The following is a 72,089-nucleotide window of genomic DNA, read 5'->3' as shown; positions in this document are numbered from 1 at the left end:
AATTTTCACCCTAAGAAACGAAGAACTACAACATTGTGTTATACGCAGAAAGATGGTTTGGTTAAATACGAAAAACAATGCTACAATGGGAAGCAAAAGGTGAATGTTTTTTATTTCCTAAGCTTAATTATGCATTTTTCAAAATTGATTGCTTGTTTTATATATCTGAATTCTTGTATTGTATTGCTTGGTGCGATGAGCAGGATTATTCATGAGTTGAACGTGGAGTGATTTTCTAATTTTTTTTATTATCTGAAAAGGTAAAATCTACCACATTGGGAAGTGAAGGGTGAATTTTTTAATTTTCTGAACTTAATTATGTATTTTTGTAAATTGGTTGTTTGTTTTACATTTTTGAATTCTTGCACTATATTGCTTGGTGTGATGAGCAGGATTATTCATGGGTTAAAGCTGGAATGATTTTACAATTTTTGATTATCTAGAAAGATAAATTCTACATTTAAGTTATACTATTAATTAAAGGAATTCTAACTTTGTTGCTTATCATGATTTAAAAAATTCTCCTAAGCATGTTTTCCATTGAATTTTGTATTTTTATCAATGATTTTGATTTGATTTGGGTTTTGCTTAAGATTGAAGCTTTTTGATTGATTTGTGTTTTTCTTCGAGATATATAATTACCCTGAATTTGCTACTGATCAGGTATGTTCAATTGAAATTAGTGTTTTTATCATTTATTTTGATTAGGGTTTTGCTTAAAATTGTAATTTTTTGAATGATATGTGTTTAGCATTAGTTATGATATAGATTTTGTTAAAGATTGAAACTTTATAATTAGTTTGTGTTTTTAGCATGACTTATGATGAGTTTTGTTTAAGATTGAAACTTTATGATTAGTTTGTGTTTTTACCATGAATTATGATGTGGTTTGTGTTTAAGGTTGAACTTTTATTTTTAATTTAATGTTTACGTATATTTGTTGAAGATTGGAACTTTTTTATTAATTTGTGTTTTTAGCGTGAATTAAAATGTGGAATTTGTTTAAAATTGAAATATGATGTGGGTTTTGCTCAAGATTGAACCTTTATTATTATTATTATTATTATTATTATTATTATTATTATTATTGTTATTTATTTAATAGAAATATGTGATTTTATGCATAATTTTGATGTCGGTTTTGCTAAGTTTGAAAATTTGTTGAGAATTTCAATTAGTATATGATCATTTAGCTTTGATTAATGTGGATTGTGGATTTTGCCTAAGATGGAATTTTTTTCCATAAATTGAAATGTTTGTATTTTGTTTTTGGGAAATTATAGTTGTGCCTCAGTGTTTCATGGTGGTATTTGCCTACAACTGACTGTGTAGTGTATTCACCCTAAGGAGCAAGAGCAAGTTTGTGTTTGCAAGCCCATCTAAAATTGCAGAAACTCTTTTCAAGTCAGTAAATTTGTCTCTTTTCTGATACTTTTTTCTATGTTTTTTCTCTTTCTCCACAAATATTAATGATCCCTTGGATCAACGCCTTTCTTTCTCTTTAATTTTCCCAATTTAGTGCTGTAATTAGTTCAAAAAACACACAGTTAAATGAACTTGTTTGTGTTTCTTATTTTGCAGGCTCCTGCGTTAATTCATGACTGTGCATAGATTTCAATCGAGATATTGATGCAAAGAGAAAGAGAGGTAGACACCCTCTATAGTCTTTCATTTTTCCTTGATTTCTCTCTTATCTTAAGTCTTGTTTAATTTATCAACTGATTTATGTAATTTCTTGTGTAAGTCTACCATGTTTAGTTGTAGCAAAGTAGTTGTAGTTATGTGCATGCTTTTGAGCATGATTTCTTTTAAAAAAAATGTCACAAGGATGCTATCAATGTGATATGTTGTTTTTATGCCCTTTGTGGTGCGACCTGGTTGTTGTATCTGTGATTATTAATATATTTTATTCTCCTCTACATTGGATGATTCATTAACTCTGAATGTAAAAAGTGAAATATCTCATTTCAATGCATTATGATAGTGCCGTCAATTCATTTGTTGAATTGGAGAAACTATAGTTTTTATTTTCATCGACAATTTTTACAATTAAATGAACTTTAGTTATTTAATTTTAGGCAACATTATATTCGTTTCACAATAAGTGAACTTTTCACTATTGCATGTGAATTTAGTGAGGATAAAACGGTAAAAGGCCACAGTATGATATAAACAATGTTTTGTTTATTGCTAGGTATGAACTTGAATAAGTGTATTTAGTTATTTATTTGAATTTTGAAAGGGGTGAAATCTTCATTTTTTTAGATAATTGTATGCATTTAATCAAAGACACTGTATGTGCAAATATATCTATCTTTTTCCTTTAGTTTAATTTTCTGATTGTTCAGCTTTTTCCTATTTTTACGTGTTCACAACTTCAGAGGTTTGTGATGTGTCCAATAATTGTAGAAAATACAAAGTGACTCTTTCTCTCTTACAAACCATTGGATTCATTATCATCATACCCAGTGTATCCCATCTATAGAAAATTATGGCCAGGGTTTGGGAAGGGAAGGACGACGACAACTCATACCCATAAAGAAGAGCGCGGTCAAAGAGTTTCTCTACTTGAAAAAGAATAAGATAAGATTATGCAACTGATGGGACCGAGTGTGGTTGAAGTGAACTTTGCAAGTCTGCATCTTATTACACACAAGCGTGACTCTTAGAAATAAGATAAATATAAATAGAATGCATATGGATATAATTATAACCCATTGGATTATTAATATTAAATGGTGGATAGGATAATGAAATTGTAAGCTAATTTAGTTAGGAGAATTAGTTGAAAAAGTTAATAATAATAATGCTTGTCTTAGTGTATGTTTTTCCTTCATTATTTGCTTAGGTTAAATAATTAATGATCCGAACTTATATTTGTTGACCAAGATATAATATAGCTAGTGCCACTGATAATATGAGTTCGCTAAACGGTTGCACATTTGAGACCTCCTCGTGTAATTATGTAAACTTGTTTTCTTGTAAGCTTTTAAAATTTTCTTTAATTTCTGCATGAAGGTGGTGGCTCCCTTCTCTTCGTGCATCTATTTCTAGAAGGTTCGATTAATGAGCCATTAAATGCTTATTTCTCATATGTTTCTGATTTCCCTTATTAAATTCAATTTTCTATTTTTCGTTGTTTCTCTTCAAGTTTGATTAATTATTGTAGTAGTAAATTGAAGTTGATTTGATTTAAGTTTATACCCATGAGTTTTTTTGCTGTTAATTTGCAGTTTGTGATTATTCAAGGTCAATAAGTTAAGGACTAAATAGAAAGAGGCAGAGACAAGAGTGAGTTGACTGAAAAGTTCTTTAATTTAATTTTAATTTATATCAGTTTTTGGAAGAATTTTTTCGAGTTGGTGATTGGAATCAAATTATGAGTTTTAATAAAAGGGTATTTTAATACCTAGGGTTTTGGTGGATGTTATTAGTTGGATTATGTGTAGAAGAATAAGTACACAAGTTGTTGTTTTGGCTCATTTAAGAAGATCCACTAAGCTAAATGGAACAAGGAGTTTTTTCAATTTGGCATACTTTGTGTCTCCTTAGTTACCTTTATTATGCCTCCTAAAATGCTGAATGTATGCCTTTTTCTTTTCTATTTTCCATTCAATAAGTTTGATTATTTGTTTGTAATTAAGCTCTTAGTTTTTAATAATTGTTATTTAGCCATCTTTATATGTTGCTACCATGTTTACAGAAATGAATTGGGATTTTGTTTATTGGTTTTGTTGTGTGTTGATTGTTGAGTAATTATTTGCTGTTTGTAATTAAGTTTTTAATTTTTTTGTGAAATCTGAGGAATATTGGAATTTCTTCGTAGAAGTAAAGCAAAATAAAGGAATTTTGTCAAAATTCACTCAGAAAATGAAGTTTTTTCAACTCTTGATCTGTACTAACTGAAAGATCATTCTGAATATAAACAAATACCCATATACAAAATTCAATACCATCAATAAATAATCAATCAAAATGGAAAAATTCCATGAAATCAAGATTGGGTGATTGGTATCTAAGCTAACTGTTGAACATATTAATACAATATAAATAGATATTCTTTTTAGATTCAAAATATATTCATATATATACATGTATTTTGTACAAATGTGTAATAATATCTTTTCTGATTTTCTTTGATTGAAATAAGACAAGTTGTTTTTCCTTTTCTCTCTTCTTCCTCATCTTTCCTATGCATCTTCTCTCTCTGCTCCGTCCATTTTTGATCATCTTCAAGACTTTGTGGCAAGGTTTAACATGGTATCAGACTAACCTCTCGATCCTTCTTCTTCTTTTCGCCTCTTTCTTCACCATTTTTTTTTCTGAAACCCTAATTTTCTCGATATCTTGATCTTCTTCTTGATTCTCGATCGGCTCGTTTTTTTTTCTTTTTTTTTTTCCAGTATCTTCATACATCCGTAAGTGTTTCTTATCCTTTGTCCCTTGTTTCTTTGGTATATGAAACTTTTTTTCAGACTCTTCCTCTCCTTCAATCGATTATGTCTTCTTATTCTGAAACTCAACAAAACATCGACCCTATCACTAATCCAACCTCTCCATATTACTTACATCCTAGCGATGCCAGTTTCATACTCGTTTCTACTCCTTTTACTGGAAACAATTTCATTGATTGGAAAAGATCTGTTACAATAGCTTTATCAGCCAAGAACAAACTCGGCTTCATCAATGGCAACATTTCAAAACCTGCTGATTCTTCTTCTCTCTTTCCGGCCTGGGAAAGAATCAATAGTACTCTTATCACCTGGTTCATGAAGGTGCTAGATCCAATAATCGCCAGAAGTGTTCTACATTTTGATTCTGCTTCCGCAATATGGTCTAATCTTCAAGAAAGATTTGGACAGACTTCTGGTACACAAATTATTCCACTCTACAGCAACTTGCTGACATGCAACAAGGAACAGATAGTATTTCTTCGTTCTACACAAAAATGAAAATACTATGGGATACACAAGATGCTACTCAACCTTTGCCAATATGCACTTGTACAAATTGCACATGTAGAATCACTCAAAGAGTCTTGACTCTTCAAGAAGAACAACGAACTATTTCTTTTCTAATGAAGCTCAACCCTAATTTCTCACATGTCAGGGCCAATATCCTTATGCAATATCCTCTGCCACCTATATCTCATGCTTACAGGCTCCTGGCACAGGAAGAAGAACACAAGGCTATCTCTGAAAATATTCCAGAAGACTCTCATGCCATGTTTGCCAACAAAGGGAGACCTTTTGAACATAGAAGTAACTCTGGCATAATTCCATACAGACCTCCTCATTCTAGTGAATCCTCCTCTCAAAGAAAATCATCCTACTTTTGTGACTATTGCAAGAAGACTGGTCACACTAAAGATAGATGCTACAGATTGCATGGCCTTCCTTCAAACTCTGCTACTAAGTCCAATTAGAAGAATAACAAAGTAGCTGCTTTGGTTGATTTAGAAAATCCTGATCCACACAAGCTACAATCTACACCAGCTGGTTCCAATTCTTTCACCACTGAACAATATAATATGCTGCTACATTTGATCAATCAACAAAAGAAAGAAGCCTCTCCAATTCTTGCTGAAGATTCAAACACTGCATGCTTCTTAGCTGGTGAGCAATGTCTTTTTTCAACTAATAATGCTCTTTGGATAATTGACAGTGGTGCTACCAATCACATAACATAAAACCTTGATCTTTTTGATTCTTTTCAACCCTTTTCTTCACATTTTCAAAATCACATTACTTTACCTGATGGCTCTCAAGCTTTGATAAAACACCATGGCAACATTCCACTAAATTATGAAATTATGTTGCAAGATGTGTTGCACGTTCCTCAGTTCCACTTCAATCTTATCTCTGTCACTAAACTTTGTAGAGATCTATCTTGCACTGTTTCTTTCTCAAATAACACATGTTCTATACAGGGCCCTTCTCTGAATCTTCCAATTCAGCTTGGTAATCTCAAACATGGATTATATTACTGTCAATCTACACCTGTTCTTTCCAAGCCATATGTTCAAGATCAAGCCTCCTCACCACGATCATGCTATTCAGCTATATCAGATTCTAATAATGCCAAATTATGGCACCTCAGACTTGGTCATCCACCTTTCAATGTAATAAAGAATGTCTTGCCTACTCTAAGAACTTCTAGTTATGAACATAGTTCCTTTTGTAAAATTTGCCCTGCAGCTAGACAAAGTAGACTATCCTTCCCCACCAGTCATATCAAAACTATAGTTCCTTTTGCGCTTCTTCATTTAGACATCTGGGGTCCTTATAAGCATTGTACTCATAATGGTTGTACTATGTTTCTCACTATAGTTGATGATTTCACTAAAACTACTTGGATTTATCTTATGAAATACAAAAGTGATGCTGTGTCTATATTCAAATCTTTCTATTCTTATGTAAAAACACAATTTAATGCCCTTGTCAAAAGTATCAGATCTGATAATGCACCAGACCTTTGTGAGGGACACATGAAAGATTTTTTGCTTACTAAAGGTATCACACACTACAAAGCCTGTTCAGCCACTCCACAACAAAATGGAGTGGTGGAAAGAAAACACAAACATCTTCTTGAGACTGCCAGAGCCCTATCATTCCAATCCAACTTGCCTAAACAATTCTGGGGTGAATGTGTGCTCACAGCTGCTTATCTCATCAACAGAATGCCCCTACAATCTTTGGGCCTCATTTCTCCTCAGGAAAAACTTCTTCAAACTAAACCAAATTTATCACACCTCAGATCTTTTGGCTACCTCTGTTTTGTTTCAACTAAGAAAATGCACAGAACCAAGTTTGATGCAAGGGCACATCCCTGTGTTTTCATTGGTTATCCAAACTTACAAAAAGCATACAAAGTATATGATTTAGTAACAAAAAAGGTTTTGATATCCAGAGATGTAATTTTCTTTGAAAAACATTTTCCCTTTCATTTACAAACAACAACATCCTCTCATTCCTCTCCTTTCTATCCATTTTTTTTACCTCTAACAACTAATACCCCTGATTATACTGAGGATGATGTTCCTCCTTCAACAAGAACACATCACATATCTACTACTGCACCTACCTCTTCTTCTACCCCTTCTGACCATTTAATAGACATTTCACAACATATCAGCCATCAAAATACTACCACTACTCAACCTTCATTACAACCAACCAGACACTCAAGTAGAATCAAACAAACACCTCAGTATCTAGCAGATTATGTTTGTTCTCATGCTACCATTTCATCTACTTCCCCCAATTGGTGTAATATTCTAAGTTTCTCTACTTTACCTGATTCACATAAGTGTTTGATAGCTTCCATGACATCTCTATTTGAACCACAATCATATAATGAAGCAAACCAATATAAAGAATGGCAAGCTGCTATGCAACAGGAATTACAAGCTTTACAACATAATCAGACTTGGGTTACGGTTGATTTGCCAAAAGGTAAAAAGGCAATTGGTTGCAAATGGGTATACAAGATCAAATTACAAGCTGATGGCTCACTTGAATGATACAAAGCCAGATTAGTAGCAAAGGGTTATACACAAAAGGAAGGAATAGACTATGAAGAGACTTTTTCTCCCGTAATAAAAATGACAACTGTAAGATGCCTTATTTCCTTGGCTATTTACAAGCAATGGGATATTTTTCAATTAGATGTTAATAACGCCTTTTTACATGGGGATCTAAAGGAGGAGGTATACATGAAAGCTCCTGAAGGTTTACCAAATTCATCAAAGAAAGTTTGCCTCCTAAAGAAGTCCTTATATGGCCTTAAACAAGCCTCAAGGCAGTGGTTTGCAAAACTTGTTTCTGAACTTCTTTCTCAAGGTTTTTCTCAATCCAAAAATGACTACAGTTTATTCATAAGGGATCAACAAAACTCATTCACAGCAGTAGCATTTTATGTAGATGACATCCTTATTACAGGTAATGATCAGAGTGTCATCTCAACGCTCAAAACTCATCTCCATCAAGTATTCAGCATAAAAGATCTGGGTAAGCTTCACTATTTTTTGGGCATTGAGATTGGATACTTGCCAAATGGCATTGCTCTTACTCAACAAAAGTTCACCAAGGACTTATTACAATCTTCTAAAGTTGATATATCCAAACCTGCTGTTACTCCTCTCCCTCAGAACCTCAAACTACATCAAGATGAAGGTGAACTTTATTCTGAACCCAGCTACTACAGAAAAATGGTTGGCAAACTTAATTTTCTAACTCATACCAGGCCTGACCTAGCCTATACTGTGCAACACCTTAGCCAATTCATGCAGACACCAAGACTCCCACACATCAATGCCTTACACCACACATTGAGGTATGTGGCAAGCACTTCAGGCCAAGGCATACTAATACAAGGATCAGACAAGCTCACTCTACAAGCATTTAGTGATTCTGATTGGGCCTCATGTCCTAATTCCAGACGTTCCATAACTGGCTACATTCTTCTACTAGGTGGCTCACCAATTGCATGGAAATCAAAGAAACAAAGCACTGTATCAAAATCATCTAGTGAAGCTGAATATCGTGCAATGTCTTCTGCAGCAAGTGAAGTGGCTTGGGTAGTTATGCTCCTAGCAAAATTACAAATACATTCCTTACAACCTGTAACATTGCATTGTGACAATCAAAGTGCAATACACATTGCTAAAAATCCCATATTTCACGAAAGAACAAAACATATAGAGGTGGACTGCCATTTCACAAGAGATAAAGTCCTTGAAGGATTGATTCAGCTTACCTATCTCCCTACTTCCTCTCAATTGGCAGACGTCCTGACCAAAATCCTTCCATCCTCACAGCACAACACTCTCATATCCAAACTAGGCATGTTACACAACCCTAGTTTGAGGGGGTGTTGAACATATTAATACAATATAAATAGATATTCTTTTTAGATTCAAAATATATTCATATATATACATGTATTTTGTACAAATGTGTAATAATATCTTTTCTGATTTTCTTTGATTGAAATAAGACAAGTTGTTTTTCCTTTTCTCTCTTCTTCTTCATCTTTCCTCTGCATCTTCTCTCTCTTCTCCGTCCATTTTTGATCATCTTCAAGACTTTGTGGCAAGGTTTAACACTAACAATAGAATCTTTTTAGGACATAAAGGCTTTCATTTCATAATTAAGTAAAAATCAATCATACTATTTACTAAAAGGCTTGGAAAATAACACATGTCATATTTCAAGACAAATTTCCAAATATAATAATATTAGTGGACTTAATTTTGAAAGAATTTTTTCGGGTTAATGATTGAAATTAAAGTAAAAGTTTTAATAAGAAGCCATGTTACTACCTAGGATTTCAGTGGATGTTATTAGTTGTGTTATGTGTAGAAGAATAAGTACACAAGTTGTTGTTTTGACTCAGATGAAAATATCCACTAAGCTAAATGGAACAAGGGATTTCTTTAATTTGGCATACTTTGTGTCTCCTTATTACTTTTAATTTGCCTCCACAAATGCTAAAGGTATGCCTTTTTCTTTTCTAATTTCCATTCATTAAGTTTTATTTTTTGTTTGTAATTAAGCTCTTAGCTTTTAATAATTGTTATTTTCCATCTTTTATATATTACTACACTAGTGGAAAAAACCTCATTTGCTGCGGTTTTTGGCCATAATATGCTGCGGTTTTGGCCCCAAGCATTAGTGATAGCAGCAGATGGCCTATTGTAAATGCTTTGCTCTCCATCTTTTATATGTGACCCCATATTTCGTAGGGCATCTTCGAAGGTGCTTGCTCTCCATCTTCATTTCCCGTTTTGACCTTTTTGGTCGTACGGGCAAGCTTCTTCGTGATCCAGCCAGTTACTAGCTTGGATTTAAAATCTTTGAATCTTTCAGCAACAGTTGAAAGAAACACATTCTTTTTTTCCTCATTGTTCTTAATGTGAAAAAGATTCTACCAAAAAAATTATATTTATTAGTGTCAATTAAATTAATTTTAAAATGAAACTAAATGAATAAAGATAGTAAAGTTACTTACCACAGTATCATTCCATAGAGAGTTCTTCAAACCCTCTGGAACCTCGTTCCATGCGTACAATATGGAAATCTTGCGGATACATAGGCCTACTTGTTTTCCATATTGCGTACGCCATTTTCCACAGAGTTGACCCAATGCATTGTATTCCAAATGCATGGGTTTTGTCACTTTGAGGTTTTTCGTAGGACCTCGCCCTTTTCTTTTCTTAGTGGTAGTGGGAGCATCCGTTGGTGGGGCGTCTTCAGTTTCATAATCATTGTTAAATGGAGGAACGTCTTCAGCCATACGCTCGTATCTAACAATTTGGTCCTCTTCAGTGTCACAACTATGATGCTCATTATCCGAGGTCTTAATCTCGGGGACAATTTCGTCTCTGAAAAGATGCATTGTGTATCAGTACCTGAAAGAGTATGAATAGAAATATATTAGAACATTAGAACGTAAATTCAATTCTAACATAATAGTGTTGTGTGCGAAAGTGCCAAAAAAGCTTTAAAAACCTTAAAATCGCAACTTACCAAGTAATATTAGGAATATGACTATAATTTACAATTCTAACCACTTCAACACAATAATATATACCAAATAGTGTTGTGTGCCAAAAAAGCTTAAAAAACCTTAAAATTCATACCTTGTGAATCACTTAATTCAAATGTATTCCTTCCGTGTGATCTACACGCATATAACCAACATCTACATCATCTTGATCCACCGATTATGGATTGATAAAGGGGGGAGTCTTCGAAAGCTTCATATTCTTCCTCATCCTCAACATCATCTATACCAAGGATGCTTCTTTTTCCCGGTAGAACAAGAGACCATTTTTTATCAAACGGGTCTACAATGTAGAATACTTGCTTGGCTTGTGTAGCTAGTATGAATGGCTCCTCACTATCACGCAAACGAGCTAAGTCTACAAGAGTGAATCCACAAGGGTCGTCATTTTTTATGCGTCGTTGATTATTATCTACCCACTTACATTTGAAAAGACCAATAGTGAAAGTAGAGTAGTCAAGCTCCCATATTTCATGTACCCGCCCGTAGTATACCAATTTAGCATCAACCAACGCTTGATTCTTAGCACTCGTGTAAAATGTAGATGACGCCAAAATAGAAACCCCACTATTCTGTAGATAAGATGACTTCTTATCTTGACCCTCTGTCCAAAATGTGAGGCCATTGACATTGTAACCCTCATATTTGTTGAAATCATCACGAGGACCAAAAGTTAACCACTTAACAATTTCTGATACACCCTTGAGTTCTTCACTTATTACTCGATTATGAAACCAATCAATAAATGTCTTGTTATGCAACTGCATTAATCCCCTATCCCCTTTAAAAGGATATTTTGTGCGCAATATATCTAAATGCTCACTCAAAAAAGGATGGAGTTCAGAAATATGATGCAACACATACAAGTGTGCTTGTAGAAGACTATCTCGAGGATGTGTGATCGATTTAGAGCCAATTGTTCCTTTTCCCTCAAGCCTTCCTTTATGTCGAGAGGGGGAAGTCCAATAGGATTTGCCATGGCTAAATACTCGGCCATAAAATTACTAATCTCATCGCTCATAGTGCCTTGAATCATACTCCCCTCGGGTTGTGCTGGATTCCTCACCTTGTTTTGTAAAACACCCATGTGTCTTTCAAAAGGATAACACCACCTTAAAAAAATGGACACAAAAGCTTGATCTCACGAACGAGATGGACAATAAGATGAACCATTATGTCAAAGAAAGAAAGTGGAAAATACATCTCAAACTTGCATAAAGTTACAATCACGTCGACTTGAAGAGCATCAAGTTTAAAGGGATCAAGAACTTTACTACAAATTGTGTTGAAGAACGAACATAGCGCGGTAATAGCATATCTCACATGTTTTGGCAGTATTCCACGGATTGCAATTGGTAAGAACACTTGCATCATTACATGGCAATCGTGAGATTTCATGCTTTCCAACTTCAGCTCACCATTTAGGGTCACAAATCTTTTCATGTTGGATGAGTACCCAGACAGAACCTTAATGTCATACAAAGACTCACAAAATGCCCATTCTCTGCTTTCGACAATGTGTAGCAAGCTGGAGGCAAATAAACTTTGTCATTACTCATCTTCTTCTTACCGCCCTTTCCCTTGTTACTGCCACCAACTTCATCAGCTCTATTTCTTTTCTTACTCACCTTAACATGTGCCCACAACTCCGGACGAAGACCCTTACATTCAAACCAATCTCACACGGCCCTAACATCCTTTGTCTTACCCGGAATGTTCATGAGAGTCTCGAGTATGGCATCGCATATATTTTTCTCTATATGCATAACGTCAAGACAATGCCTAACCTGTAGATCTCTCCAATATGGAAGCTTTTAAAAGATTGATTCTTTTTTTCATAATCGATCTTCACCCCCTTGCACTTGCCCTGTTTTACCAAATACAGTCTCAACTCCCTTAACTTATTCATAAACCTCATAACCGGTCAACGGTCGACGAGCTACACGGTCCTCAACCTCCCCGTTGAAAATCTTCTTCTTCTTACGATATTGGTGATCTCGTGGGAGGAACTTTCGATGGTGCATGAATACGTGTTGGCATTTAGGAATCCACGTGGATTCCATGTCATCGATACATATTGGGCATTCTTTCTTCTCTTTGTTCTTATACCCCGATAAGTTGCCATATGTCGGAAAATCATTAACGGTGCATAAAATCATTGCATGCAAGGTGAACTCCTCATTAGCATATGCATCAAACACGGAAACGCCTTCATCTCACATCTTTCTCAAATCCTCAACGAGAGGTGCAAGATATACATCTATGTCATTGCCAGGTTGTTTAAGACCCGAGATAAGAAGCGAAAGCATAATGTACTTACGCTTCATACACAAGCAAGGTGGCAAATTATAGATCACTAACAGTACCGGACAAGTACTATGTTGAGAACTAAGATTGCCGAATGGGTTCATTCCATCCGTACACAGTCCGAGCCTTAAATTACGAACCTTATCCCCAAAAGTCTTGAAATGGTTAGATTTGAGAAAATAAGCATATGTACAAAATTAGGTGTTAAGTTGCCTTAGCTTTTTATGCCTTTTAAGCCACTAACTTGGCACACAACACTAATTAGTATATATTACAGTTATAAAATAGTTAGACTTGAAAAATAGGCATACGTTAGGTTAACTAATATTAAATTCACAATACTATATGTAGGATTCCAACATTATAAATTAAATATATAAAAAAATATTATTCTATTTAACCTCAAAAAAAAATCAAATTCTGATTCACTCATCAACACTACTCATATTAAGAAATAATCCCCAAAATATAAAACATGTCTCCAACATAAAATAAAATAAGTTTCTCAATAAGTAGCCTCGAAGTGTATTAAGTCAATCACAACAATTGAATCCATTGTAAAATAGCTCTTAAGTATTAGAACTTAATTTTCAATAACCCAATCTCAAATGTAAATAGATACCTCAAATTATATTATAATACACCTATTATCAAAATCCACCTAACCCTATACCCAACATTAAACAACAGTGTAACTCAAATTCAAAACTTAAGTTTCTATATCCTCGGTTTACCACGTCACTTGTCTCCAAGATCTTTTCACATAAACTAATTCTTTAGATTAGTCACAGTCCTAAGTTGGCTCTCATATTAATTGTAACACCCCTAATTTTTATAAATATAAAACATTAGATACATTAAGACATTCATAATATCTCGTAGCTGTGGAAAGCAAAACAAGGTGTTCGCCACACTCAGAAAGTGTAAGGCGTCAAAACATTATTTAAAACTAATATAGATTTAACGAAAGTAAATGTTCTAAAACTAATTTATTTAATACACTCATGACGTATGATCTACGTCGCCTAATACTCATGCATTAAACACGTCAAAGAACTTCTTATTACCTGTGGAAAATAAGAATACGAAACATGACCACAACTCAATGAATAGTTACTCTAATGTGTCAAACAACTTATACTTTGAAAACGTTTTGACTTAAAATAGTAATATTTAGAAAATTCGAAAATCACAAAGTACTTTCATAAGTATATCAATATTTCTTAATTATTTAAAATATAAATATTTCTTTAATAATTAAAAATACATCATGCGTATAAACAAACAATGGAGTCGTCACACTTTGCAAATTACTTCACAACGTACACTTATTTAATGTCACAAAAATAACACACCCCCTTTGACGGATTTCCCTAAAAGGCCGATCCATCAGACACCTTAGAAAGGCAATTTGGTGCACTAAGAATTGACTTACCTTACTCGAGGGTAAAATAACTTTTACACAACAATATATCTTAACAAATTGTCATTTTATATAAAACTAAAATAGTAAAGTTAATTTAAATAAAAACAACTCGTCTTACTATTCCGCCATTGAATTTATATACAAAGCTTGAAGTAATAATTTAACTCATTAATTTTTACAATTCAATAGAGAAATCTATCCAGAAAACCAAATACGCTTTATTTATTTTTTTAAAAAATGATTGTTTTGTAAATACACACTGATTATATCTTTATAAAAAAAAAAATTAAACAAATGTTAACAAAAAAAAGGGTGACTAGAAAAGCACCAAACTAATGCCATCAAAGTTAGTTTCAGTAGCTTGACAATATCATCCTACTGTCAATTTAACAAACGCAGTACTAAAATGGTCGTAAATCACATTAACTTTAAAACACCAAAAAAAAAAAAAAAAAAAAAAAAAAACGAAATATCAAAAGCCGAACACACAAAATCAGTCAGGGAGTACTTATATTTGCAAAGGTTAGACATAACTACACATTGTATAGAGAACGAGATTGGGCTGGATAAGAGAATGTATTAAGGCTTCGGATCAATGACGATTTGACGTCGTGATCGACCACCTATATCTACTGATTTTTATATCCTTTATTACTATTGAAATGAGGAGAATAAGAGTTGTATTTGATGCATGGGCGGACCTGCGTGGGTGCCTGGGAACCCCATCAAAAAAATTAAAAAAAACTTGTAGAAGCCTGGAATAGAACTCGGGACGAAACTGAACACAAATGCACACACCATACCCCAGAAAGACCACTCTGACAAGTACGATTTCTTTAAATTAAATGGAAAATTAATTATAAGATGTATTTTTTCTGGTGTACTATACCTAAACGGAGTCGACGTGAATATTTTGAAACCATATTATACTCCATTTAATTCATATAAATTGTCATAGCTTTTATTTTTTTTAACACTATTTATTGATCACTCTAAATTTATATTTTATTCTTAATTTAGATATTAAAATATATTTAAGTGCTATATTATTTGATTCAACTAAATGTTTTTTTATCAGTATCAGTTTTCTACAATTTTTAATTTTGCACAATTAGAGATATTGGAAGGAATATAAAATAAAAACATATTCAATTAATTAGAATAATAAGTTTATTTCAGTTAAAAACACTAGATAAAACCTGAAGATTGGACTTTTGCGTGTTATTCACAATTTTATTAGAGTTAAGATGCTTTCTTTATTTTCATATACGATAACAGCTAACGAGTTAGTGGAATTTGACTTTTTTTTTGCGTTTTGTATGCTTTTTTTTATCTCATGCTTTATTGATGTAATGCAAAAACTAAATTTTAATTTTATCAGACTTAAAATTACAAATTTAAAAATATTATGCAACCCCGTTCGTAAAATTTTGAATTTGGCCCTAATTTAATGAGTACTTGACTTGCCATAGAGTAGGATATTTATAAGAGAAGATGGAAAAATGAAAGGTTAAAATAATTGATGAAAGGAATTCAAATGGTAATTCATTGTTATTACTTAACTGCAATGAATTTTGTGGGCTCCCGAAATACGTTTGTTACTACTCTAATGAGATCTACTATTCCTCTTCTTACTTTATGACATTCACTACATTGTAATGCCATTACTACATTATAATGTCATTAAGTACAAAAACCGAACCATTTCATTATTATTATTATTATTATTATTATTATTATTATTATTATTATTATTATTATTATTATTTTATTCTTTATATATTAGTGATAGTCAAAGAATAGTGTCTCACATTTATTTTACCCATATCATAATTATAATATAAACCTTTACGTTATCAGTTGTTACTTGTTAATAACTATATTTGACACGTAATTTAGCCTAGGCTTATTAAATATCGATTGATCATAAAGTATTATCATCTAACATACATATATAACAACCACAAAATAAATAAATTAATTAAATAAACCATAGTGTTCTTGATTTTTTCGAATTAGTTAATATTTTCAATTTATTTGTTGATTTTTTCTAATTAGTTGTTAATCTTTTCGATTTTCAATAGATGAATTCTGTAGTGTTCTTGATTTTTCGAATTTCAGTTGATGAATCCTGTAGTTTATTCCTTGTTTTCGAATTTCAGTAGATGAATCCCGTAGTTTTTTCCTTATTTTCGAATTTTAGTAGACGAATTTCATTTGAATCCTGCATTACCATTTTCTCAGTGTACTCTGTAATTCGTTTTTTCTAATGACTATTTGGATGACTGTGAATCTATTATTCTTTGGATTTGTATGGTTATAATATGTAGATGATTCTTCTCGGTCTATATATTCTCTACTGAAGGAACCACAAACACATTCATCCCAAAAGTATTGCTTTAAAATGAAAAACACCTTAGATTAGACGGGACCAAACTATTTTAAAACGGTCTCATCCGATCTGGTTTGACCCGGTCCGATTTTGTGTTATAACTGGTCTGGTCTAGTGTAAAAAATTTCTAAATCGAAATTTCTAATTTAATTTAATGTTTGTGTCAAAGCAGAATAGACAGGACCGTGTGCACTTCTAGTTAAATAAGACTATTACTATGATTATACATATTTGACTAAATGTAATTTCCATGAGGTGATTAGATGACTAATAATAAAAGCACAATGAAACATAAAAAGGAAATGTTTGGATGGATAGGGTAAAGGGAAAAAGGAGAAGAAAGTGGTTGATGATTCAGCTTCTTGCTCTCTTTTCCAAAGGGATGAATCAGAAACACATGTAGTCAACTAGAAGGCGATTAATGTGTGCAGGCTAAGGAAACAAACCATCTTAGTGAAAGGAAAATCAACTAATATTGTATTCATGTTTTTACATTTTAGCTAGACTAGTAGCGTATATAATATAAATGGCCTTAAATATTTGTTATTACAAATCGATGACTGTTAATAAACAAAGAAAAAAAAAATTCACATAAAATAAAACTTGCAATCACGATGAAATTGCAATTTACAAGTAGCATTTACATTATCATTATGGTATGGGTCACATTAATGGTTTTAGTTACTACTATTGTTCATATCAATCATTAATAATTTTCATTAAATTATGTAATACACAACTTGAGGATTCCATATTATAAATTAATTAATATCCAATAAATCTCACTTATAAAATTAAAGTTTAAGGTAGATGACAAATAAATAATACTTGTGCCCCGTACTAAGAGAGGGTAAAGGAATGTGTCAATAAAGCTAGAGTCCTTCTAAAAAAGAGATAAAAATCGCTAGTATATTATAAAGCTTTCTGTGGATTTCAACATAATCAAAATAAGAGTTGAACCATAAGAACCAAAAATAAATTTAAATAAACACATACGTAGAAATATGATTAAAAATACTGAAAAAAAAAAATCAAATAAAAAAATATATATACCAAAGTGAGGAAGTAAAAAGAGTCTATCATAAGTCTAGAATCCGTACTCTGGCTTTATAAGCTGGATTTTTTTTTGGACGGAGGATTTATAAGCTGGATTACTTAGTATGATGGTATGGTATGGTATGGTTCTATAAAGCAAGATGATATAAAATTTGCTTAAAATAACACTAGATAAGTATTTATGCTGCATATGATTGGCAATTTATTCAAACAAATTCTAGATATTAAAAAAATTATATTTTCATAATTAATTATCAATCATTGATCACACAAGCAGTTCTAAAGATGTGTTAAGTGCCCAACCGTATATGGACCTAAAAATAAGAGGGTATATATATTTACCATTGTATATCAATGTTGTATGATGGAGTATGTTGGTATAATTTTTGCCTAATGACCATTAACATTGCAACTCTTCTTGTTAGTATGAGATCGTCTTATCATGAGACGAGCTCAACAATCGTCCATTTAAACAAAGGAAATTTGATAACGAATTTGCATTTTATTTTCTTAAATTGTTTTAAATTTACTTTTTATTTTTATCTGTTTTTACGATAATTATAATTTAAGTCAATCTAAAATATAGTTCGTCTTCAGACTGTATTAACAAGGAGTTAGAGTTTAACATTGAAGTCATAAGTTCCAAACCCATGGATCTTTTTTTTTGTATAATAATAACTACTTTCTTTTTCCAAAAACTATGTATTTACCAACTAAACATATTCTTCAATTCACTCTTGTTTCAGTAATGAAACTAGGAAGTGTAAAAGACACTTTAAATACCTGAAGCGGAAGTGTTATCAGAATTAATGGTTGACGAACTGGAAGTGAGATGTGATTCTTCCCTAGAAATGACCTGAAGTCCTACAACACAACACGTTAGCCTTGCTCGGGGGGTGACTCTCGGAAAACCCTTTCGACGCTCAAGTCGTAGATGAGAAATCAATGAATGAGCAATAGTAGATTGGATACACGATTGAATATATATATCAAGAGGTATGTTGATTATATTTTGATGTGTTGATAAAGTTGATAATGAATATAGATTTTGACAGGGTTTTTTGGTGTGGTATCTCTAAGCCTCGGTGCCAATGATGTAAGTAACACATATTTATTATCACAAAGAGAGAGTTATACTAGAGAAAACTAGGACGTCATTGGCATGATGGAGGTACTGGAGGAAAATGGTGAGAAATGTAAGTAATGGGTAGTTTTTTAGGGTTAGGGAAGTTATTTACTTTATAACCAAGCAAGGTAAATGAAAATTTGTAAAAGCCCCTTGACAAAGAGCCAAGATCAACGGAAGGTCAAATGGTATTAAGGTAATTTTACGATGATAAATAAAAATAAAAATAAATAAATGAATAAACTAACGTTACCATAACATTTAGCCCCACGCATGGAGGATGGTGTAAGGGAGGCGTCCTGCCGAATCGATACAACTTTCTTTATGCGGAAATCATACTCATCTAGAACTGAATTAAGGAAGAAGCATCGGTCATGGAAGAGCTCACTCAAATGCTCATGGAGATCGACACATCCACAATTTGCTGGATCTTCTAATGAAATATTAAAATTGGGTTCGTAAGCTTTAGATCGACTATTCACACGTGGAATTCGGACTATGGCTTTTATGAGGGCAATCGTGCCTCACTTTAGAACATCAAAACCTTTCATTACTTTCTTTCAATTCTTGCCTTAGATTAGGTTTAGGCTTTTCATTTATGCTTTCTTTTACATTCAAGTTCTTCATTTATGTAAGTTTCATTCCTTAAATGCTTTCATGTCTTTTATTGCTTTTCTTTAACTTTTTTTAGTGTAGATTTATTGCTTTCTAATCTTTCAATTTCTTTAAATGCTTTCTAGATTAGATTTAATGCTTTTCATGTTGATGTGTGTGTTTTATATACTATTTTCTACCATGCCCCTATTGCATTTTTATAGCATTTCTCGCGTATTTTACTCAATTTTCTATTGTTTTTTATGCTTGGTTAGAGTGTTTGTTTCCTATCTATTTGTAGGTACAAAGCCCTAATTATGCTAGGAATTGACTCTTGGAGCGAGATTTGCAAGTTGGAAGATCATAAGCTACTCAAAGGGTCATTTTTGTGCTGACCAGGTCTCATACCCGGGTGGGTTTCCACTTACCCGACCGGGTTTGCACTTGGCACTTTGAAGAATTTGAAGATGCCATTTGGAAGAAAAAGTTGCCACTCGCACCCGGGTGGGTTTCCACATACCCGGCCGGGTGAGCCTCTAAACCTGGGTGGGTTTCTAGACACCCGACCGGGCTTCCATTGAAGATCAAAATGCTCTGCTGCGTATCCCGGCGGGTTTCCTCTTACCCGACCGGGTTTACTCTCGAACTTAGAAAATTTTTGGTCTTGAAGATTTAGTTATGCTGCGCACCTGGCCGGGTTTCCACATACCCGGCCAGGTCCTGTAGTTATTTTTGATAGTAACTTCCCATATCCTCCGATCTCTTTTTAGAAGGATATAAATAGCTTTTGAGGGGGAATTTTGGGACGGTTTTTTTTTTTCTCTGTTTGGAGGGTTTGGTATTGAAGGGATTTCGCATATTACTTGCCTTGGGGGATTGTTAATCAACACTTCGACATTGTAATTTTAATTATATTGAAGGTATTAGTTTCAATTCTAATTTCTTGTTCTTGTTTATTATTGTTATCTTTGAATGCTTGTTTCTCCATTAAATTTGAATTTGATTTTCTCCATGAATTTCATTGTTGAACTTCTTGTTAGTTTTAATATGCTCAGTGAGTAGTTTTATTTCTAGGGTTTGGTGAAACTATGCAAAAGGTCATGATTCTTGTTTGATTTTAGGATTTAAATTTGGTTTGTCTAGGCGATTCAATTGATGGGTTTTAGATTGATTGCATGTTTGGCCAATTTGCAAGTTTTATTCACTCAATTCTATAAGCGAGAGTTGCGAGTTTGAGTGAACGATTTCCTTCTTTGAACAATTAAGCTTTAATCACAAGAGCTTGTTTTATTGTTTGATTGTCGAATTTGTTTGCGAGAGCAACACCTTCCTTCGCCTATATTCATTCCTATCCCAATTGTTGTTCATAAATCATGATCGATGCATAGTGAATCCTTTTAGCCCTAGGTTTTTAATTATTGAATTTTATTCATTTCTTGTTTTTGCGTTCTACTTAGATAAACAAAAATCCAACTTTTGATCGTTAGTAATAGTGAACTTGGTTCAATTTGTGACTTTATTTGTCCTTCCACAATGGTTCGACCCTACTTGCCCAACTATACTAGTTAGATGAAATAGGAATTATTTTTGGTAGTAAAACGACCTATCACATGTTACTTGCTTTTGTCGTAGTTTTTTCTAGTATGTGTGAGTAGTTTTTTTTATGGGTTTTGATTAGTGAAACCCTAGGATTGGTTTTTCCTTCAATGTTTAGGATTTTGGTTGAGGTTGATGATGATGTTTGATTAATATTCGATACGAATCTTGTTAGGCCACTCCGTAGGAGACATATGGTGATTATAGGTCGTTCGTTTGACTTATAGGGTCACCAACTTTCTCTCGCTATCTTGAGTGTCTTGATTGATTGTTGTTCGATCTCCCTTGACCTTACTTATCTTTATTCTAAATAGATCTTCCAAGTGTGCACCCAATCTTTCCCCATTTGTCTTTCATTCTTTTAGTCTTGCTTTACTTTCTTGCCATTATTTTAGTTCAATATCCAACCAACCTTCCATATAACCTCTAACATCAAGTTTAGAATCTAGCATCCCCTGTCTTTGTGGTTTGACCCCCGACTTACCATTACACTTGTTGTAGCTGTATTAGGGTGATTGTAAATATTGTTTGTGTAACTTGGCCCTTAGTAAAACGACGCTAAAAGCCCGCTATAAGTCTGTGGTGTCAGTCAACGGTCTCTATGGGTAGTCACCGGTGGTCTGATGGGTCGGGTTGTTATAAATGGTATAAGAGCAAACCAACGACTGTGACTGATTATGTGTTTAGTGCACCTAGCGTGGAAAAAGATCCTAAAACTACTTACGGTCCAACGAAGACGTTGTATTCCTAAGTGGCGGTGAGTGTGATACCCTAGATTTAACTTTATAAAAAGGATTGAAAGACTACTCACATCAACAAGGTGCATCTTCTTTTCAAGGGAACCCAAAGTGGACTGAAAAGACTTGTGTTTGGTTGTGGTTACAATCTATAGTCTTCATGGGTAGTCACCAGTGGTTCGATGGGCCAGGTTGTTACATTTGACCTTAGGAAAACTTATCTACAACAAAATCACTTCCGAAATACACCCCTTCACAACCTTATTACCTCCCTCTTTACCACCACCACCACCGCCACCTACCATAACTCTCGGTACACTCATCATTTTCTCTCCCCTTCTTCTTCTTCTTCAACCTTTTCTTTCATAGAAACTCTCCCCCACCCCAATCTTTGTCCCCTCCTTCCTAAACTCTACCACCACCATTACCACCCTCTCCACCTCTTACCATAACTCTCTCATCACTCCATCATTTTCTCTTTATTCCACCATAACCACCATAATTACTCCATCAAAATCATCATCGAGACTTAAAGAGAAAAAAAATTTTGATTTCATCTCTGAATTTTATCCCCTTGAAATCTTCGATCAACAATTATTTGTGTTGCAAGAAATCTAGACTGAAATGTAGCCTTCGCACGACTCATTAGTTTTTTCTCCTTTCAGGGTGGCATGGGCTTTCAAAACTTGAAAATTTTTCAATTCACGCTGCTTGCTAAAAAATTTTGGAGGCTTCATTGTGGTGAGAGTCATTTTCTTGTATATAAGTAGAAAGTCTAGTATTTTAAGCATGTGGATGTGTTGGAGACTTCGAGGGGCTATGGTCCGAGTTTTTCATGGCGTAGCATATAGGGAGCGAAATCTTTATTATTGGAAGGGTTGGGTTGGCGTGTGAGGAATGACTCTTGTATTGATGCTTGGCATGATAGGTGGATTCCTACCTCTAAAGGTTATATCTGTTCTACCCCTTCATCGGATGACCATTTGGGTATGTGTGTGGCTGATTTCATTGCTCATGAGAAGGGCAGTTGGAATTGGACTCAATTGATGTGTTCTTTCTAATTGACGTTCATTTGGCTATTGCTAGTATTCTATTGTCAAATCGATGGCCTACTGGTAGTAGGTTTTGGTGGCCAAACAAGAATGGTAAATATTCATTTCAATCTGGGTATTGGCAGGGTGTTTTGGGTCTACAGCAAGCTATGATACATATGTTGCTCAATCTCCAATTTGCCCAAGATATATTTGTATGATGAATCCTAAGTTGATGATTTTTTTGAATGCATTTACTCTTTTCCTATCTAGTCGTTTTTAAGATTTTGACCTGTGTACCTGATGCTCACTCGATAGGTCGAGCTTATTGGCTCAGGTCGAGCGATTTGGGCGGTCAAAAATAATTGCGCTTTTAAAAGCTGCTGATTGGATGCCCCACCCATTTTCATATGCCTCTCATACTCTACTGCTCCACCACCCCTATTTTACACCCATCTATAGCCTACCTATCTCACACATAGGGTGGTGGAGAAATCATGAAGCCACTACCCACCACTTGTCCTCCCTCCTATAAATAGAGAAGAAGAAGGCTCAAGCAAAATCATCCACTTCTTCTACAACTCATGTTTTTGAATTTTAAGGTTTCATTAGTTAGTTTTAATCTTCCTTTATGTAATTTCCTTGGTTCATTCTTGTACTCTTAGTTGCAATTTCTATTCAAACACTTATTAGAAGGTTCAAGCTTTTGATTAGTTCATTATTGAAGATCATTTGATATATATTCATGTAATTGAGATTAAGTCAATCTATTGAAGCATTTTATCAAACATTTAGATTGCAATTAGAGCTTATGGATTTTATCATTGGCATTCTTTAGTTCTTCAAATGATTATCTTCTTTGGATTAAATTCCAAGCTAGTAGTTTCTATTCTCAACATTTAATTACTTTTGATTTTTGTTATTAGTGCTTATCATGAATTCAATGTCTATAGTTATGTTTAACTTCAATATGAGTGAGTAGTTTATTTTGGCTTAGGCTAGTTATTATCACATGTATGTAGTCTAAATTGCTTTCTTTACCTTTGGCTTAGTTGTGCTGTTTATGGTTTGAGATGAATTTTGCTATTACCGTAGTGTCATTAGATTGAGGGCGAGAGTCGATTTCTAATGATAATCCATGCTTAAAAATCGAATCATCTCAAACAGAATAGGTAGATGTTTTGATTGGAAATGTTGAATGTGTGCTCCATGTCTTAAAATGTGCTTAGCTCCATGAGAATAGGTAGTTGAGTATGATTTAGGAAGCTTTTGTTGCTTGAGAGAGAACATTAGTATCCAAGATACATTCTTCCCCATAAACCATATCCATGACCTTAGGTTGAAGATTAGTAAATACTATTTTTGTGAGAAAGTCTAGCTTTTGCCTCTTCATCATCATATTATCTTTTCATGTGTTTGTATTGCCTTTAATCTTATGTTCTTGGTTGATTAGCATCTTTACTTGTTCCCTGCTTTGTTTTAGCTTTAGTCTTTATTTGCTTATTTTAGTTAACTACTCCAACAAACATTTATATATACGTTGTTGAACCAACTAATCGATCGAGAATCCTTTGATATACACCCCAGTCCCTGTCGATTCGACTTGTACTTGCTGACGTACTATGCTACGCCATGCACTTGGGGTATTACTATTGAAGGACGTAAAGTCCCGATCAATGGTAGCAACAAGTTTATGCCGTATCTTACTATCGTAGCATTTTCCATGAAATTCTTGTCAATTTCTGTTTAATTCACCATTTTGACGTTTCTATCTTTATTAAGTGTTAGTTGTTGTCCTTATAATTTGTCTTAAACCATTTTTATGCTCTCAAATGTTTAATTCACCATTTAAACATTTATCATTTAATTTATTAACGCTCTCAAATATATAGAGCAAATTATAAAGACAAGAACCAACGCTTAATAAGGGTAGAACAGTCAAAATGGTGAATTAAACAGAAATTGACAAGAATTTAACGAAAAATACTACGACAGTTGGATAAGGCATAAACTGAATGCTAATATGTGAAAAAATCTTACAAACATACTACCACTGGCGTTTCATGAAAGTTCGATGCTACCATGTGAAATTTTCAAAAAAATTTTATTGCTATAATTTTTTAAACTAAAAAATGAGAGAGCATAGGTTGAAAATCAACCTTTGAAAATCAACCTTTTGGCAAACACTTGAACATATAGTATTTGGGGAGAAGTAAAGTTTGATTGATTATAATAATAATAATATTTAATTAATAAAACATGAAGGATAAAAGAGAAATACAAAAATGTGAATCTAATCCCTCTTTTCCCAACCTTTGAATCAGATCCCCTTTTTATCCCCTTATTTAAAATCGCAACTCACAAACTTAATCCCTAAGCTTTGCCAACCTCTTCAGTGATCACCGCCTATAAAAACATCCCACCGAGTTCCAACAATAATCCCTCTCATCTCTATCATCCCAATTCATAAACACAAATTCAAAATTTTCTTCTTTTGAGTTTAATATTTTTCGTTTCCTTTTCTTAATAATAATAATAATTTGTTGATGGAAGAACAACGAGGATTGAAAATGGCAGGAATACGGGAAGAAGACGATTCACATACACAACATAACATCTTCTACGGCATCGATTTTAATCTCTTACCTGAAGGATGTATCGCATCTGTTTTTTCCTTCACTACTCCTCGTGATGCCTGTCGTTTTGCTTCCATCTCTGCTATCTTCAAGTCTGCTGCTGATTCTGATTCTGTTTGGGACCGTTTTCTGCCCTCTGATTGCCATCTTTTTCTTGAGAAAGCCGTTACTGCTCAATCTCTCTTCAATTCTCTCTCTAAAAAGCAACTTTTTATGCGTCTTGCTGATTTTCCACTCCTAATCGATGACGGTGCTATGGTAATTATATTTCGTTTTTTCCTTAATTCATCAATTGATATTCAATTACGTTCCTCAAAATTTTGATTATTATAATCATTTATATGATGAATTTTTAATCGCGATCTATTGTATTAAAGCTGTACTTACATTTTTTTTGGTTATATATAAATGTTATAGTTGTTCATTCCTGATTAGATTTACTATGTGATTCTTATTTGTATATTTATGTTTTTGATGGTTTATTATTATAGGATAAAATACTGAAAAATTGAACTTGGTTGGATTCCACATTTCCACTGATTTTTTAGGTGAATAGCCAGGAAAAAATGTACCTACCTGTCTTCTCAAAAAGTCACCATTCACCGGTATATTAGAATTTTTCCATGTTTAATTATTCATTATCTCTCCAAGTTATAAGCGTATATTTCGATGTATACAATGAGAAATAATTCAACACTCAGTAAGTACTCCCTTTATCACTTATAGTTTGTTTCCTTGAATTGAGCCAATTTTGTGAGATTTCTTCTACCAAATAGTGCAATTTCATAGAGATGAAAGATTAATAATTCATTAGCTTGAATACTAAAAATCCTCTTTGTAGTCACCAATCATGCTATGCTGACATCGAAATACTAAACTTGCCGAGAGCTATTCAATGGCGTTGGGATGATAGGAACATTGGTACAGTAGTGAAAAATTGTAAGTAATGGAACTATATATGGAGTGTAACTTCAATTATTTGAAATTTAAGTTTAATTTAATGTGTTAGTATGGCGCCAAAGAGAAATGAAAGGGTGGATTTTAGAGTTTTTATTATGCGGGATATTAGTGGGAAAATGACTTTTGTTAGTGGTAAGTTGATCAGGTTTTTGATTTTGACTCACCTTTTTGAAACTGTTGTGGAGTTTACTTTTCTGCTCAATGTAAAACTATTAGATATGCTAGCTAGATCTTCTTTAACTTTGTACTTGTTTCAAAAAGCTCTTTGGAAAAAGAAAGTTTTCATACAAACAAGGATGCAACTTTTTCTTTTTCTTTCTCTTTCCTATATTTTAAATCGTTGTAGTGTATTAATAACAATACAAGAATTAAGTGTGGATTATAATACACCATGTTTTTTTTTTTTTTTTTTTTTTTACTTTTGTGGGTCGGTGACCAAACTGTGTAGATTAGATACATATATTGGCTGCTCTGTTTTGTAGATGTTTTTGAGGTTCTAGCACTTTTTGTAGAATTCGTCATATCTGTTTAAAATGCAATATTTCTATCTTCATCATTGTACACAAAACAGCAACCCATATCCTTAAAAGAAGACTACATTATTTCTCTGGATAATCTTAATTTCTCTCAAAATATGTTGGGCTGTGTAAGGTAAGTTGTAGTGATGAATCAATGTTTGATTAGTTTGGGGGAGTTTCTTAAAGACTTTAGAATTGGGTCATGACATGTTTTCGATTATGATTATTTCAGACATAAGGTATCTATTGTTGGCATAGCAGTATAGAACTGTAAAATTTTAAATTGATGCATCTTCTGATGTTCCTTTATACTACTTGTTATTGATCAGAGTTTTTCGTTGGATAAATCAACTGGGAAGAAGTGTTTTATGATTTCTGCAAGAAATCTCGCCATTACATGGAGTGATACACCAAGATATTGGGCATGGAATCCTGAGTCCAAGTCAAGGTTAAAGTTGAACTTTTTATATTTTTATTTTCTATAAATATTTGCAAAGTTTTTCTCTCAAACGGGATTATGTTAATTTTGTTGTATGTAAAAATGAACAGGTTTTCTGAAGTTGCAGAGCTTGTTACTGTTTGCTGGCTTGAAATAAAAGGGAAAATGAAAACCTCTCTACTATCGACAAACACGGAATATGCTGCTTATCTTGTTTTCAAGATGAAACCTGAAGCCTTTGGGTTTTACACCCCGGTGGAGGTTGTAGTTCAAACTGCTGCTGGGAAAGTGGAAACGCGGGATGTCTATTTGGTGTCTCGGGATAGGTACCAACTCATACCGAGGATAGGTATTTTCAACCAGTTCTTGGCACCTGTAACAAGATTGCGACAAGGTGAGAGAGAAGACGAGACTAAGCTTCCAAAAGACCGATTAGACGAGTGGCAGGAGATAAAAATTGGAGAGTTTTCGACTGGTGAAGATGAAGATGGAGAAGTGGAGTTTTCAGTATTGGAGGTGAAGGCTGGGAATTGGAAAGGTGGCTTGCTTGTTGAAGGAATTGAGATTAGACCAAAATATAAGGAAGGGAAGGTATGAAAATAACCATCTAAGAATCAATGGCTCCTGATATATTCCTCTCATTTTGAACTTTTTGTAAAAAGAATGGAAGGAAAAATTAGGTTGAAGATTATGAAAATTCAATTGAAAGATAGAAATGACTGGTTGAGACGAGAAGTATAAATTTGTTGATGAAATATGAAAATGAGATCATTGTCGAAAGAAAAAAGGCTTTAAATGTAAAGTAGTCTAAAAATGAGAAGGATGTAGGGTATATTTTTTAATTTTTTTAATTTTTTTTGAAATAACTGTACTCTACTTGACTGTATTTTGTGCAATTATTTTGTTTGTTAGTATTTTAATGATATATCATATTTTTGAATAAAAAGCCATTCGGAAGACCATTCAGAGTTGTACATCACGTTGATGGAATAATTATTGGGCATTGTTATATATCGTCATATTTTTTATTTTATCGCCACCCCTAATGAAATTACGAATTTGCCCCCTGAATTTAAAACTTGTTTAACAAATGTAAATCGCACTTAATAATACTATTATCACTTTAAAAACATTAAATTTAAAGTTTAAACGTAATCTCGAACATTTTTATCGCGACCTTATATATATTGAATTTTCAGACGCGCCCTTGTATGATATACGAATTCAAACACGGTACTATCTCTCTAAATACACTCTAAAGACGTTCTTCGATTTTAAACAAGCTGTTAGTTGGAATCGATTTACTATGGCTAACGAAAGCGACAATGAATCGGATCCTGTACGTACTTTAATCGATTTGAATCGGTGTATTTTTTTTTAAAAAAAAGGAAGTCGCAAAAACTAGGTGAGTGAACCGTGGTTGAGTCGCACAAAACTGGGTGAGTGAACCGTGGTTGAGTCGCACAAAACGTGCAAGTGGACCGTGGTCCAGTCGCACGTTTTGTGCGACTGAACCACGGTTCACTCGCACGATTTGTACGACTGCACCGTGGTCTGCTCGCGGTTTTTGTGCGATTTTTTTTCTGTTTTTTTTTTACATTATTATTTAAATTATCATACGTCTTAGTAAATTATTATTATTAATATTATTATTAATATTATTATAATAATATTATTATTATTATTAATATTATTTGTATTTATTATTATTATTATTATTATTATTATTATTATTATTATTATTATAATTAATTTTTGTTGTTATTATTATTATTATTATTATTATTATTATTATTATTATTATTATTATTATTATTATTATTATTATTATTATTTTCTTATTATTTAATATTAATTTGTTTTATTATTATTACAATTATTTTATTATATTTTTTGTATTTTTATTATTTTAATATTAATTATTTAAGTAAGTTAAATAAGGTATATCGCTTAGGATGTCAAATGTAGACAGGAGGTCTACTGTTCCCAAGTTTGACGATCTGACGTTACTGGAAAATGGAAACAATACATTGTTCCTAGACTAGAGTCTGAATAAGTATTAGTTAAAATTAATTTGTTGCATTATTTAATAATTAAGTTAATTGGCAAAATATTTTATAACCACCTTAAAAATAATCGTGTGATTTTCAAAGTGTGGAATATTTCTCTCCTTATTTTCTCCTTTTTAAAAGACTTATATTTTGGATCTAATTAATGAAAAACTAACTTACCTATTATTATTAGAAAAAGGGGAACCGTAGCTTTTTGTTTGAGCATCAAGCTTCCATTTATTTCTCCTTTGTTATGGGAATAAGTACAGGTGTTTAACCGTGAGTTTTACTCTTGTAATTCAAGTTCAATATTATTCTCCTTAATTTTAGGGATAAGGAAATAGTGGGTAGTCATTTCCTTATTACTAGCTAAATAAACACTATAAATAGGTGACTTGTTTATTTCTCAAATTGCATGCGTATGAGCCATAAAAATTCATACGAGAGATTGATAAAATTAACAAGAAATATTTTGTTCAAAAATTGCCAATTAATTTATAATATTTTCTTGTGCAACTCTTTAATTTTATCTTTAGAGAATTTATCCTTGTAAAGGGTTTTGAGAGAATTGTTGTAACTAGACTTAGGTAAGTGTAGGGGAGAATTAGAAAGCTTCGAGTGAAGCTAGAGAAGAGAATAGCTTTGAGTAAAGCTAAGAGAGAAGCTTCAAGTGAAGCAAGAGAAAGAGAAGTTGGCCTAGTTAGAGAAGCTTCGAGTGAAGCAAGTTGTTTTATGTAATTGTAACGAATTGCCTAAAACATATTGGAGAGTTTTGAAATCCCGAGGGGTCGTGGTTTTTCCTTCTTTTACGCCTAGAAGGTTTCCACGTAAAATTGTGTTGTCTCTTTTACTTTTTCGCATTAAGTTTAAATTTTAATTGTTCAATCTAATTCCGCAAAAATAGGGCAAAAACGCTTAAACTTATTAAAACAACAATTCACCCCCCCCTCTTGTTGTCGTTTCCATCTCTAACACTGTCTATAGGTTTGATTAGTGAAACCCTAAGAATGGTCTTGTTCTTCATGTTATAGGATTAGGGTGAGGTTCATGATGCTTGTTAGTTGACACTCAATACAAATCTTATCCTGCCACTCCTTAGGAGACACAGGGCGATTATAGGTCATTCATGTGGTTTGTGGGATCACCAACTTCCTCTCGCTATAGATTATTCATTATATGATCTCCCTTGACGTAGTTCATCTTTTGTGAAAACTGGCTTTTCTAGGGTGGACCTAATGTATCCTCGTTTGTCTTTCTTTAATTTACATTGTTTTTTGTCTTACTTTATTATTTTCGTCATTAGTTTTAGCTTTTATACACCCAATTCTCATAAACCCTTCTATATTAAGTGCTTAAGTTTAGCTTTCCTTGTCCTCGTGGTTCGATCCCCTACTCCCACTATACTTGTGTAGTGTCTAGGGTGTTTTATAAATATTTTTTGATAAAGGTTTAGTTTAACGAATGTGAAAAACCTTTTATAAAGGCTCAAATCATCTTAATCTATTTTCACGCATCTTAGCGAATAAGGGGATAACACCTAGAATCTCACTGAACACTTGATTCTGGATTCTATCCATCATTGATTTTACTGCACATCCATCTCACCATTTTTATCTCTGCTACATCCATCTTTTATTTGTAAATCTTCTTAACAAACAAACATTCTATCCCATATACGCTAGTGGGAAAAAAGCTATCTACCATGCAACATATGCTACGATTATTTAATTACGCAACATAAAAGTAATTGAATAAAAAAGAGGAAAAAAAATATAGGGTATATGCTGCGGTTCTAGAAAATTGCAGCACATACTTTTTTTTTTCCTTTCAAAATTCTGACCCTATACAATAGCGAACAACCCACGAAATTTTCCATTCTTCTTTCAAACATTTTTCTTCACCCCCAGAAATTCTTACTGTTTCATTCTTCAAGTTTCATTTAAACCCACAAAATTTCTTCTTCAAGTTCACCCGATTTCTTCTTCTTCGAAATTCAAGTTTCATTCTACAAATTAACCACGAAATTCTTCTTCCTTCTTGTTCGTTTTCAACCTTCAACCCATGAAATGTTTTCAAGCTTAAAGGTTTTCTACCCACGAAACTTCTTCAAGCTACTACTTTAAGGTAATTTCCCATTTAAATTTTTTCATTTTTCTGTTCTAAAACGGCATTGATGGTATTTAAGGATTTTTTTTTAAATAATAGTGTACTAATTGTGTTCTTATTTTTCCATTTTAGGTAACATAACTCCATTATAAAGCACAACATTATCATCTAAATACCAAAGTAATTTCTATTCATTTATCAAGTTTTAGTTTTGATATTTTTATGTGTTTGTAACTACTAATTTTGAATGAAAGTTGTATCATTATTTATATTTGCATGTGATTTTACTTATGTATGTAGTAGTTATTTTTGAGTTTTATACTTTTTTAAATTTATGTTACTAGTTTGTTAATTATTTTGTTTATGTGTATTTTGTTAAAAAAATGGTTTTTTGTGTACATGTAATTTTTTATTAGAATATACATAATTTGAATAATTTAAAGAATGTGAAGGTTAATAGTGGTTAAATAAATGTTGTATTATTATTACTTAGTTGGTTAATTAAGGTTAATTATATATTTTGATTTATGCGTATTTATTTTGTTTTTAATTAATCTCACTTAGGAGGACAAAAGACCGTTCTTGTATGTATAGTAGCATTGAATCGTCATAATTTGTTGATGGAGTATTAGAATTTTGTAGTATTGTCGCTGAACATCAAGTTAGAAAGAGGGGTTAGTTTTTTTTGCCCATGTGTCAAGTGTGGCAATGTATCAAAGGTAAATAGTGTTGACATCCTTAGGGAGCACGTACTTTAACGTGGGTTTAGATCTCAATATCATGTATGGGTTTGGATAGTGAAGATGTAGTTTACGAAGAAAAAATTGGTCCACAGATAGTGCACGATGAAGAAGGCTTTGCTCATACGGGGGAGAATAATAATGGGTATGAGATAGATGAAGAGAATGTCAATGAGGATGTAGATCGTTTGATGAGATGATGGAGGCGGTCGAGAAAGAGTTAAGAAAATGTCCTCGTGTTTTGACTTGTGGACAGAGGCTTTTTAAAAGCCTTTGTACCCTAGATGTACAAAATTCACCAAACTAACATTTGTGTTGACAATTTACAACATTAAGTCAAAGTTCAATTGAAGTGTCTCTAGTTTCACAATGTTATTAAAAGCGTAGGAGAGATGCTTTCTAATAGAATTGAACTTCCAAAATTGACATATTAGGTCAAAAGCTCATGTGTCCTTTTGACTTAGAGTACCAGAAGATTCATGTGTGTTCGAATGATTGTGTATTGCATCATAATGAAAATGAAAACTTAGAAGAGTGTTTGCAGTGTGGATTATCGGGTTACAAGCATAAAGAGGCTTGAAATGCTAAAGAGCCCCTACTAAGATATTATGCTATGTTCCAATAATACCTAGATTCAAGCGCTTGTTTCTATAAAGAAAGATGCGTCAAATCTGAGGTGGCATGTAGATATGGTGAAAAAAGGTCACTTGCTCACACATCTAGCTGATTCTCTAGAGAAGAAGACTATTAATTGCTTGCATAAGACATTTGGGGATGAAGATCGTAATTTATGACTTGGACTGTGTACAGATGGAATGAACCCATTCGACATTCTTAGTTCTCAACATAGTATATGGTCGGTACTCTTAATTATCTATAATGTGCCTTCTTGGCTTTGCATGAAGCATAAGTACATTATGCTTTTGCTACTAATCTCGGGTCATAACTAACTTGGAAACAACATGGAAGAAAGAATGAAAGGGAAGAAAGCATGCTCTATATGTATCAATGACATGGAATCCACTTAGATTCCTAAGTGCAAACATATACTTATGCACCAACGAAAGTTCCTCCCACGTGATCAGCAATATCCTAAGAAGAAAAACGCGTTCAAGGGGTGGGTTAAAGACCGTGCAACTTGTTAATTGTTAACTGATTATAAGGTTTACGAACAAGTGAAGGGAGTTAAGACTATATTCGGTAAAACAGGGCAAGGGCCTGGGGGCTGAAAAATGACTATGGAGGAAAGAATGAATCTTTTGGAAGCTTCTATATTAAAGAGATCTACAGGTTAGGCATTGCCTCCACTTTATGCAGAATGAGAAAAAATTATGTGATGCCATACTTGAGACGCTTAGGAACATTTCGGGTAAGACAAAGGATGTTAAGGTCGTGCGAGATTACTTTGAATGAAAGGGTCTTCGGCCAGAGTAATGGCTACAGGTTAAAATGAGTAAGAAAAGAAATAGAGTTGAAAAAGAAGGTGACAGTAACAAGGGAAAGAGCAAACAAAAAGTTATTGGGATAAAGAAGATAAGTAACGATAAGAGTTATTTGCCTCTAGCTTGTCCAAGGAATGAAAGCGGGTATGAGTCTTTGTAGGGCATTAAGGTTCCGTCGGGGTACTCATCTAATATGAAAAGATTTGTGTCTCTAAATGGTGAATTAAAGTTGGGAAATATAAAATCTCACAATTGTCACGTTATGATGCAAGTGTTCTTACCCATTTCAATTTGTAGAATACTTCCAAAACATGTGAGATATGCTGTTACCAAGCTACTTTCGTTCTTCAATACAAAATGTAGTAAAGTGCTTGATCCCTTTAAACTTAATGCTCTTTAAGTCAACGTGATTGAAACATTGTGCAAGTTTGAGATTTATTTTTCACCTTCTTTATTTGACATAATGGTTCATCTCTATGTTCAATTTTTATAAGGCGGTGTTATCCTTTTGAAAGACACATGAGAGTTATACAAATCAAAGTGAGGAATTCGGCACTACCTAAGGGTATTATGATTCAAGACACTGTGAGCGATAAGATTGGTAATTTCATAGTTGAGTATATGGCCATAGCAAAACCTATTAGACTTCCTACCTCTTGACACGAAGAAAGACATGAGGGAAAAGGAACAATTATTTCAAAATTAATCACACCTCTTAGAGACACTCGCCTACAAGCACACTTGTATGTTTTATATCATGTTCTAGATGTTTATCCTTTTTTGGTCCTTGGGCATGAAGCTCTTAAAGAGGTTGGGAATGACACCTTCTTATCATTTAGACTGAGTTGGGGTTTAACCAATTCTTGGCCGATTAGGGTCACAAATTAAGAGTTCAGTGCACAGTTGTAGAACGTACTTGTTGCGACTAAAAAACCTATCAAATGAAGCAATTTGAATGAAACATCTAAAGAATTATATAATGAGCTTTTAAATGGTTTACTTGATTGTAACAATAATAGTAATAATTTACAAGTATACAATTATGTCTCAGAAGGCGATGATAGATAGTGAGAGCAATTATTGCATAGTAGAGGTATTTAAAACAGACCCAATGACCGGAAATCTATCTGATCATATAATCGAATTCGATTTGACTCGACTTTAAGATACAGCCTATGTAAAAAATATGAACACAAAATTGAAGGAATATGTCCGTAGACATTTCCGACAATTACTAAATATAAATATATAGGATATTTATGAAGATAATAAAGTTAATTATTATTAGTAATTATATTTGCTTGCTAGAGAATAAATATAATTGGTGGGTCAATAATAATTGGACCACAACTAATATAATTAATCCTATAAGGTCTTACAAAAGAATCAATTGAACGGTAAATGACTCGGGCCCATTAGGAGTATGGGCTTGCGATCCAATTAGGTTAACAAAAGAATCGGTTTCTTTTTGACCTAGGTTACTAGTATTATATGAGGATATAATGCTAGTAGTGGAGAAGTGGGGATAATGGGACGATGGATGTGAGTATTATAAATATGTTTATTTAAACTCTCACCATACACAATTCTCAATCTAAAGTTATTGAAAAACCAGAAAAAGCAAGAGAAACAATCTCTTCCGTTCTAGCAAACGTTGGTGTTCAATTGATTCCGGTAGACTGAATAGAGGAGCAACGTTTGAGGCTCTCAATATTATCTTATCGCGTTATTTTCGTGGATTTCACGCTACAAAGGTAATATAGACTAATCCTTTTATATGATTCATATGTTTGATTATGTTTATGATCCTGAGATAGATGTTAGGAAAGTGTTTCCTGAAATTCCGCTTTAAGCATCCATCGAATCCCAACAGTGGTATCAGTTAAGCCTTATTCATAATATTCATATGATCTTTTTTTTTTTCTCTGGAAAGTTAGACAACCGTTTTTTTGTTTTTTTTTGCATGAAAATCGGATATTTTATATTAAGAAATTTATTCATAATACTCAATTTCAATTGGATTGAAATATAAATGCGAAAAACTAGTTTGAATTCATGCCAAATATTGTATAACAATTCGAATTTGTTCGAATTCATCAAAAAAAAAAAAAAAAAAAAAATCAGTTTTTTTTTATGAAGATTCGATATTTTGTGTTAATTGTCTTGGGGCTTTGATTATTCACGAAATCCAAACAATGAAATGAAACACAAAATTTGTTCATTGTTAATTGCGTTTTTCGTTAAGAATTCAAGTGTTTTGGATCGAAAATGCTCAAACCCTAGTTTTTCCCCCAATTCAATTTTAATTGTTAAAACACAAAATTTGTTCAATTAGATTGAAATTCAAATGCGAAAAACCTGTTTTTCCTGAAATTTGAAGCCATTCATGCACAAAAATTGTATATCAATTCGAATTTGTTCGAATTCATCAAAAAAAAAAAAAAAAAAACAAATACCGGAAAAAAAACGGGTAGTATGCGCTGGCCACGGGCTGTCTATGGTGGCCGGAGGGAGGCGGGTTGCTGGTGGCTGCTGGGTTCCTTGGCGGCTGCTGGGTTCTTTGGCGTCTGCTGGGTTCCCTTCTTCATGGCCACTGTTTTCTTTCTTTCACTACAAGATGGTGCTGGATGAAGGTGACCACCTTTTATTTTTTTTGAAATAATTTCATATGTGAAATACCTTTTAATGAGTCTTAATTGGATTTACATAGTGCTTGTTTTGTTTTTCCTTTATATAGTCATACTACTTAAGTTTGACTAAACATAAATTTTTTTTTGCTCTTAAATAGTCTCACTTAAATTAGTTAAGTTTGACTAAACATAAAGGATATTTTATATGCTAATTGTTATGACCATTTAGTTTGATATATTACATTGTTATTGTCGTTTATAATATTTGATATTATTTTGACATGCTATGACTAGTATGGCCCAAAACAAAATTTATATATAAAATTAGGATAGTATATACGATCTGCGAATCGTTTGTTTTGAATGTAATTATATACGATCTGCGAATCGTTTGTTTTGAATGTAATTAAATACGATCTACGTATCGTAATATTTTTATTCAAAGTATGTAATCACAAATGAAAGGAGTTTCAAGGAAGGTGATCAATGGAAATTCATGGAAGCTTCATGAAGATTAGTTTTTTTTAGGGGCCATACTAGATCATCTTTTATTCATGCTTTTATTTGCTTTGAGCGTTTATTTTGGTCTTTGCATGCATAAGTTAATGTATTGGTTAAATATGCTATGTGTTCACTTAATATTAACCATGCTAATTAACTTGAATCCCCATAAATAATATTGAGTTTTATTGTTTTTCCAAACAACACCTATAAGCCTTTGATAATGAATAATACATTCTGCCAAAGCGAGGTATTGCTCATAAATCTTGGGATATGGGGTAAATTTGTTTTGAAAATTTACAGGTTCATGTTTGGTTTCACTCAACAAAATCATCAAAAACAAAGTTTTGGGTTTTGAAACTAAGAGATAGGATTGAACAAGAATTATCAATCTATCTACTAAGAATTATAATTAGTTATAATTAGTAAAACGTTTACTTACCTTAACTACTATAGTTAAAGGCAGGGCCAAAGTCCGTTTAACTGCAGTGGGAGAGGATCTTAGTTGTTATTTATTCAAAAGGGGATTTTAAAATTTTGAATAAATTATTAAACTTGTTTAATTACTGCTTATTGATAGACTATTAATTTTACTTTATTACATTGTTGTAGAAATCATGTCTGGTTCAACTAACAACAATACTCCTGCTTTTAACCTGCGCTGTGTCTTGGAAAAAGACAAATTGAATGCAAACAACTTCCTTGAATGGGAAATGGCTGTGAGAATTGTTCTCAGAGCTGAAGGAAGGGAAAGTGTTCTTGACACTCCACTCCCTGAACCCCTGCCAGAAACTGCAACAGTTGCAGAGAAAAGAGCTAGGCAAAATCTCGAGGCCAATTCTGTGCAAGTAACATGTCTGATGCTTGCTTGCATGGAACATGATTTTCAAAAACGTTTTAACAATCTTGATGCCTACACAATAATCCAGCAACTTAGAACAATGTTCGAAAAGAATGCTCGATTAGAGAGATTTGAAGCTAATTGTAAACTTTTGGAATGCAAACTGGGCAAGGGAAAACCCGTCGGACCCCATGTGTTCGCCTTAATAGGGCATTTTCAAGTCATGGAAAAGTTGGGTTTTCCTTATCCCAAAGAGCTGGCCACTGATATTGTGATCAGATCCTTGCCAGAAACTTTTGATGCTTTCAGATTAAATTTTTACATGCAAGGAGGGGAAGCAACCTTGCCAGAATTGCATGGTATGCTTATTCAGGCTGAAAGGAGCTTACCTTCTGAACCCGCACTGAAAGATGTGCTCATGGTCAGAAAGAATAAAAAGTTCAAGAAGAAAGGGGTTCCTAAATGGAATGGCAATGGTAAGGTAGTTCCCACTAATGCCTCTCCCAAACCAAAGGCTACTCCAAAGGCTAAAGTAGCAGCACTACATGAGTGCTACCACTGCCACAAGATTGGCCATTGGAAGAGGAACTGCCCCGTCTATCTAGAAGAAAAAAAGTCTGGTGCTTTATCTTCAGGTATATATGTTATTGAAATTAATTTAGCGACTTCGGCTTCTTGGGTATTTGATACTGCTTGTGGGTCTCACATTACTAGTAATGTGCAGGGTCTAAAAAGAAGTAGAAGCTTGAGCAAAGGTGAGGTGGATCTCCGAGTCGGAAATGGAGCAAGAGTTGCTGCTTTAGCTGTTGGAGTTTATATTTTAACATTACCCTCTGGTTTAATTTTAGAACTAAATAATTGTTATTATGTTCCTGCCATCACCAAGAACATTATTTCAATTCCGGTTTTGGACACGGAAGGTTTTTCATTTACTATTAAGAATAATTGTTGTTCTGCATATTTAAATGATATGTTCTATGTTTCAGCTAAATTATTAAATGGGTTGTATGTGCTAGACTTAGAAACTCACATCTATAACATAGACAGCAAGAAACGTAAAACAAATGATTCAAACCCCACTTACCTATGGCATTGTCGATTAGGCCACATAAGTTCAAAACGAATAGAGAAACTTCATAAAGATGGAATTCTAAAATCATTTGATTTTGAATCATTTGGTATTTGCGAGTTTTGTTTGATGGGAAAAATGACAAAGTCACCTTTCACAGGTACAAGTGAAAGGGCCAATGACCTCTTAGCTCTCATACATACTGATGTATGTGGACCTATGAGTACCGTGGCTCGGGGTGGTTACAGCTACTTTATAACCTTTACTGATGATGTAAGCAGATATGGATATGTTTACCTCATAAGACATAAGTCGGAGTCCTTTGAAAAGTTCAAGGAATTTCAAAATGAAGTAGAGAACCAACTTGGGAAGAAAATAAAAGCATTACGATCCGATCGTGGTGGTGAATACTTGTCTCACGAGTTTGATGATCATTTGAAAAATCGAGGCATACTCTCACAATTGACTCCACCAGGAACACCACAATTAAATGGCGTCTCTGAGAGGAGGAATCGAACTCTATTAGATATGGTTCGATCAGTGATGAGTCTTGCTGATCTTCCTATTTCATTTTGGGGATTTGCATTGGATACAGCTGCATTCGCACTTAATAGAGCACCTACCAAAGCAGTGGAAAAGACACCATATGAGATGTGGACGGGAAAAGTTCCGAAGTTGTCTTTTCTAAGGATTTGGGGTTGCGAAGCTTATGTAAAACGTTTAATATCTGATAAACTAGCACCTAAATCTGACAAATGTCTTTTTGTGGGTTACCCAAAAAAGACAAAGGGATACTACTTCTACAACCAAAGCGAAAACAAAGTGTTTGTTGCTCGCAATGGTGTTTTTCTAGAACAGGAATTTATTTCTAGAAAAACAAGTGGGAGTAATGTATATCTCGAAGAAGTTCGAGATGAGCAACAAATGGATAAGGTTAACACCTCATCAGAGGCGTTCCAGCATGATAATGCCCTTGAGGAAATGCATTCAACGCACTTACCTCCTACCGCCCCAAGTGGAGAAAATCCACGCGAAGTCACTCTACCTAATGAGGCAGAAACTTCTCTTGTTGTTCCCCTACGTAAGTCTAGTAGGACAATAATTCCGTCAAGAAGATATATTGATTTCCTTTTGACTGAAAACTCTGAAATAACCATGTTAGAATCAGAAGAGCCTACTAGTTACAAAGATGCTTTGGAGAGTCCTGACTCCGAAAAATGGCTTGAAGCCATGAAATCTGAAATGGATTCCATGTCTGAAAACCAAGTTTGGGACTTGGTTGATTTGCCTGATGGGGTAAAACCCATTGGATGCAAATGGATTTTCAAACTGAAAACAGACAAGGATGGAAACATTAGTGTTTTCAAAGCAAGGTTGGTAGCAAAAGGTTTCAAACAAATTCATGGTATAGACTATGATGAAACTTTTTCTCCAGTAGCCATGCTAAAATCCATTAGGATAATCCTTGCAATAGCTGCCTTTCATGACTTTGAAATATGGCAAATGGACGTCAAAACTGCCTTTTTAAATGGGTTCTTAAAGGAGGATGTGTACATGACACAACCACAAGGTTTTGAAGATCCGAAAAATCCAAGGAAAGTATGCAAGCTTAAGAGATCCATTTATGGATTGAAGCAAGCATCAAGGAGTTGGAACCTCAGATTTGATGAGGCAGTCAAAGAGTTTGGTTTTCTTAGAAATGAAGAGGAATCTTGTGTATACAAGAAGTTAAGTGGGAATAATATCACCTTTCTGGTCTTGTATGTAGATGACATACTCCTCATTGGGAATGACAAAAATATGCTTGAGTCGGTCAAGCAATGGCTTAAAAGTCATTTCTCTATGAAAGACCTGGGAGAGGCTGAGTACATACTGGGAATAAAGATCTATAGGGATAGATCGAGGAGACTTATTGGACTAAATCAAGAGACTTACATAGATAAGATTCTCACAAAGTTCAAAATGGAAAGCTCCAAAAGAGGGTTTATTCCTATGCAACATGGCATTAAACTTTGCAAGACTATGTGCCCATCGAGTTCAGAAGAGTTCAAGCGTATGAATAATGTTCCTTATGCTTCTGCAATAGGATCAATCATGTATGCTATGATATGTACTCGACCAGATGTTGCATTTGCTTTGAGTATGTGCAGCAGATACCAGTCCAATCCAGGAGATGCACACTGGATAGCAGCGAAAAATATCCTCAAGTACTTAAGAAGGACAAAGGATAAATTTCTGGTATATGGCGGAGCTAATGAGTTGTTTGTCACTGGATACACTGATGCAAGCTTCCAAACTGACAAAGATGACTTCCGATCCCAATCTGGTTTCATATTTTGTCTGAATGGAGGAGCTGTGAGCTGGAAGAGCTCCAAGCAGAGTTCAGTTGCAGATTCTACAACAGAGGCTGAGTACATAGCAGCAGCTGAAGCAGCAAAAGAGGCTGTTTGGATTAAAAAGTTCGTTAGTGAACTGGGTGTAGTTCCTAGCATTGAGAATGGCATCAAGTTGTATTGTGACAATGAAGGTGCTATTGCTCAATCCAAGGAACCTAGATCTCACCAAAAATCTAAACATGTTGAAAGAAAATTCCATCTTATTCGAGATATTGTTGGAAGACAGGATGTAATAATAAGTAGAGTTGATACCACGGATAACATAGCAGATCCGTTGACTAAACCACTCCCTCAGCCGAAGCATGAGAGTCATACTAGGTCTATGGGGCTTAAGCATATAGGAGAATGTCTTTAGGTTGTTTACTTCATGTTTACAATTATTAAGAATTTTGTTTACCATATGTTTGGAATGTTTATCAATAATATAAATGGTTTGTTTCTTATTTAATTGCTTGGTTTAGTATTAAATAAAATGTTCATATAATTTGTGTTTTCAATAGGACTATTGGAAACGTTTCGATAATGGAACCCTATAAGTGAACTGAAATCACAATTTATATAATGTCCCTAATCTAAATCACTAAATTGGACATAAGTGGTTTATTAAAGATTAGCATGTAATTAATTGATAGCTCGGTTCCATGGGCTATGGAAACATAGAGATGTTTAATCTATTACATGGATGCATACCTGATGCATTGAGACTTGACCTAATCTGATTCGAAAGGGCAGAATCGAATCCTTATATTTAGTGGATTCCTTAGACATGAGTATGTCTTAATCACTACGAAATAATTAGTTTAACCTTGACGCTGTTAAACGTCGTGCTGTAAAAGGAGGCTATAAAGGCAGTGATCAGGTGGGCTAAGAATTGAGTGGGAGTTATGGTCATACAAGAATGAATAAGTCCTCCTATGTGATAGGATTGGTGTGTAGGCCTCTTGATGAGCGAGAATTGAAAATTGCATGGCCATGCGGAATAAGATTAAATGGTTAATCCTTAGTTGAACAATTCGAACTCAGAGATCAAGAAACATAATTTGAGAAATAACACTGTGTTGTCAAATTTCACATTAAGTGGCTTAAGGAATTTATAATTGTGCAATTGTCTTCGGACAAGTGGGAGATTGAAGGAATATGTCCGTAGACATTTCCGACAATTACTAAATATAAATATATAGGATATTTATGAAGATAATAAAGTTAATTATTATTAGTAATTATATTTGCTTGCTAGAGAATAAATATAATTGGTGGGTCAATAATAATTGGACCACAACTAATATAATTAATCCTATAAGGTCTTACAAAAGAATCAATTGAACGGTAAATGACTCGGGCCCATTAGGAGTATGGGCTTGCGATCCAATTAGGTTAACAAAAGAATCGGTTTCTTTTTGACCTAGGTTACTAGTATTATATGAGGATATAATGCTAGTAGTGGAGAAGTGGGGATAATGGGACGATGGATGTGAGTATTATAAATATGTTTATTTAAACTCTCACCATACACAATTCTCAATCTAAAGTTATTGAAAAACCAGAAAAAGCAAGAGAAACAATCTCTTCCGTTCTAGCAAACGTTGGTGTTCAATTGATTCCGGTAGACTGAATAGAGGAGCAACGTTTGAGGCTCTCAATATTATCTTATCGCGTTATTTTCGTGGATTTCACGCTACAAAGGTAATATAGACTAATCCTTTTATATGATTCATATGTTTGATTATGTTTATGATCCTGAGATAGATGTTAGGAAAGTGTTTCCTGAAATTCCGCTTTAAGCATCCATCGAATCCCAACAAAAATCTGATTTCAAACCAATCCAAAACACACGCTGCCTATCCTGTTTTAGTGGTCAAGATGCCAAAATAAACCGATTGAATTTAAAGCTCCCCAAAATTATTTTACTTCTAATTATGTTACTTTCAAACTACTGCTTTTTCCTTCACTTGTTAGAGGTAAGGGGAGGGTCTAGGGAGCATGGTAATGAAATTCAAATTTGAGATTTTACTTTGAATAGCACATGCTTTAAATAAAAACTTCGATAAAACTCCATTATATTTTTCTTTGACTTGGATGTATCATGTATTTTGTACACGTGACAACAAATTGTCTGATGAACGTTAAGTACTGATTTGAGAAGTTGTCTTCTTTTGAGAAGTTGTATATGTATACTTGAATTGTACTCCTACGGTATTGTAAGTACTCGTTCTATTGTAGACTTTATTCGTCGATAGCTGCTATATATTTCTGTCAATCATAAATACTACTCTTTTTATCCCTTTTATTTTACACCTAGTGTAAAAATAAATAAAATTTAACAGAGAAAAATTAGATTGAAAACAAGACAAAAACAAATAAAAAATAGAAATAAATAGTTAAATCGAAATAAATTATAATTTCATGAAGAAATTAAAATAATAAGAGTGAATTTGCCAAAAAAAATTACAAAATTAAACAGACTAAAATGGGAACGTATCTCACAACACACGAATGACATGTTAGAGAGTATTATCTAGTGGTCTATGAAAATGCATATTATTTCACTTTTCTCATCTCAAATTAAAAATTCTTATTGCTAAAAATGTGAGAAGCGTCGGATTATATTTACTTGAAATGCAACTAAAGATACAAAAGCTTTAATGTAAATTGGTGTCCTATGATCTCTATAAATATCTTTGGGCAGCCGCTATTATCCACCAAATACGCCGAATGGAATAAACCAAATCCATCACACAAGGCTTTAATGTAAATTGGTGTCCTGCCAAAAACCTATTGCTAAAAATTGACGACAGAAAAATTGCTGGTCAGCTATGAGTAGCCATTAATGTAAATTCTCTTCCTAACAACTCGATATTGCTCCGCTTCTCACAGTTCATCCTGTACAACAAGCAACCAGCATCAACATTAATGTTAGGAAATAGAACATAGTACAGAATCTGTTCTAAGATAATTCATACAAATAGCAAACATGGCCGATTTAGGTATATATATGATTGGAACTTACATGTTTATCCTCTTCCTGATCATCTGATTTATCAGCATCTCCCTCGTCCTTATCAGAGTCTTTAGCATCATCTTCATCCTCCACCTGAAAACAAGCATGCCATTAGCAATCAAACTGATTCATTCTTAACCAGGACTGGATTATCATTTAATACTTACATCTGTATCAGCAGGATCATCCTTTGTTTCCTGTTTTGAAGCAAATATATTGTATCAGAAACAAATTCAACTAGGATGGAATCCCAAAATTCCACAAACTTGAACCCCCAAAAGACCAACAAAACAAAAAGGCAACCAAATGAACTGGTAAAAGCTCATTATAGATGTAATGGCTTAATGCTTAATCCCAACATATATCAATGTGAGATCAACCATAAAATCAAACATTATAATATTTGGTCCTATTTAAGAGAACGATGACAAAAACCACAAATTTTGCAGAGTTATTCTAAGGAACAAAACTAAAGATCCCTTCCTCTCAAAGTTATACCATGACACAGTCCTATTCAAACCACTTCTAAAGGTTATGAGAAAGAAAAGTGAATGAAAAACCATCAATGTGCAAACAAAAATGAAAACAAAAAAATCAGTATGCTCATACCTCCTCTTCTCTCTTCTTCTCAGCCTCCTCAAAAGCAGCCTTCTCAGCCTGCACAATATGAGATATAGAGTCAAACAATTGAACTATAGGGATGTTAAACATGGTGTTATTAAAAAAGTTTGTTATTAGATAGTTTCGTATGTACAGCTTTAGCTAAATAGTTTGTTATACTTATGCCACCTAATCTTTCTTGATTAATTTTCTTAATTCCAATTTTTATATATTAGGTTCTCTACTCTTTCATAATAATAAGATAATAGCCTCTGTTTTCTCCTTCATTTTGCTTTCAATACCAGTTCCATAGTATAACATGGTATCAGATACAAGACATTCTTTCCTTCATATTTTAATATCCGTTGCATTTCTTTAACTCTATCCTATTTTTTTTTTTCCATATCCTCCTCTCTTTCAAGAACACACATGGCTGCTTCTTCTTCTGGTTATGATGATGTGGTCCACATTTCGTCTTCTAATTTTAAACATACGCTAGATTAAACTCAAAATCATGCCAGTTATTTTATTCATCCTTCCTATGCCACTGGTCTTAAACTTGTCTCCACTGTATTTGATGGCACTGGATTTAGTAATTGGAAAAGATCAATGGTCATTGGCCCAATTGCTAAGAATAAAATTGGTATCATTGATGGAACATTGCCTCCACCCCCTATAAATTCAACTGATGATCAAAAGCGTGGGATCGTTGTAATAATATGGTTATCGGTTGGTTAATCACATCCTTGGATAGGTATGTCGTAAGTGTAATGTACTTCAAGACAGTTTACGATATTTGGCTCGATCTTGAAGGACGATTCAACAAAACCTCTTCTTCTCAAATCTATTGCTTGCAAGAAAGGCTCCTTAATTCTTACCAAGAACATGGTATGCCTTTGGCCACTTATTTCACTAGGGTGAAGGCTCTTTGGGATGAACTTGATGATCTATCCCCTTTGGTCGTTTGTAATTGCAATTCCCTAACCAATTTTTTAAATTTAGCAAGATCAACTTGTCATGCACTTTCTCGTGAAATTAGACAAGCAATATAATCAAGTTCGTACAAATTTTCTTGTTACAAGATCTACCTAGCATCCAAGATGAGTATCGCATGTTACTTCAAGAAGAGTGTCATAGGGACCTTAGCACAAAACATGTTACTTCTGAATCTTTGGCTTTTGGGGTGGAGAAACAGAGGTCCTATAATCACGGATTCCACAATAAATCTCAATCTCACGACTGAACAAAGTGCATCACCAGTTCTCGAAAATCCTCTTATTTTTGTGAATATTGCAAACTTAATGGCCACTCCATTGACCAGTGTTTTATGCTACATGGCTATCCCAACAAGTCCAAGACTCCTTCCTCCACTCCTCACGTTGCTGCTGCCTCAACTGACATTGCCTGTTCTCATGATGGTACATCTTTTGGCCTTTCTCGTGAACAATTGATTAGTCTACTGTCTTATTTTGGGAAGACATATCTTTCACTTGATAAGTCCAAAGTTGATTGTTTGGATCAAGATTCGACCGCCAACCTAGCAGGTACATGTCTTATTTCTCAAACTTCCACACATGTTTGGATTGTGGATAGTGCGGCAACCGACCATATATGTAATGATCTTTCTTTTTTCACTAACTGCAAAGATGTGACCCATTTCCATCATCATATTACTATTCCCGATGGTACCAAATTTCTTATCACTAAAATTGGAGACATCAAACTAAACAATAGTTTAACCCTAAAAAATGACTTGTATATTCCTCAATTCCAATTTAATTTAATATCCGTAAGTCAATTACGCAAGAATGGTACAAATTCTGTTATTTTATCCAAAAACTCGTGTCTTATCCAGAACCAATTAATGAGAGGCTCTTTGCCTCTTGGTAAAATGTTCAATGGTCATTGTTACACTTTGGATAATACTTCACCACCCTTGGACTCTACCGCATGCAAATCTCTTCCTTTAGCTGGTGTTGTCACATCTCCAACTAGTATTGAGCTTGCTAAAACATGGCACTTGCATATTGGTCATGCTCCTTTATCCAAAATTACAATTCTTCATCCCGAGATTAATATTAGTCATGCTAAACAACAATTTTTTTGTACCATCTACCTAGATACACGCCAACACAACACAAACGCAGTGTTGATAGTAGTACCATAAAGACTACATTTGCTTGAGTTGTTACATATTGATACTTTGGGTCCTTATTCTCATCACTTATAATGGTTGTACTTTGTTTTTTAGCATTGTAAATGATTACACTAAAATTACTTAGATTTATCTCATAAAAAATAAAAAACAATTGTGTCACTATTTTAGATCAAATTTTTACTCATGTTACTATTAAAATTCACGAATAATGCCAAATTGTTATGAGCTGGTGACATGTTATACATTTATCATCATAGAGGTATTATTCACCAATGTAGGTGTAGTGAAACACCACAACAAAATGGTGTGGTTGAACTCAAACATAAACAGTCGCTTGAAACCTCATGTGCCCTATCATTTTAGTCTAATTTGCCTTCTTCCTTTACTTTGTTTTATGTGTTGCTTACCTTTAACTGTTTTGAGTAATGTCAGTCCTTATGAGAAATTGTATGGTCATGCTCCTAACAACACCCACCAAAGAGCCTATGGATGCCTTTGCTATATGTCTACTTTGAAACAAGGTAGAACCAAATTTGACCCTAGAGCTGAACCTTGCATATTTTTAGGATATCCTTATGCTCAAAATGGATACAAGGTCTACAATATTAGGACTAAAAAGACTATTTCCCTAACACGTTAACCCCATGCCATGTTCCCATCAACACACCTCCCAATACCTTACCTCTTCGTAACCCTAATTCTTCTATTTTACACAATCCCCAAATCACTCATCGCGACATATCTTCACGTGACAAACCCATCCTATCTTCCTCTCATGACACGTCGCCTTGATGCCTTGACCCTACCTCCCACTTTTCTAAACCCTTGCCTTTTGATACACATTCTCCCATACACTTCCATGAAACGCGAATACTCCTTCTGCCACGTCTCCAAATGCCCTACTCCTATTCTCCCTATAAGAAGGTCAACAAGACCTTCACGTGCCCCAACACACTTCTCAAATTATGTTTGTCAATTTAGCAAATTTTGCAATATAGATGCTTTTAACAACCTCCCTGCCTAGTCCAGTATCAGGATACTATCACAAATACTTCACATAAGCATGAACCATCTACATATAAAGAGGTTGTGCAACAACCTACCTGGCATCTTGCGATGCAACGTGAGCTTGAGGCTCTTGCTAATAACAATACATGAGAACTTGTTCCCCTTTCTTTTCATAAGAAAACCTATTAGCTCTCTAGAACACCATAAAGCTCGTCTACTTGCAAAGGGCTACAATCAAAAATGCGGTATAGACTATCAAGAAACTTTTTCACCCGTTGTCAAAATGACAAATGTTCGTTGTCTTCTTGCTCTTGCGGCACACCGACATTGGCCTTTATTTCCATTGGATGTTAATAATACTTTTATTCACGGTGATTTGTCTGAATTTTTTACAGGCTTTAAGCCAAAACATGCAAAATCCGACCAAAGCACATAATTAAGCTCTCCACCACACCTTGAACTACATTGCCAACAATTCCAGCCAAGGCTAATTCCTCAAAGGCTCCGATCAACTCCGGCTCCATGCTTATTTCGACTCTGATTGGGGGGCATGTATGGACACTAGAAAATCAGTTACAGGTTATCTCGTTCTCCTAGGTGATTCTCCTGTTAGATGGAAATCCAGGAAACAGCAAACAGTGTCAAAGTCCTCCTCTGAAGCTGAATATCGCGCAATGGCAGTTGTGGCTTCGAAAATCACATGGTTAGTGCGGCTTCTTGAAGAATTGGGTGTGTCTAACCTTCGGCCAGTCACTTTAGAATGTGAAAATCACATAGAGATCGACTGCCACTTTACTCGAGAGAAAGTCTTGGAGGGTCTAATCCAATTAAGTTATATACTAACTCAAGAGAAACTTGCGGATGTCCTAACCAAGATCATTCCATTAACGAAACTACAATCTCTTATAACCAAGCTTGGCATGTTGAAAACCACCCAAAGCTTACGAGGGGATGTTAAACATGGTGTTATTAGGTAGTTTCGTATGTAAAACTTTAGCTAAGTGGTTTGTTATACTTATGCCAGCTAAGCTTTCTTGATTAGTTTTCTTGATTCCTATTCCTATATATTAGGTTTTGTACTCTTTCATAATAATAAGACTATAGCCACTGTTTTTTCCTTCATTTTGCTTTCAATACCAGTTCCATATCATAACACCAAATGTTGGGATACTGTGGAAGATGATTTTCTCACAATAGAAACAAATCAACTTACATCCTTTTGCTTGCCCCAGGTTTCTTCAGCAAACTGCTTGGCATACTCAGGGTCATCAGTGACCAAGACGTTGTCAAAAAGAGTGCCAGATTTCACCTGAAGAGAAGTCAACAATGTTAACAATGTTCTTACCAATATAGGAAGAAATATATTTTCAAAAACCGGAAAAATTATCTGCCACAACTCAACACCAACATATCTGAGGTTAGGATAAACATAGAGCTCCGAATCACCTTTGAATTCTGAAAAATGAGATCAATATGTTTAGACATCCAATCATACACTTTAGTTCCACATTTCATATTTACAACTAATAATGTACAGTTGCCTTATTTCTATTTGCTACTAAAATCCTATCTATCAATATAAAAACATTAATATAATTTATTACTTAGAATTTAAATGGTTCATATGAATTTATTAAATTAATGTATTCCATTTGAGTTTTACAAACTATTTAAATTATCTTTGTTTGTAAAAGATCAAGAAGTTAGTAATAATCTTTTACCATGCATATTACACAGCAGCATATGCCAATTTAACACATTCATGCATATTACACAGCAGCATATGCCAATTTACTTATATTCACAACTTTCTTGGCCGAGAATGAGAATATATAACATATAGTAATAGGACCTAAATGTAATATGTACCCTGTCTTTATTTGAAACCCCAATATATACTATGTGAAATATATATTATCTGGAATCCAGCATGAGAAACTGCAAACCTGGGTTGTCAATCATGGGTGCCTTCCACTTGCCTTTGTAGTTCGGGTTCTTGATTTTCTACAAGCAAAATTTACAATTTGTTAAATATGCTACCACTTACTAGTCATCATAGTTAAAGATTTAAAATAAAATTAGCACAACAAAATTTTCACATAAAGGAAATTGCAAACCTTTGCCATCCATGGGCCCTTGTACTCAGGATTTGCAATGGTTGGGGCAGTCCATTCACCATCTTCCTCGTCATCCCAATCCTCAGGCTGAAAATCAATTAATTGTCAGCTACATTGATTACAGGGAATAACATAAAACTTCAAACTGATTTCAATACACATTACCTTCTTGGCATCAGGATCAGGGATCTCCTTAGGGATGTCATCGTAACCCTTCATTATTAAGAGACCAATAAGTTCATTGCTCCAACATTAACAAAAATAATCAATTACACCTCATTTCATTCAAGACTACATAGCAAAGAAATAAGCAGCAGAATTACATGAATACCTCTGGTTTCTTGTCTTCAGGATCAGGTATATACTCCTTGTCGTCCCAGTCTTCAGGCTAAAAAAACAAAAAATACAAAAAAAAAGACCACTGAGCATATCTTCTACATCCTACCTAAACGGTGAGGAGATAATAGATTTGGGATTTACTTAGAAACCAGATACCTTCTTAGCCTCAGAATCCTTGATCTTCCTAGGAGGAAGTAGATCCCAGTCATTGTAAAGACTACCAGTTTGTTTTTCCTGGTTGTCAATAAGTATGCTGTAGGTAGCATCTGGGCGAAGAATGAAAGTGTAAACATGAGTCAATTGGTCAGTCTCACAAGGGACCTCCTTCTTGATCAAGTGATTTGTTGCATTGTAGGTAAGAATTGCGTGGACTTTCTTCGTACTGTAGCCACATATATCAGGACCAAACATAATACTGCAACGCCAACAAATTATATATCCCAAGTCAGTGACAATTAATAAACGAATCATGTGGTTCCAGAAGTGTATTTCAACAAAAAAAAATTACCTGTATGGGGTATCCCCACCGAATTTTTTCTGGTCAACTTCGCCACTGAGTAGCTTCATGTAACCACCTCCACAATCAAGTTTCTGTTCATGCTTAACAGAAAACTGGAAAACTAGAGTCTTATCTTTGTTGCTGAATTCAGGGAATTCAGCGGAGATGGCATAGAATCTGTAGTCCTCGCTGGTTTGGATACCTGTAATTCAAAAAGAAAATCGGCTAATAAAATTCAACTAACAAAACACAATAGAAGCCAAAATTATCACACATTTTTAAATACATCACCAAAAAATAATACCTTTGTCATTAACATCTCCATTCCATTTACCGGATGTATAATTCCATTCACCAGCCATGTTCTCGTCTTTCTTCCAGTCAGATTTAACCCACCGATTCTCCCATCCATCTAAGACAATTAAATCCACTGTGTAAAACTATCAATCGTGATGCCTTGATTCTTATATATTGGCACAAAAAGGAGTAGTGAAGCAAATGATTCCTATGTCAATAGTCACCAAAAGAATACAGCATTTCAAAGTACATTAATTATTAAGTATTCTAAGATTCGATTTAGATTGGAAGTTCAGGTCAATTATGATGTTGATAAATTACCATCTAGGAGTGACAAAATTTTATATGGTATCAGAATCACTTGTTGGGACTTAAGTTTTGTTTAATCAGCATTATTAAGCAACACCGAACAGCCCAAATCATCGATCAATAATTTCACACATACATCAATTTTACATTCAAGTGCTACGTCTATGCGTTCATTATTCATAACTACGCCAAGTGGATGTAAACAGCTCACAAGCAACACACAAAGACAATGTTGTTTATGGTGACTCAAACTTGCTAGCACCATTGGAAGAAAATGAGTACGGGTCAGAGGGACCTCCGCGGGGCGCGGAGAATGTTCTGATCAAGTCCGCAGGGCGCGTAATACTCCGCGGGGCGCGGAGCTGGGTCTGTTTCCACTTCGCGGCTCGCGTAGTTTTACACGGGTCGCGTAATTGCGGTTTCTTTTCACGGGAAACGTCTTTTGGGACGGTTACCTTTATTTATGGTCGGTTATTTGTGGTTACTTAGTCCCTAAAACTGTCTTTCAAGTTGGTTCTATTATAAATACACCCTCTTGTTAGCACTAGGGATTCATGATTCACAAATTGAGAGAGATCACAAGAGAGCCATTGTAATTTGTGAGCGTGATTGCAATTCATCTTGTATTCTTTGCGATCATAGTGAAATTATTTGTTCTCGGTGCCGGTGGACGTAGCTATCACATTGATAGTGAACAACGTTAAATTTCTTGTGTCATTTTCTTATTGTTTGCATTGAATTTCTTGTTGTTTCATTGTTGTTCATCAACCTTGCTTCCGCTGTCGCACAACAATTGGCAGCTCAGGTTTTAAGTCCTTGGAGAGTTTTTGAGTGAAATAATGGCTGGAGATTCTACAATAAGAATCGAGAAATTTACCGGGAAAAATAGTTTCGGGCTATGGCAGATAAAGATGAAGGCTCTGTTGAAACAGCAGCAAATCTGGCGTCTGTTGGCTTCAAGGAGTACTACTGCGGGGTCGGATGATGGATTAACTGACGGGCAATTAGCAGTGATGGAGGAAAAGGCTCATTCTACCATTTTGCTAAGTTTGGATGATCATATCATCACGGAGGTCGCTGATCAGGCTACAGCGGCGGAACTTTGGATAAAATTGGAGTCATTGTATATGACTAAGTCGCTGACCAACAAATTATAGCTGAAGCAGCGGTTGTTCAGCCTCCGAATGCAGTCAGGTACTCCCTTACGGGAACATCTTGAAAAACTTAACTCTATTTTACTGGATTCGCGTAACTTAGATGTTAAAATAGATGATGAGGATGCTGCGTTGATTTTACTTGTGTCTCTACCTTCTAGCTACTAGGTTGCACTAAAACGGACACCGACACGGACACGACACAAGCACGGGAAAACGCCAACTTAAAAATGGCGGACACGGGGACATGAAAATGGTAATATAATAAATATATCAAATTAAAGATAATTTTACAATCTTTCAATTGATATATGTAAATAAACACTTTAAAAACATAAAACTCACATAAAATGCAAATAAGTACCAAATAAACAACATGAGTATTTAAAAATAGTCATACAAACCAAATCAAAGAAAACCAAATAAATAGGTAAATTTAAGTTTGATCATCACACATCATCCATATGACATCCATCATCATCCTCCGCTACAAAAGTAGTTTCCAACTCGGGCTCATCGAGAGAAAGATCCGCCATACCAAGACAAATAGAATCTTCTCATTTAAAATTGTAAGTAATCATTTAAATGTTATAAGTGATCATTTTAAGATAAAAAGTATATATGTGAGACCGTCTCATTTAAGAATTAGTGATGAACATAATAATACTAACCAATCAACATAAGTAATTTACAAATTTTAATTGATTGTGGTGCGGTTTGGGGCAACAAATGGTGGTGCGTGGTTTGTGGCCTGCTGCGGTGGCCTAAATGCATGAGTAGAGGAGCAAAGAAGGTGAGGATGTCAGTAGTGGTTGTGGCGCACATATTGAAGGAGAAGGCGGCGATGCTAGCGGCTCTCACATGTGGTGGCAGAGAAAGAAGAGGAAAAAAGAAAAATTTTTTATTTTTTATTTTTTTTAAAAAACGTGTCCTTGACTGCTTGCCGTGTCCCTTCCGTGTCCTTGCCGTGTCTGCGTGTCCGAAAAAATATTAAAATATTGGACACTTCATTTGGCGTGTCGGACACGGATTTTCGCGTGTCCGTGTCCAACACGAGACACGCCAGTCCAGGGACGTGTCCGTGTATTCCAGTCTAGCTATGAGAATTTTGTGGAGTCGTTTGTTGTTGGTAAAGACTCCCCGACCCTAGAAGAAGTGAAGGCAGCACTTCATACTAGGGAAGTTCGTCAAAAAGCTATAGGTGATAACGGGGATAGTGGCAAGTCCCAAGCTGCTGTAGTTAAGGGAAAACCGAAGGAGAACTATATTCGGAGGAAGATTTGGCATTAGTGAGTGCTAAATCTGGGGATCTTTCTGATGATTGGGTTCTAGATTCAGGGTGTTCGTTCCATATGAGTCCACGTTGAGATTGGTTTGACACGTTTGAGTCTTGCAATGGGGGTAATGTTATTGTAGGTAACAACGCACCTTGTAAGGTTACGGGTATTGGATCCATAAGATTGAGGACTAGTGATGGGCGAAAGTTGACATTGACTAGGGTGCGGCATGTCCCTGCTTTGGGGAAGAATCTGATTTCATTGGGTACCTTGGACGATTTTTGGGGTACAATGGAGTGTTTTCAGAGGGGGAGCTGTCCATTTATCGAGGTTCGGAGATGGTACTTAAGACTATCAAGAGGAACACCCTCTATGTCTTTGAGGGTGTCACACTGTCTAGTTCTGCGGTTTGCGCATTAGTATCTCACCAGGAGATGACCAAGATTTGGCACATGAGGCTTGGTCATATGGGGGAGAAGGGGATGCAGCTTTTGTCTAAGAGGGGTTTACTATCCGGGATCAAGGTTTCCAACCTCGAATTTTGTGACCATTGTGCGTTAGGGAAGAAACACAGGTCAAAGTTCAGCAAGGGTGCTCACATTACTGATGAAGTGCTCGATTATATCCATTCAAATTGCTAGGGCCCATCCAGGGTTGAAAGTATGGGAGGTTTCCGCTATTTTGTATCATTTGTAGATGACAAATCCCGATACACATGGCTTAGGTTGCTTAAGTTAAAGGATGAGGCCTTCAAAGCTTTTAAGCAATGGAAAACTTTGGTGGAGAATCGACTGGGTAGGAAGATCAAGAAGCTACGAACAGACAATGGGCTAGAGTTTTGCAAAGAGGAGTTTAATCGGTTCTGTGCAGATGAGGTATTGGTCGGCATCATACCGTCAGGATGACACCACAGTAGAACGGTGTTGCAGAGCGGGTTAATCAGACACTGCTTGAGAGAGTTCGATGCATGCTCTCTAATGCAGGGCTTGGGAGGAGGTATTGGAGTGAAGCTGTGATGACAACTTGTTATATCATCAATAGGAGTCCTCATTCAGGAATTGACTTTAAAATCCCGTTTGAGATCTGGAGTGGTAAGTTGCCTAGTTTCTCTAATTTGAAGATTTTTGGTTGTGTTGCTTATTATCATGTTAGTGAGGGTAAGCTAGATCCACGAGCCAAGACGGGGGTGCTTTGTTGGGTACGGTGATGGTGTGAAGAGGTTTAGGATCTATTCACCTTCGGAGCGTCGGGTCATTCTTAGTAGGGATGTCACTTTTGATGAGAGCACCATGTATTCCAAGAAGAGCTCGAAGTCTTCTGATTTGGGAAAGGAAGGGGAGAACTTGCTGCAGACAGATGGAGTACTTGAGGTACATCAGTAATCCATTGCTGATTTACCTCGAGTGCAATTTATTGATGATGATGCTGAGGTTCCAATGCCGAGTACTCCTGAACCTGAGGGTGTTCCATCTCCTCCTAACTCTGGGGAGGAGGTGGAGCAGTCTAATCAGGGGTCATCTAGTCAATCTGGCACCATTCTTGAGAGGCCTAGACGAGTTATCAAGAAGCCTGTTAGGTTGATTGAAGAGATGGAAGGAATTGCTTTGTTGAGAATTTGACAGGTTATGCATTGATTGTAGCTGATGATGTAGAGTCATATGAACCTGCCACGTATAAACAAGCAATTAGTTGTAGTGAGTCTGCGCAATGGCTTGCTGCAATGGGTGAAGAGATGCAATCTCTTTACAAGAACAGAGTGTGGGAACTTGTGAAGGTACTAGAGGGGAGAAAGCTTGTAAGGTGTAAGTGGATCTTTAAGAAGAAAGAAGGGTCATCTGAATCTGAGAAAGTTCGTTTTAAGGCTAGGCTAGTTGTAAAAGGATTCAATCAGGTAGAAGGGGTCGACTTTGTGGAGATATTCTCACCAGTGGTTCGACATACTTCTATTCGTGTGCTATTGTCAATTTTAGCACATTATGACCTTGAGCTGGAGTAGCTGGATGTTAAGACGACTTTCCTTCATGGCGATTTGGAGGAGGAGATTTTGATGAAGCAGCCCGAGGGATTCGAGATTCTAGGGAAAGAGCACTATGCATGCAGATTGCTAAAGTCATTGTATGGACTTAAGCAATCCCCTCGGCAGTGGTACGAGAGGTTTGATTCTTTTATGGTTTCGCATGGTTTTGATAGGAACTCGTATGATTGTTGTGTGTATCATTGTAAGCAGAATGACGGTTCCATGATTTATTTGTTGTTATATGTTGATGACATGCTTGTTGCCACAAAGAATAAATCGAATATTGCTAGACTTAAAGAGTTGCTTAACTCGGAATTTGACATGAAAGATTTGGGTCCAGCTAAGAAGATTTTGGGTATGAAGATCTATAGGGATCGGGCTATAGGTAAGCTTTTCTTGACTCAGAAAAGTTACATCGAAAGGATTTTGTCTCGTTTTGGGATGGAAAAATCGAAGCCTATAAGTACACCAACATCTATGAGCTGCAAATTGTCTTTGTCCATGTCACCTCAAACTGAGGAGGAGTTGGCGTATATGTCTAGAGTTCCTTATGCCAATGCTGTTGGCTTTTTGATGTATGCTATGGTCTAAACTAGACCGGATATTGCGCACGCAGTCAGTGTTGTGAGTAGGTTCATGGCTCGACCTGGGAGAGAGCACTGGCAGGGGGTGAAAAGGATTTTTCGCTATTTGAGAGGGACAGCTGATATTGGTCTTGTGTATGCAAATGGTAAGGAGTGTTTGGTAATTGGATATAGTGATTCTGATTATGCAGCTGATGTGGATACCAGGAGGTCGGTGACCGGGTATGTGTTTACATTGGGTGGTTCTATGGTTAGTTGGAAGTCTACATTGCAGTCTTCGGTTACGTTTTCTACTACTAAAGCTGAGTACATGGCTTTAATTTCTGCAGCTAAGGAGTCTATATGGCTCAAAGGCCTTGTAGGTGAACTGGGTATCGCACAGGATTTTGCTACGGTGTATCGTGATAGTCTAAGTGTCATTTGCTTAGCTAAAGACCAAGTACACCATGATCGGACGAAGCACATTGATGTCAAGTATCATTTCTTGTGTACTGACAAGAGGGTAAAGGTAAAGAAGATCGGGACCGCTGACCACCCAGCTGATTTCTTTACTAAGTCTATTCCATTTAGTAAGTTTAAACATTGCTTAGACTTGCTAAATATTGATTACTATGTGATGTAGTAGGCCCTTAGGGGCGGTGTTGGGGAGCTCCTGTTGTAGGCATGTTGGCCTTAAGGTGGAGCTTGCCCGGGGCTTGTGATGCAGGTGGAGCATTATGAGTTGTTATACTTGGTGACAAGTAGGTGATAGGTCTTGGTTGGAGACTTGTCGAGATGAATCTTGGTTGAAGATTTATCGGGATGTACGGCTTATGCATGAGCTTTACATCGGGTTTTGGCTTGAGATATGTTCACTGTATGTTGATGAGATCGTTTGCTGAATACGAGTTTTCGTCAAGGTAGAGATTGTTGTTTATGGTGACTCAAACGTGCTAGCACCATTGGAAGAAGATGAGTACGGATCAGAGGGACCTCCGCGGGGCGCGGAGAATGTTCTGATCAAGTCCGCGGGGCGCGGAGCTAGGTCTGTTTCCACTTTGCGGCTCGCGTAGTTTTACACGGGTCGCGTAAATGCGGTTTCTTTTCACGGGAAACGTCTTTTGGGACGATTACCTTTATTTGTGGTCGGTTATTTGTGGTTACTTAGTCCCTAAAACTGTCTTTCAAGTTGGTTCTATTATAAATACACCCTCTTGTTAGCACTAGGGATTCATGATTCACAAATTAAGAGAGATCACAAGAGAGCCATTGTAATTTGTGAGTGTGATTGTAATTCATCTTGTATTCTTTGCGATCATAGTGAAATTATTTGTTCTCGGTGCCGGTGGACGTAGCTATCACGTTGATAGTGAACCACGTTAAATTTCTTGTGTCATTTTCTTATTGTTTGCATTGAATTTCTTGTTGTTTCATTGTTGTTCATCGACCTTGCTAACGCTGACGCACAACAGACAACACAAACGATTCCTTTAAACATTTCGAAATCGTTGAGAAATCTAGTGATCACATTATCACAAGTGTCGCGTAATCGACTAGGAAAAAGATCTAAATAAGCATAATCAACAAAAATCAATGTGAAAACAATTCAATAAAAACATTATTCACAAATCCACTTTGAAAGTCTAAATTTAAGCAATGAAACAAAATAGGTGAAACACCACATACAGATCCACACATAACCGTGTCAATTTCATCAAGGACAATACATAAAAAAAAAAGAAAAAAAAACCCAAAACATTAACTCAATGTCATTTAAAACACTGAAAAACTTTACGATTAAACAAACACAAAATAGAATAACAAGCTCATTTCATCTTTTCAATCAATACAGATCATGATCTAAAGAGCCATCTGAATTCCGCTCAATCTGATAACCGATAGATCTGAAAAACTAACATCAAATTTAGTATTAAATGAACTTATAAAAACAGTCCAACTTTAAGAACTGAGTGTAACAAATTAGCTAAAAGTACCTTCAAAGCGCTCTTCGAAGAAAACTTTAGCATTAGAAGGGGCGAATAAAAAGAAAAGAAGGATGACAGAAACTGAGTAAAGGTTGCGTTTCCGAATCTCCATATCTAATTCTTAGGAGCGCGAGGGAGTGGGGAAGGTGCGAAATGCAGAAATGACCAAATAAATAAAACCAGGAGTGATATAAAATGAAATGGAGTGTATTTCAGTGTTAAAAAAGAGTGTTTCTGGGTAACTTTTTTTTTACACACTTTTAAGTTATGCAAAAAAATTACTCTGAATAATATAATTTTTTACTGATTTTTTAATAATAATACAAATTTTCAATTAACCATGAATAATACGAAATTTAAGATTTTTTTGCGCTGATATACTTTTTTACCTATGACCGGCTAATTGGAGGTGGGCTAATTTTAATATTTTTTTTATTTTGGAGAAAATTAAGGAAGAAAAATCAGTATCCAACTTATTACTTCCAAAACTTCCTTCTTCTCTCTCATTCATGCTTCCAAAACATCCAAAACTTATTGCTGGTATACTCAGGAAGTCACTGCCCCAAGCTTTAAAGACACAAATTGAAGAAGATAGCAATACTCGGGCTACATAAACACATGGTTAGTTTATTCTTCTCAATTGCATTATTTATCCCTAAATTTTTTTTTAATCCCAAAAATTAGGGTTTTAAAAACCCAAATTTTCCATTTTCTCATTCACTGTGATTATTGCTTGATCGTACTCGAAAACTTTTGTTTACTTGAACATGGATGTAAATCTAGTGTTTTTTGCTTGTTTTTAGGCTAATGTGAATGATTCAATTACTTTGAAGTTTTGGTATGGTGGGGTATTCAAAAAATGAGTTGTGGAGTTTGAGTATTTGTTCAAATATTGCATTTTGGAAAACAATTTAGTACTTTTGTATGTAAGGAATGCTTATGTATGTAAAGGTAACATTTTGGCTATAACATGTATAGATTGAAGCTATAATTCTTGAAAAGAAGAAACTTTGTTACACTTTTTTATTACATTGAATTTTCAATACATGAAGTTTCATTACATGATTAAATTTTTATACCTAGCTTATTATAAATAAGAACAATCCAACTAAAACCCATGATGCAACAAGTACAAAACTTAATGCTTTTTGTGCATTTACATATTCAATAACTTTCAATTTCAACATAGCTTCAACTTCTTTCAACTTTGCATTCTTGGCCTTCAATTTCATTATTTTATCATTCAACATAGCTTTCTCATCTTTCAAACAAGAAGAAATTCCACTTGAATACTCTACATCTTTCTCCTAATTAAAAAATTTACAATCTTATGCCTACATTTCAAATCAAATCATGAAATTCTAATTGATAAATAAATTAAAAATTACCATAAAACAAAATAAAGCTATTGAAAAATATATATTAACTGGCCAAAATGCACATTCATAAAACCTCTCACAAATCCTTGTTCCTTTTTTGACTACTTGTAATTTAGCATGAACACCATGTTTACATAAAAGAATTCCTTTTGCAATTGATGTTCTAGATTGAGATGATGACGAAGGAGAATACATGTTCAACATCAAATTAGTTTACCTTTGAAAATGAAAATGGATAAAAAAATGAGAAGTTGAAAGAAGTAATTATAATGGAAGAATAAAGTGAGGAAATGAGGTAAAAAATCTAAAAAAAGAATGAAATAGAGGTAGGAGATGAAATCTGATGTGCAACGGTCATAAATGACCTTTTCTACTAGTTACAAACCAGTCAGGTATATAAGCGAAAAAAACATCTTAAACTTTGTATTATTTGTGTTTAATTGAAAGTTCCTAATATTGTTGGAAAATCAGTGAAAAGTCGTATAATTCAGGGTAATTTTTCCTTAAGTTATTGATAGTAGTGACACGTTTTTGACGTGGCGTATTCTTATTGGAAATTTGCGCGAACTACGGTATTTCTTGCTTCTCAATCGTTATGTTTTGAATTCGGATTCACCCTATCTTTTGTGTTAACATTTAGGCATCGTTTGAATTGTAGGAACTAGAGGGTAAAGAGTACCACGAAAATATTTTCAGCTAAAATATTTGATTGATTTGAAAAAAAAATTTACTGCGAAAATTATAAAAGAGAAAATTCTGTTATTGAAAATCAGAAAAAGTAACTTACAAACGAGCACAAACTGCTCTTTAAATAGGAATTTAAAAAACAAGAACTAAACAAACTACAGTTATTTACAACAAAGCTGTAACTAACTTTACAAACACTATAAAACTAAACCTATGTAAAAACAAAATACATCAGAAAATGCTAATACAACAAGTGCTCCTTAATCCTTGCGACAACTGTTGATATAAACAACACGTGTACTACAAGGCTTGCTCTAGCTGCGGGCCACCGAAGGCTTCTAATTTGATGACTAATCTCTGCTGCTTGAGTGATTACTGAGAGTACTTAGATGGCTGGAAGGTAGATAACATATCTCAACATCCCCCCTCAAACTAGGAAGTTATGTATCACACTCCAAGTTTGGACGACAACTCTTTAAATTGACTTGATAGTAGAATCCTAGTCAAAATATCAACTAGTTGATGTTTTAAAAGGTAGATAAGACAATTGAATAAGTCCTAGAACTTTCTCTCTAGTAAAATAGCAATCAATTTCTCTATGGTTCGTCCTATCATGGAACACAGGATTTTTAGCAATATAAATTGTAGATTGATTATCATAATGTAATGTGACATGCTATAAATTTGAAATATTGAGTTCTTGTAAGTGTTTTACAACCCATGTAATCTCAAAATCTGTATTAGACATAGCTTGATACTCAACTTCGAAACTTGATTTAGAAACTGTATGTTGTTTCTTGGATTTCCAAGATATAGAAGAGTTACCAAGTAACAATATATATCATGTGACAGACCTCTTTGAATCAATGCACGAAGCCCAATCAGAGTCTAAAAAGGCTTGTAACACAAGTTTAGAATCACCTTTCAGAACTATACCATGTCCACATATAGTATGGACATAATTCAAAGTGTGCATTAAAGCTGTCTAATGGGTCGTTCTTGGTGTTTGCATGTATTGGCTAAGACTCTGTACAGTGTACGGTAAATCTGGTTAAGTGTTAGTTAAGAAATGAAGTTTTCCAACTAAATACCTATACAATGTAGGAAATTCAAGAAATTCACCATCTAAAGCAGATATTCGTATTGAGTGGGAGAGGAGTTATGGCTTTCTTAAATGTATTAACTCTAGATGCTTGTAACAATTCTTTAGTAAATTTATGTTGATTAAGAACTAAAGCATTATTGACATAGCTCACCTCAATCGCTCAACTGCCCAAGATCTTGAATAGTAAATGTTTTGTGCAGATGTTCTTTTAAATTGTCTATTGTTAAACTATCACTTCCTGTGACTATGATATCATCCACATATACAGGTATAATAGTGATCTGATCGATAGTCCTTTTTAAAAACAAAGAATAATCATTTTTGGACTGAACATATCCTAATTTCTTTAGTTCTTAGACTAGTTTGGCATGCTATTGTATGGAGGCTTGTTTTAGCCCATAAAGAGACTTTTTTAGTAGGCATACTTTAATAATATTTGGATTATGATTACCTTCCGGCATTCTCATAAACACTTCTTCATCAAATCACCATGTAAAAATGCATTGTTCACATCTAATTAATGAACTAACCACTTCTTACTAGCCGCAATAGAGAGAATACACCGAATTGTGGTCATTTGGACCATGGGATAAAAAGTCTCATCAAAGTCAATACCTATCTTTTGATCATACCTTTTAACTAGAAGTCTAGATTTTATATCTTTTTAGCTACCATTTGCCTTCAACTTGATTTTATATACCCATTTACTTCTTATAGCCTTTTTGTTTTTCGGAAGATAAAACAATTTTCCAAGTTCTATTATCATTCAAAGCTTTAATCTCTTTGTTCATAGCCTCTACCATAGAGGATCTTTACTTGCTTCAGAATATGAATTAGATTCAGTAAACTGTAAATTAGTTTTAGAAATTTCATGATGCTGGCTTGTTAAGGCTTTATACTTGACTAAATTGCACCAATGATTTGTGATAACATTGTTGCACTTGTAATCCTTAAGATAAGAAGGATTTTTTTACCCTTCTTTTAGAATGCCTCAAATTAGTTGTTGTCAAATTTTGAGTTCTTTCATTGACATACTTGTAATTATTTAGCTTCTAAATACATAAGTCTCCTTGTAATTCAGTTGTTTGATGTGTAGTGACCACAACACTATCATTATCATCTAAAATTTGAAATATATCAATATTTTTTTCTAATGAATGCATATTGTAAATCTGTTCTCTACAACTGTCTGTGTGTAAAAAGAAGGGTGTAACAAATGGACTTTTGTATTAAAAGGGAAAATGTTTTCCCTTGAACTGTACATCCCAAGAGATAATTTAAAGACCAATTTGAATTGGAAATTATATAGTCTATAACCCTTTTGACTTTGGTTATATCCAATAAACACACAAGGCGTAGCGCTTGGGGAAAATTTTTGTCTATCCTCTTTTGAGTAGAAGCATAACACAAACACCCAAATGGTTTGATCATGTGATAATTATGCCTTTTACCAAATAACTTTTCGAAAGGAACTTCATTCCCTATAGCACCCAAAGGCATTCTATTGATTTAGATGCACAGCACACTGAATACAATCACCCTAAAATTCTATGGGGACTTTAGATTGAAAATAAAGAGATCTAGCTACTTTTAGCAAGTGCTTGTGTTTTCTCTCTACAACTCCATTTTGCTGTGGAGTATCTCTAACACTAGTTTGAACTATTTGGCAATTTTAGAAAAATTCATAATGAATCTTCTGTAAAAACCAGCATGCCCTAAAAAAGATCGATTAAACCTTATTCCACAAGATGGATAAGTAAAGATTGTATAACCTTAATTTTTGCTTTATCAACTTCTATTCCTTTAGAAGAAACCACATGTCCCAAGATTATACCTTATTCCACAATCTTTCTTCTTGAGACACATTAAGATTATTTGCAATTATAACAGAAAATTTTTCACCGTTCTCTAAATAAACATATTTAAGATGCTTTGGTAATGGTTTCCAATCTAACTCAGGAGAAATTTCAACAGATTGTTTAACTTGATATAATAGTGTATGAGTACTAGTAATTGAAGATCGTAACCAAAAAAGGTTTTCATGATAATCCACATTACAAGAAAGACTTATTAAATCAGTATTTATCTCTTTTAAGCCATTACATAATGATGCATACAAACCATCAATAAACCATACTCACTTATATCCTCAATGCATGAATCAATAACATCAATAGTACAAATAGAAGAAATATTATTATATGGGTGTTTCATGGCCTCATAAATGTTAAAGAATATTTTATCACCATCAAACTCCATAGAAAGTGTAACATTGTGTACATCTATTATGGTTTTAACAGTTTTCATAAAAGGTCTTCATAATAACATAGGAGAGAAATTTGATAATTAACTATAACGTTCTTCCATTTTAAGTACATAAAAATCTGCTAGAAACACCAAATCTTTAACTTTAACTAACACATCTTCAATTACACCTTCAGGATAAACAACAGACCAATCAACTAATTGAACTGTAATTCCAGTAGGTTGTAAAGGTCTGAGATCTAAAGAGGTGTATATAGACTTAGGCATGACATTAATTGATGATCCTAAATCTAACATGCACTCATCAATCATTGAATTTCGTATAGTACATGGAATTGCAAAAATTACAGAGTCTTTCTGTTTTAGTGGAAGTTTTCTTTAAATCACATCAAAAATATTTTCACAACATATAATTCTTACGTTACCTATTAATTTCCTTTTATTAGTGCATAAGCCTTTTAAAAATCTAGCATATCGAGGTACTTGCCAAATTGCATCTAATAATGGAAGATTAATCTCTACTTTCTTAAAAATATCCAATAACTCTTTATCTACTTCCATCCTTTTATCAACTTTTCTCAATCTTTCGGAAAAAAGGGGGTCTAATTTGAGTAGCATTAATGGAAGAGTTAGATAAATTTTTAATTCTTTCATTTTTTTTGGTTATAAATTGGTGACTATTTTTAGAATTTCTAATCTCGTTAGAATTATCACCCAAGTCATTTTTACTGTTTTCATCATCCTTAGTAGTATCCAAATTAATTTTTTTCTTCTTTCTTACTTTGATCAACTACTAATTCTTTTTCAAAATCATTGGACTTTTTAGCAACATCAGAAAGTTCCTTCCCACTTCTTAAACTATAACACTAATATATTCTCTACGATTTAGTGATTGGGATAATAACTTATTACTAATTTGTACTTATAAACTATTTTATATCCTTACCGAATTTTCCTACTTGATTTTCTAATTTTTGTTTACTAGACTTAGTCTCTTTTTGAAAATCTAAAGAACTAGAAGCAAGAGATTCTACCATATTTTCTAGGGTCATGCCTTGAGATTGATTTTGTGTAGATTGTTGTGGATTATAAGCTTGACCAAAAGGTGGAGGGGTGTTTTGACTAAACAGTTTGACACTTTGGTTCCCCACCTAAAGTTAGGGAGGTTTTTCCATCCTTCATTATATGTTTTTGAATATGGATTATATTTTCTTTGTGGTTGTCCAGGAAATCCTCCAAGAGCATTAACATGCTCATCTTCTTTAAAGTTTCACATGCATCAGTCATATGCCCACAATTTAAACATATACCACATGATTTTACTTGCGCATTTAAATTATTCTGAACAAGTTTATCAATTATGTTTGTTAATGTAGATAATTGTTGCTCCACTGAACTATAATTACTAATATCAACTTTTTTTTAACATTTTCTTGTCTTGTGAAAAATAATTGAGTATTACCATCCATATTAGGTATGAAATTTTGTGTGTCTTTAGGGGTTTTATCCACTAGAGCACCCCCCAGTAACAACATCTATCATAGCACATTCATTAGGAATAAGTCCATAAAAATATTAAATTAAGAGTTATTTGGGAATTTGATGATTAGGATGAATAGCACATAATCTTTTAAAACGTTCCCAGTTTCATATAAAGTTTCACCTAATAATTGACAAATTCCACAAATTTCTTTTCTTATGGAAGCAACTTTAGAAGCTGGAAAATATTTTTCTAAGAATAATGATTGTATGTCACTCTAAGTAGTGATAAATAATACAAGCAATTCTTCGCTGAATCTTGTAAACTAAATGAATAAGCTTGTAATTTAATTATATTCTCTTCTATATTTTTAGGTTACATTGACTACAAACAAAATGAAATTCTTTTAAGTGACGATGAAGATCTTCACCGGGTAAACCATAAAATACGGGTAATAATTGAATAAATCTCGAATGTAATTTAAAAGGAGTAGTAATTTCAGGAAATACAATGCATAAAGGTTGATTATCAAAAGTTGGAGCTTCAAGCTCCTTCAAATATTGATTAGCCATATTAAAGTAATTAGGGACAATCTCACCAGATGATGTAGCAAAGTTGAAAAATTCTTCAAGTGAGAATATGAGTTCTTCTTCTTCTGATTCTTCGTCAATCGCCTTTCCTTCTCTTAATTTCATAAACTATATCCTTATGCTTCTTGCACTAATTTGACTTGCAAAATAAAAAAATGAGGACTCAACTCCTTTAATTGATGATAATTCAAAACACATATTAAATTAAACAAATAAATTAAGTAATTATATTTAGTTGTTTAAGTAGGTCCAAAATCATATTAGATATTAAATGGTCAATTGATAAATAATTTAAGTCCAAAATATATTGAATTACGTTTTGTAGATTGTGTTAGAGATAGGAACAACAACAAGAGGGGGGGGGGGGGGGTGAATTGTTGTTGTTACAAGTTTAAGCGTTTTTGCCCTGTTTTTGCGGAATTAGATAAATGAAATAAAACTTAAACTTAGAGCGAAATAATGAAAGAGACAACACGATTTTTATGTGAAAACCTTCTAGGCCTAAATAGAAGGAAAAACCACAACCCCACGGGATTTCTAAACACTTCACTATGTTTAAGTCAACTCGTTACAATTACATTAAACACCTTGCTTCACTCGAAGCGCATCAACTAGGCCAACTTCTCTTTCTAATTGCTTCACTCAAAGCAACTCTCTTAGCTTCACTAAAAGCTAATCTCTTCACAAGCTTCACTAGAAGCTATCCAATCCTCCCCTAGACTCACCCAAGTCTAGTTACAATTACTTTCTCAAAAACCCTTACACAAAGGATAAAATTCTCTAAAAATAAAATCAATAAGTTGCACAAGAAAATATGTAAGGTTATTGGCAATTTTTAGAACAAAATATTACTTGTTGATTTTCCAAAAATCACGTATGAAATCAAAAGCACATACGAAGGCATATATTTAGGAACAGCCGAAAACCTCTATTTATAGGATCAATTTCCCTAATAAAAAGGAGGTAACTACCCACTATTCCCTTATCCCAAATAATAAGGATAATAAAATGGATCTCAATTTGTAAGGTCAATCTACGGTTATTGCCTTAATCCCAAGGAAAAATAGGTGTACATTTAATTAAATCAAAGTCACGGTTTCCTTAATATTAGCTACCGTTTTCTTTTACTAACTATAGGCGAGTCGGTTATTGTTCCCCTTTTTACTAAAAATAGGCAGGCTGGTTACACAGTTCACTTTTTCCTATTTTCAGCTGCTGTACCTTTTACTAATCTTAGGCACGGTTATGCTTAGCTAATAATAGGAACGGTTACCTATTTACTAATATTAGGGATGATTATTCAAATAATAACTAAGGATCCCTTAAAATCAGCTGTTGTACCCTTTTCCTATATTTAGTCAATGTGGTTATTCACTAAATACAGACCCTAAAATAAAGGCTTATAAAAAGAGTTTTAGAAAACATACGTCAACTATTTTTGGAAAATATTTTGCCAATTAACTTTAATAATTAATTAATGAAAGAAATTAATTTTAATTAATACATCAACTAAAAATAGAAAATATAATTATAATCAGAATTTCAGCGGACGTATTATTTTGACTTCAATATGGGAACAATATACAGTCTCCAAATTACAGCAGTGTTAGATCATCAAACTTTGGAACAGTAGACCTCCTGTCTACATTTGGCATCCTAAGCGATATACTTCTTCAAACTTCTTTGGATTCCTTTGACGAGTACATGTTCATAGACCAAGTCATAGGTACCATCAACGATTTTAATCACGACCGAATATTGACCTGCAAACAATCTCTAAAAATACATTCGTTTATATAAAGTGTAGTCATCATCAAAACCCAAGAGGTCCAATAAATTCCCTCTTTTTGATGATGACAAACTTTTTAAACAAACTTAAATAGAATAGAGTAAAATCAAAATTATAGAGCATATCAGAGATTAAATCAACTCTACATAACTTAGTAAATTAACTTGTTACAATATAATTTACCAAGCATATATCAAAAAAAGATTACTCTAACAATTTAGAATTATTTAAAATATCCTAAGCATAATCAAAGCATTAGAAGTAGTTTATTGCTTAAGACTTCAAATAAATCTAAAATAACATAGCTTACAAAGATTTTTAGTCTAAGCATAATCAGAACTTTATCATATTACTAAGTTATTAAAGCACTCATATAATAATAAAAATTAGAGCATAAGTAATCAAAATGATAATACAGAGTAATATCAAAGCAAACAACTAATAGCAACTAATAGATTAATTGACTTACTGACTTGAATGATCAGAGTTAAAAATAAATCAAAGTTTCAATAGTCAGCGCAACTAATTCATTACTAATCAGAGCTTAATTTATTCAGAACATACATATAACAATCAGATATTCATCACAATCATCAAAGCATATACTCTAGCATTCATCAGAGCATATTTCATCAAAGCATATCCACAATCCTAAGGTAAAACAGATACTGATGTAAACCAAGCATACATACATACTCAAGCTTTCTTTAAGTTTGTGCCAAATATTCCCCCTTTTGACATCAATCAAAAAGAAGTAGGATAATCAAACCATAGCACTAATCATATAGATATAGTCAAAGAGAGAATTAAGATGCAGCAATCAAAAGCAAATACCAAGAGATGCAAGCAAGATATACAATGTTAAAATATCTCAGATGTTGATCAGCATAAAAGAAAGAAAGTAAGATGTTCAGCAAAATAACAAATTACAAAATGTGTACCCCAGCTGGTACAAGAAAAGAAATTAGAAACATATTGTTTGAATAGTTGAGAAACATATGGTTAATACAGTTAAGATGTTAAAATACAGCAGGAGGAGGGATCATGGTGCAGTCTCTTCTTCAACAATGTATTCGGTCTGCACCTCAACCGTATCAAGTTTAGCACTAAGACGGGCTTCCATCTGGGTCATTTGATCAGTAAGTGAGGCCAAAGAGACACGAATCTCATCCTGAAATGCAAAGAAACGAGAATGCAAATCGTAAAGCTTTAGGAGAATAGAAAATAAAGGAGCTGTGGGAACAATGATGTGATCAAAACCATGGTTGGGTGAAGTTTGAGTAGTAACTGGTGGTGGTGAAGATGGTATAGGTGATGGTGGTGGTGATGGAAATTGATGGTATGGCGGTGTGGTTGGTTTTGGTGAGGGAGGTTTATCATTGGTAGTGTTGTGTGATGCAGAGTCATCATCTAGAATCACAACTGGTCTTTTCCCTTTAGAGGCTAGCCTTCTACTTTTTCTAGGTGTTGCACTGGGTTGCTTCTTATCCGGCACTGAGACCTCCCCATCACTGGCATTATTTTCCTCATTATCTTCCTCCACATCTCCATCTTCTCTCACAGCTTCCCCCTTACTAGGTACTTCCCCCTGTTCCCTTGTAGAACAACCTTCTGCCTTCTTAGTGGCAGAGGGAACAGTCTCCTGATCCTCTTTTTCAAATACCTCCTCCTCCTGTTCCTTCTTTTCCTCCTCAGCTTTCTGTGTTTCCTCTTCTTTGTCAGAATTGGTATCAACTTGTTCAGTAGCATTCTCAAAGATCCCATTATCATTTAATTTCAAGTGCAAATTGTTCAAACACTTTGCACCAATTTTATTATTAGGACCCGTAGGAAAATGCAGACCATCAAGAGGAACACCAAACTTTCTAAAAATCCAGGTCAACAAACCTCCATATCCAACAATATACTTCTTCACAATACAATCGCTTAAATGAGAGATCATCAAAGAGGGAAAATTAATCTTAATGTAATTTGCCAAACAATAAATTAATGTAGCATCACGTAAATTTACCTCACTACGCTTAGAGTTGCGAGGTAGGATAAATCTATGTGCGATGTTGTAAAGCAATTTGTGTAGTGGTGACAACACATTGTGACTAATTTTTCCTTTCTTCTCCTGAATCCCTAAAAACTTCAACATAGTTTTCTCGTTAATACCAGAAAAAACGATTTTCGACCCAACGTAATAAGTGTCAAAGCCAACATTAGGCACTCCGAACCATTCTCCTAACATCAGGCTGTTAAATTCTATTTTTGTTTTCTTGACTACACTTGAACAAACACCATTGTCAATCGAAAAATTTTGTATAAATTCTCGCATTAGATTAGGGTAAATGGGGTTACAACAGTAGTCAGCCATTAAAGTTTCCCAGTACTGATTTTGTAAAATTGCGTGGAGTTGAGGAAAGGGAGTGGATTCATACCAGTATTTGTCCAGACCGAAACCCACAATCATTTCTTTTGAAACTTCCTCTACGCTGTTGGGATCAACATTCTTTACCCTTTTAGCGGATTTTGACAATGATTTTTCAACTGTAGTGTCGATAGGTCTCTTGCTACTCACATGCATCGTGGATGCACTTGGAGTACCCGATTGTTCTTGAGATGATGACGGATGTGCAGCAATCTGAGGTGATGGATGAACCACCTTCAATGGTTTTGGCTGGGTTACTTTCGGTGTTTTGTTGGATTGTCTTTTGCTTGAAGTGGATTTTTGGGATTTCATGATTAGTTTCTGGGTTGAAGAAGATGAAGCGTGATTGAGTGTGAGAGATTTGCGGTTTGCTTAAAGTTGGAGTGATGAAGTGAGGGGTTTGTGACGTGAGGGAGTGTTTATAATGAATATGAGGTGACGGTTCCACAATGGTTTGTATTACACATTAATTAATTTTGCATGTGTACACAATATATTTGAGACGGTAGGTTCATGGAATCGTTAATTAATAATTTGCGTAAACCATCTATTAAAAGAAATTGCTGGAATAGAAAAATATAGAAATTGAAAATGTGAAATATTTTGTATGAGTATAAAATAAATAGAAAATTTATGCTTCGTTTGTCTGATCAATTTAAACATGCAAACATGAGAGCATTCACAGCATGTACTTTTAAATAACTACGTACCTGATCCTTTCAATAATTGATTTTTCAATCAAGATTTTTGTGGATGATATGACCTTTTCGATTTTCATTTTACCTTAGAGGAGCATGCTTGTCACATACTTTAATGTAGCTTAATCATGCCAAGTTCTAATCTCATTTTTTCGTGTTGTTCCCTTGGAAGTGGTTTTGTCATGATATCAGCTATTTGCTCGTTAGTATTTACATGTTTGACGATAATATTTTTATTTTCAACATTGTCCTTGAGAAAATGATTTCTTATATGGATATGTTTTACTCTAGAGTGATGCACTGGATCTTTGGATATACTAATGGTACTGGTATTATCACAATAAATAGGAACACATTCAAACTTAATACCAAAATCTCTTAGCTGTTGTTTTATCCAAAGCATTTGGGAACAGCAAGCTGCTGCTGCCACATATTATGCTTCAGTAGTGGATAGTGCAACGGTGTTTTGTTTCTTGAAATACCATGATACTAAACATGTGCCAAGAAATTGTACTATTCCTGAAGTGCTTTTCCTGTTTACAAGATCTCCTGCATAATCTGCATCACTAAAACCTTTCAAGTCATAGACATCACTTTTAGGGTAAAATAGGGACAAGTCATCTGTTCCCTTCAAGTATCTCAGAATTCTTTTCACTGCTGTGTGATGTGATTCTTTAGGGTTTGACTGAAATCTAGCACATAAACCAACACTAAAAGAAATATCGGGTCTACTTGCAGTTAGATATAATAAAGAGCCAAACATGCTTCGATACATAGTTTGATCAGCATCTGTACCATTTAAATCTTCATCTAATCTAACATTTGTAGCCATAGGTGTATGGTTAGTTTTAGCATTATTCAAGCCATATTTCTTGAGAAATTCTTTTATATATTTTTGTTGGTGAATAAAGATTCCATTTGCTGTTTGTTTAATTTGCAAACCAAGGAAGAAATTTAATTCTCCCATCATACTCATTTCAACTTCTGTGCTCATTAGGTTAGCAAATTCTTTACACAACAATTCATTTGTGGCACCAAAAATAATATCATCAACATAAATTTGAACAACTAAAATATCAGAACCTTTATTCTTAAAGAATAAGGTTTTGTCGATTTTACCTCTAACAAAGTTATTTTTTATCAAGAACATTGATAGTCTTTCATACCATTGCCTAGGAGCTGGTTTTAAGCCATAAAGAGCT

General features: G+C 34.2%; 2 protein-coding genes across 6 annotated transcripts; one reads left to right on the top strand and one right to left on the bottom strand.

Moving 5' to 3' along the window:
- The first annotated feature begins 25,122 nt into the window (after positions 1-25,122).
- LOC130825075 (putative F-box protein PP2-B12) lies at positions 25,123-28,358 on the top strand. The gene is made up of 3 exons (XM_057690110.1): positions 25,123-25,725; positions 27,275-27,393; positions 27,495-28,358. The coding sequence occupies exons 1-3, from the start codon at positions 25,378-25,380 to the stop codon at positions 27,979-27,981; spliced, it is 954 nt and encodes a 317-aa protein (XP_057546093.1). The 5' UTR covers positions 25,123-25,377; the 3' UTR covers positions 27,982-28,358.
- Positions 28,359-43,707: 15,349 nt separating this feature from the next.
- LOC130825073 (calreticulin-like) lies at positions 43,708-58,697 on the bottom strand. 5 transcript variants are annotated; one of them, XM_057690107.1, is made up of 14 exons: positions 58,491-58,651; positions 51,184-51,309; positions 50,889-51,081; positions 50,537-50,795; positions 50,373-50,429; positions 50,207-50,254; positions 50,042-50,128; positions 49,871-49,928; positions 49,315-49,379; positions 49,138-49,236; positions 44,768-44,815; positions 44,326-44,355; positions 44,168-44,251; positions 43,708-44,040 (listed from the first exon to the last, which is right to left on the bottom strand). In XM_057690107.1, exons 1-14 carry the CDS (start codon positions 58,591-58,593, stop codon positions 44,029-44,031), a joined length of 1,269 nt encoding a protein of 422 aa, XP_057546090.1. In that variant the 5' UTR covers positions 58,594-58,651; the 3' UTR covers positions 43,708-44,028. The 5 variants fall into 5 exon arrangements, with proteins under 5 accessions (XP_057546090.1, XP_057546091.1, XP_057546089.1 ...); XM_057690108.1 differs by having other exon boundaries at positions 49,138-49,233; positions 49,333-49,379; XM_057690106.1 differs by having other exon boundaries at positions 49,138-49,379; positions 51,184-51,291; positions 58,491-58,697.
- Positions 58,698-72,089: the final 13,392 nt, after the last annotated feature.

This window comes from Amaranthus tricolor, chromosome 10 (genome assembly GCF_026212465.1).
Source record: "Amaranthus tricolor cultivar Red isolate AtriRed21 chromosome 10, ASM2621246v1, whole genome shotgun sequence".
NCBI lineage: Eukaryota > Viridiplantae > Streptophyta > Magnoliopsida > Caryophyllales > Amaranthaceae > Amaranthus > Amaranthus tricolor.
Note: the sequence above shows the minus strand (reverse complement) of the source record. Positions and strands in the feature narration are given on the sequence as shown.

What these genes read in the sequence shown, in the direction of transcription:
- LOC130825075 (XM_057690110.1), top strand. Translation starts at nt 25,378, where the DNA reads ATGGAAGAACAACGAGGATTGAAAATGGCAGGAATACGGGAAGAAGAC. An exon ending in TAATCGATGACGGTGCTATG is followed by an intron (nt 25,726 to 27,274) that starts GTAATTATATTT and finishes GTTATTGATCAG; the next exon opens with AGTTTTTCGTTGGATAAATC. An exon ending in AATCCTGAGTCCAAGTCAAG is followed by an intron (nt 27,394 to 27,494) that starts GTTAAAGTTGAA and finishes AAAAATGAACAG; the next exon opens with GTTTTCTGAAGTTGCAGAGC.
- LOC130825073 (XM_057690105.1), bottom strand. Translation starts at nt 58,593, where the DNA reads ATGGAGATTCGGAAACGCAACCTTTACTCAGTTTCTGTCATCCTTCTT. An exon ending in AGGGCCCATGGATGGCAAAG is followed by an intron (nt 49,929 to 50,041) that starts GTTTGCAATTTC and finishes TTTTGCTTGTAG; the next exon opens with AAAATCAAGAACCCGAACTA. An exon ending in CCTGGGGCAAGCAAAAGGAT is followed by an intron (nt 44,816 to 49,137) that starts GTAAGTTGATTT and finishes CATATTGTGCAG; the next exon opens with GCTGAGAAGGCTGCTTTTGA.